We start from the raw sequence: 72,089 nt of genomic DNA on the forward strand, positions 1-72,089 counted from the left end.
CCTGTAATTTAGTGGATTACTCCTACTGCCTTTCTTGATTATTGGTCTGACCTGTCCAAGTTTGTAGTCTTTGGGTACGGATCATTCGTCGAGCAAGCGGTTGTATGTGATTGTTAAATATGGGGATATTGCATCAGCATACTCTGAAAAGAACCTAAATGATATACAGTCTGGACCGGGAGACTTGATTTTATTAAGTGCTTAAGTTGATTCACTACGCTGAGGATATCTAGTTCTAAATTGCCAATGTTGGCAGCTGTTCTTGATTCGAATTCTCGAATATTTACTTCGTCTTCTTTGGAATTCTGGAATATTTACTTCATCTACGTTGGCGAAGATATTTCAGAAGGCAGTGTTTAGTAACTCTGCTTTGGCAGCACTGTCGTCGACGGTATTTCCATATCTGTCTTACAGAGAAGGCATTGATTGTGTCTTGTCACTAGCGTACTTCACATACGACCAGAATCTCATTGGATTTTCTGGCGGATTTACAGACAAAGTTTCGTTGTGGAAACTGTTATAAACATTTCGCGTTAAAGCCCGTGTTAAATTTCGAGCTTATGTAAAGATCGCCAGTCTTGGATTTTTGGATTCGTTTAAATATGGCGTGATTGTTTCTTTGTTACATCAACAGTGTTCTGACCCGTTTCGTGTACCATGGGATCAGCAGCATCAATGCGGTGGAAGTTGCCGGTTCCTCACATAATTCCACCCACTACACACACACACATGGTGTGCTTTGTCCCGTACAACGATGATGATAAAAGTGAGAATATGTACTTACCAAATAATAAATGTATCAAGAAAATGTTTTCTCCAAGTTGTAGACAATATCTGCAATAATCCAAAAATTACTTCATTACTTGCTTCGAAACAGATAAATGAATTATTTGAGAGAACGACACAGCAATAACTGCATGAGGGCTAATATAGTGCTGTACACAGCATTATTATTACTATCGTCATCATTATTATTACTTTACTATTAGTGGCTGTGATAAGATACAAAGCATTAACAGCCTGAAGTCTTCCAATTTCTGCCATTTCAGAAGGAAGGAGTGCAGTAACCAAGTGATTGCGAACGTATAGTGCACACATTTTAACTTGGTTGATTTTAAATGAGGTTGTAGAGTGCAGGTCAAGCAAGTGCCGCAGTGGAAACAACTGAGGCAGGAGAAGTGTGTCTTGTAGCAAGTGCCTGCCGTCACTGTGAACAGGTAGCTTTCTCATCTGAGAAGGAGTTGTGGGAAGAACTTACGATGCACCACGAATTCCGTCGTCATTCATGCTAACAAATACACACACACACACACACACACACACACACACACACACACTTACAAGCTAAATAGCATCATTTTTCATCATTATAAAAATCAAGGTGTTCCAAGAAAAGTTTTTCATGATATATTTTCGTAAAGCGCTAGTTCTGGTAATAACGTGGGGGAGTGGAGGGAGTGCGTAACGGATGGAATGGGGGGGGGGGAGGACGGAGGAGGGCGGAGGTACCAGCTAATATCAAACTGCACTCGGGGTAATGGTCTAAGAAAGGTTGGGAACCACTAATCTATGTTAATGCCCACTAGCAGCTGCTGTCGTAAATTCCATTTTTACCGACTGAGGTAAGGAACCTTAAAATCCTAATGTGTTTTAGCACCTTTTTCTCCTTATTTCCGTTTCAGTGGATGGAATAGTGGGTGCCTGACACGAATTATCAGACTATACGGCAGACGTATTATAGGCCTGTCCCTTTATAGAACCACAGTCGCAGTACTTCCGAGAATCTGTGCATGAATCATGCCTGACGGGTACCTCAAAAAGAGACGTACATGCGTGACGTAAACTTCAAAATATAATAAATAAGTATAGCTGCAAGGGAACTGAGTTGCATTGGAATAAATACATAAAAGCTGAAAGTCGTTTGTACACTCCTGGAAATTGAAATAAGAACACCGTGAATTCATTGTCCCAGGAAGGGGAAACTTTTTTGACACATTCCTGGGGTCAGATACATCACATGATCACACTGACAGAACCACAGGCACATAGACACAGGCAACAGAGCATGCACAATGTCGGCACTAGTACAGTGTATATCCACCTTTCGCAGCAATGCAGGCTGCTATTCTCCCATGGAGACGATCGTAGAGATGCTGGATGTAGTCCTGTGGAACGGCTTGCCATGCCATTTCCACCTGGCGCCTCAGTTGGACCAGCGTTCGTGCTGGACGTGCAGACCGCGTGAGACGACGCTTCATCCAGTCCCAAACATGCTCAATGGGGGACAGATCCGGAGATCTTGCTGGCCAGGGTAGTTGACTTACACCTTCTAGAGCACGTTGGGTGGCACGGGATAGATGCGGACGTGCATTGTCCTGTTGGAACAGCAAGTTCCCTTGCCGGTCTAGGAATGGTAGAACGATGGGTTCGATGACGGTTTGGATGTACCGTGCACTATTCAGTGTCCCCTCGACGATCACCAGTGGTGTACGGCCAGTGTAGGAGATCGCTCCCCACACTATGATGCCGGGTGTGGGCCCTGTGTGCCTCGGTCGTATGCAGTCCTGATTGTGGCGCTCACCTGCACGGCGCCAAACACGCATACGACCATCATTGGCACCAAGGCAGAAGCGACTCTCATCGCTGAAGACGACACGTCTCCATTCGTCCCTCCATTCACGTCTGTCGCGACACCACTGGAGGCGGGCTGTACGATGTTGGGGCGTGAGCGGAAGACGGCCTAACGGTGTGCGGGACCGTAGCCCAGCTTCATGGAGACGGTTGCGAATGGTCCTCGCCGATACCCCAGGAGCAACAGTGTGCCTAATTTGCTGGGAAGTGGCGGTGCGGTCCCCTACGGCACTGCGTAGGATCCTACGGTCTTGGCGTGCATCCGTGCGTCGCTGCGGTCCGGTCCCAGGTCGACGGGCACGTGCACCTTCCGCCGACCACTGGCGACAACATCGATGTACTGTGGAGACCTCACGCCCCACGTGTTGAGCAATTCGGCGGTACTTCCACCCGGCCTCCCGCATGCCCACTATACGCCCTCGCTCAAAATCAGTCAACTGCACATACGGTTCACGTCCACGCTGTCGCGGCATGCTACCAGTGTTAAAGACTGCGATGGAGCTCCGTATGCCACGGCAAACTGGCTGACACTGACGGCGGCGGTGCACAAATGCTGCGCAGCTAGCGCCATTCGACGGCCAACACCGCGGTTCCTGGTGTGTCCGCTGTGCCGTGCGTGTGATCATTGCTTGTACAGCCCTCTCGCAGTGTCCGGAGCAAGTATGGTGGGTCTGACACACCGGTGTCAATGTGTTCTTTTTTCCATTTCCAGGAGTGTATATCCGTTACGTAGCCGACTCTGTGAAATGTAAATTTAACTTCTTGCTAGTAATGACAGCTGATAAAACTAAACTCGGCCCGAACAGGCTAGAAAAGGCCCAACGGTACCGACTGGCCGCCGCGTCATCCTCACCCCACAGGCGTCACTGGGTCTCCATCCAGGGGCACGTGGTCAGCACACCGCTCTCCCGGCCGCATGCCAGTTTACGAGACCCGAGCCGCTACTTCACAGCTAAATAGCTCCTCCAGTTTGCCTCACGAGAGGCGAATGCACTCCACTTGCAAACAGCGTTCGAGAGACCGTATAGTCATCCAGGAGGTAGCCCATCCCGACAGCTCTTAATTTCGATGATCTGACGGGAACCGCTGTTACCACTGCGGCAAGGTAGTTGGCCAATGACAGCTGATAGTTCTACAGAAATATTTCAAATACGCGAGTTTCGTTCGTTCCTCTCGCCAGGAACCCAGCTAAAGGTTGGCAACGAAAAAAATGCTTGATGCTTAAATAGGACTACAAAGGGCGATTCATATTCGATGTAAGCACAAGCCCGAAGTTCGTACAGGTTGTGTGCTAGTGACGGGTGGCGCGTCTTTCCTGAGCTGATAATGTACCTAGGTTCAGTGTGCCGACATCAAGGTTGACGCTGTTTAAAGCTGGTGCTAAAAACGACGTCCCTGTGCAGTAAAACCAGCCTCATACCTTCTGTACGTATTCTTAAACACTTCTGGAATTTCGGATGCCGAAACTCGAAAATCACAAGCCATACCGAGAACGAGAACCACTTTATAATAATATTACGCTCGCCTAATTCCTCCCGCTGGTGACAGAATCCAGGTTTAAGGCAGCACTCAGACAACACTGCTTCTCACCTTGCATAGTACGTCGAGAAACTTTAATAAAAGCAATCCAGGGAAGGACAAAGCGTAGCCTGCAAGCAAGTACAGACTGAAGTATTTCATAAAGATAATTTACTGTGGAGACGCGATGGCCTGTAACTATCTTGCTTGACATGAATTTCGTCATAATCTGTGCTTGGCACTATAACGCAAAGACCTTTCGTAGATAAACATAATGTTAGAACACGCTTGCTCTACGAGTTCTGTGCGACGTTACAGAACCCATTAGATATATAACCTTCTAACACCGTCCATTAAAACTGGCTCACGGAAACAGAGCATTACAAAGGCATTTTCTACCACGCTGGCCTTTAAACAAAGGTGTCCTAGACAAGAGGAAACTCACAAAGTCATGGCAATAATACACTTTCACAAAGCGCACGATACTGCAACCACCGCTACAACACTCGCCTCGAGCAACAGAAAAGTAGCAAGCAAAACACACGGTGGTTATTTAGTTTTAACAGATACGAAGCCTTTAATGAGCAAGTCAACATATAGGTTCGCCCACATGTTCGACTCTCAGCCTTAATTGTTACCTCTGGGTGTTCTTGTGACGTCTGTCCTCATTACACGTGGCTATTTGTTGTTGTTGGTGGTGGTGGTGGTGTGGTCTTCAGTTCGAAGACTCGTTTAATGCAGCTTCCCAAATTAACCTTTCATGTGTAAGTCTCCGTATCGCTTGATTTGGAGGGAGGGGACCAAACACCGAGGCCATGAGCCCCATCGGAGTACGAAAGGATGAGGAAGGAATTCGGCAGCACCCTTTCAAAGGAACCATACCGACATTTGCCTGAAGCGATTTAGGGAAATCACGGAAAACCTAAATCAGGATGCCCGGATCCTGGTTCGAACCGTCGTCCTGCCGAATGTGAGTCCAGTGGTCTAACCACTGTGCTACCTCGCTCACTGTATGTTCATCTCTGCATAATTATTGCAACCTACGACATCCCTTTGAGTTACATGCTATCTGCATTCAAGCTTTCCTTTGGCTCTACAATTATAAACCCATCCACATCCCGCTGTCACCCCGTCCCACCACCACACCAATCCCAATCACACACACACATACACACACACACACACACACACACACACACACACACACACACACACACACACAAACACACAAACACAAACAAACACTCACACACACACAATCACAAACAAACACACACATACACAAACACACACACACATACACACAAAAACACACGCACTGTGCTTCACGACCAATCTGACGATACCTTGATGGGTCAGGATTTATCACATCAACTAGTACCTTCTTATACTCACATTATAATATAAATTTCTATATTCGACAATTCATTTTGGTATGTCTCTATTCGAATAAATTTCTTTATTCCAAAATTCATTTCGGAATGTCTTTATTCGACCTATCCACCAATTTTAGCACCCAATTTCTAAACTTATATTCTTCTTGCATGAACGGTTTAGTGCCCACGGTTTACTTCTGTACAAGGCTGCACTCCAGACAAATACGTCCATGGAAGACATCCAAACATTTAAATTTAGTGTAATCACCTGACATTGTCACCTCTATATCATAGTAAATAACTTCCAGAACGGAAGATATATTGGGTTCAAATGGCTCTGAGCAGTATGGGACTTACCTTCTGACGTCATGAGTCCCCTAGAACGTAGAACTACTTAAAGCTAAGTAACCTAAGAACATCACAAACATCCATGCCCGAGGCAGGATTCGAACCTGCGACCGTAGCGGTCGCGCGGTTCCAGACTGTAGCGCCTAGAACCGCTCGGCCACTCCGGCCGGCAAGTTTTATTGCCCAGATCACCGATTATACATTTCCTGATTACTAATTTCGGCAAAGTTTTACAGACATTTCCAGATCATATGATATGAGACTCATAATGCCATCCCCATGATCTGAAGATATAGCTTTGCTGAAACTAGTAAACAGGATATGTATTAACTGCGATCTCGGCAGTAAAAGTTTTTTTAAATTTAAATTTATATTATATAAACTAAGTTCTCTTCTCAAAAAACTTTTCTTGCTGTTGCCAGTCTGCATTTTACTTCGGCCACCCCCAGTTCTTTTGCTGCCCAAATACCAACACTTTTATACTGCAACTAGTGTCTTATTTCCTAACCTAATTCTCTCAACATTGCCTGAATTATTTTCGCTGAATTCCATTAACACTGTTTTCCTCTATGTTCATTTTATCACCTCCTTCCAAAACACTGTCCATTCCGTTCAACGGCTCCCCCAAACCCTTTGCCTTCTTGACAGACTTACAGTTTCATCGGTAAACCTCAACGTTATTATTTCAAAACACGTGACGTCACGCCGCGGCGCGGGGGCGCGCGAACACGGAATTTAGCGGCAGTCAGTAGCGAGCCAGTGTGTGTGTTGGACCTTCCATCAAGCTACGGACCCCCTTGAAGATGTCTCCCGCAGTCGGGAATCACCACAGAATTCATCAACCGACCACGGCATAACAGCCCGGATAATTATAATTGACACGTTATTATTTCACCTCCACGAACTATAATTTCTTTCCTAAGTTTTCTTTGCTTTCCATTGCAGTTTGTCCATTGTACAGACTGGCTGACATCGGGATACGCTAAAAATCTGTCTGGATCCCTTCTTACATACAGCCTTTCCTACGACTCTCGTAACTGCCATCTGGTTTCTGAACAAACTGTAAATAATATTTCTCTTCCTGTATTTTTGTCCCTGCTAAAATCAGAAGTTCGAAAACTGTTTTCGAGCCAACATTGTCAAAAGCCCTCTCTAAACCAACAAATTATATAAACGTAGGTTTTCTTCTTTTCAACCTACGTCCTAAGATACCTCGCATCGTCAGTACAGCCTCGCTTGTGTGTACATTTCTCCGGAACACAAAACGACGTTCAGAATTGTTCCAAGAGTTAATGGAGATGAAAATTTAATTGAGACTGAGCGCTGGAATCAGACAGTAGCAAACAGAAGAGAAGGAAAACGGTAAGAGAATATAGAGTGCGGAAAAGGTATGACAGGGGATGTGCTCTGGAGCCGAGTGCAGTGGCCGAGCGGTTCTAGGCGCTTCAGACTGGAACCGGCCGAGCGGTTCTAGGCTCTTCAGTCCGGAACCGTGTGACCGCTACGGTCGTAGGTTCGAATCCTGCCTCGGGCATGGATGTGTGTAATGTTCATAGGTTAGTTGGGTTTAAATAGTTTTAAGTTCTAGGGGACTGATGACCTCAGATGTTAAGTCGCATAGCGCTCAGAGCCATTTGAACTATTTTGTCCTCTGGAGGAATTTTGCACGGAGCGTAGTTGAACCGTTGCAGTCATTTGATTTAAGAGTCATGAGGGAAGGGCACGTACGTGAAAGAGACCAAGAGACGCTGATAGAGATCAGATTGCTTATACAGTTTTAAATAAGAAATTGAGAAACTGAATTTTAAACACAAAATAACTTTAAGAGGACAAAGAAATAAAACAGATGAAAAATGGCTGATTTTGAGAGATCAAATAGTGAAAGGAGCAGACGATGACATAGGCAGAGAGACAAAATCCTTGGTTAATGAGATATCGAATTTAACTGATGAAACGAGAAAATTTAATAATACAGTGGGAAGCAAGCAAAAGATAATACAGATTGCTACTGCCAGAAAATGCAAAGTGGCTAGCAAGTATGGATATAGGAGAAATCCTAACTTGAAGGAACATGAATGGTTGTGGCAAAGCTATATTCTGCCGATGGAAAATGACAGTTACGTTTTGAGAAAAGGCAAGCAGCTGTATGAATATTAAGAGCTCACATGGCTAGCCAGTATTAAGCAAAGAAGGAAAAACTGAAAGAAGGTTAAAATACATAGAAGGCTACAAAAAAAATAAACTTGAAGAAAACGGATGTGGACGTAAATGAATATCAGGCGAAAGATATGACGAACAAGAAGAGTTTGAGAGGACACCGACATACCTAAGTCGAAACAAGGCTCAAAGACTAGATGACATTATCTCAGTATCACTACGAACTTTGGCCCAGCCGGCCATGACGAAAGCGTTCACCTGGAGGGGAAGCTGCTCACCGCAGGTGCAATACCTTCAAAGTTCCAGAGCAGCGTGGTGATTCGAATTCCAAAAATAGGTAGGCCCGACATCTATGAATGTTACCGATCTATCAGTTTAATATGTCGTTGTTGCTAAACACTGAAACGCATTATTTACAGAAGAATGAAAGAACTGGTCGAAGCCGGCCCCGGGGAAGATCATCTTGAGTTCCAGAGAAATACTGCATCTACAACTTATTTTGCAGGATTCGTCAAAGGAAAACATTACACGTTAATAGTTTTAAGATTTATGGGGGTCTGTTGACAATGGAACACACTCTATGAAAGCCTGAAGGTAGTTGTTATGAAATACAAGGACCAAAGAGTATTCAAAATGTGTACAGAAACAAGATTATGGTTGTAAGTGTCGAAGAACATGAAAGGGAAGCAGTTGCTGAGAACGGAGTGAGACAGATTTGTAGCCTGTTCCCGATGTTATTCAGTCGGTACATTGAGCAACCAGTGAAGGAAACCAAGGAGAGTTTCTATTTGATTTAATGTGACTGAATGTGTAAGGACTATGAGGTTTACTTAGTTACACTGTAGTTCTGTCAGACAAGATAAAGGATTTTGGAAGAGCTTCTGAACGGAAAAGGTTATAAGATGAACATCAACAAATGTAAAACGAAGGTAACATGATGTAGTCCAGTTAAAAGCGGTGATGCTGAAGAAATTAGCTTAGGAACTGAGACACTATAAGCAGCGGATGAGTTTTGGTATTTGAGCAGCTAAATAATAATTAACAACCTAAGTAGAGAAAATGATAACGCAGCCTGGTAATAGCAAGGAAAAATTAGTGAAAAAGAGAAATATGTTAACAACGAATACATGTTTATACACTCCTGGAAATTGAAATAAGAACACCGTGAATTCATTGTCCCAGGAAGGGGAAACTTTATTGACACATTCCTGTGGTCAGATACATCACATGATCACACTGACAGAACCACAGGCACATAGACACAGGCAACAGAGCATGCACAATGTCGGCACTAGTACAGTGTATATCCACCTTTCGCAGCAATGCAGGCTGCTATTCTCTCATGGAGACGATCGTAGAGATGCTGGATGTAGTCCTGTGGAACGGCTTGCCATGCCATTTCCACCTGGCGCCTCAGTTGGACCAGCGTTCGTGCTGGACGTGCAGACCGCGTGAGACGACGCTTCATCCAGTCCCAAACATGCTCAATGGGGGACAGATCCGGAGATCTTGCTGGCCAGGGTAGTTGACTTACACCTTCTAGAGCACGTTGGGTGGCACGGGATACATGCGGACGTGCATTGTCCTGTTGGAACAGCAAGTTCCCTTGCCGGTCTAGGAATGGTAGAACGATGGGTTCGATGACGGTTTCGATGTACCGTGCACTATTCAGCGTCTCCTCGACGATCACCATTGGTGTACGGCCAGTGTAGGAGATCGCTCCCCACACCATGATGCCGGGTGTTGGCCCTGTGTGCCTCGGTCGTACGCAGTCCTGATTGTGGCGCTCACCTGCACGGCGCCAAACACGCATACGACCATCATTGGCACCAAGGCAGAAGCGACTCTCATCGCTGAAGACGACACGTCTCCATTCGTCCCTCCATTCACGCCTGTCGCGACACCACTGGAGGCCGGCTGCACGATGTTGGGGCGTGAGCGGAAGACGGCCTAACGGTTTGCGGGACCGTAGCCCAGCTTCATGGAGACGGTTGCGAATGGTCCTCGCCGATACCCCAGGAGCAACAGTGTCCCTAATTTGCTGGGAAGTGGCGGTGCGGTCCCCTACGGCACTGCGTAGGATCCTACGGTCTTGGCGTGCATCCGTGCGTCGCTGCGGTCCGGTCCCAGGTCGACGGGCACGTGCACCTTCCGCCGACCACTGGCGACAACATCGATGTACTGTGGAGACCTCACGCCCCACGTGTTGAGCAATTCGGCGGTACGTCCACCCGGCCTCCCGCATGCCCACTATACGCCCTCGCTCAGAGTCCGTCAACTGCACATACGGTTCACGTCCACGCTGTCGCGGCATGCTACCAGTGTTAAAGACTGCGATGGAGCTCCGTATGCCACGGCAAACTGGCTGACACTGACGGCGGCGGTGCACAAATGCTGCGCAGCTAGCGCCATTCGACGGCCAACACCGCGGTTTCTGGTGTGTCCGCTGTGCCGTGCGTGTGATCATTGCATGTACAGCCCTCTCGCAGTGTCCGGAGCAAGTATGGTGGGTCTGACACACCGGTGTCAATGTGTTCTTTTCCCATTTCCAGGAGTGTATGTTAGAAGTCTTTTCTGAATCTATTCGTCTGGAGTCTAGCTTTGTACGGAAGTGAAACACGAACGATGAAGAGTTCAGAAAGAAGGATACAGAAGCTTTGGAAATTTGGTGCTACAAAAGAAAACAGAAGAGAAAATGGGCTGATTAAATATTCAGTGAGGAGGTACTAATCCAAATTGAAGAAAAAAGGAAGTTCAAACGTGACCTCTTAACAACAAATAATCTTGACCAATCAGTGAGCATCATGACAGATACACGGGTTAGAAACCACAAGATTATTATAGCTACAGTGAGTACCACAGTTACCGAATTCACCAAAAATAAACGCAAGATATAACCATTAAAATAAATAATTTCTTGACACCTATCTAAGAGACAATCTAGACTCCTTCCAATCTCACTACGTAAGCGTAGACCAGATGTGGCTTAAATTCAGAGAGGTAGTATCGATGGCAACGAGTGAAACGTACCAATCAAATTAATATCAGATGGTACAGATCCCCCATTATACGCGAAACAGGTCAGAACACTTTTGCAGAAACAACGAAAAAAGCATACTAAATTTAAAAGAATGCAAAATCCTCAAGATTTGCGATGTTTTACTGGATCTTGAAATTTAGCACGAAGTTCAACGCGAGATGTTTTTAATAGCCTCCAAAAATCAAATTCTCTCTTGAAGTCTGGCAGCCAACTCAAAGAGATTCTGGTCGTATGTGAAGTATACCAGCGGCATCACGCAATCAATATCTTCGCTGTGCGATAACAATGGTGATGTTATTGATGACATTGCCGCTAAAACAGAGTTGCTAAACACGTTTAACCGAAATTCGTTCACAAAAGAAGAGGAAGTAAATTTTTCAGAATTCTAATCGAGGACAACTACCAACATGAGTAACTTAGAAGTAGATATCGTCAGTGTAGTCAATCAATTTGAAACACTGAATAAAGTCAAGCAAGACTCCGGTGCAGATGGTATTCCAGTCAGGTTCGTTTCATAATGTGGTGTCACCGCCAGACACCACACTTGCTAGGTGGTAGCCTTTAAATCGGCCGCGGTCCATTAGTATACGTCGGACCCGCGTGTCGCCACTGTCAGTGATTGCCGACCGAGCGCCGCCACACGGCAGGTCTAGAGAGACTTCCTAGCACTCGCCCAGTAATTGTACAGCCGACTTTGCCAGCGATGGTTCACTGACAAATTACGCTCTCATTTGCCGAGACGATAGTTAGCTTAGCCTTCAGCTACGTCATTTGCTACTACCTAGCAAGGCGCCATTACCAGTTACTATTGATGCTGTAAAACATGTACCGCCAAGAGCGATGTTCACCAATCATGGATTAAAGATAAGTATTCCAGAAGCTACGTACGTTCTTTACTAGTCTCATTTCCGTGTCCTGTTCCAGACCTCACGCCATCCTGCGTGAGCTTAAACGCGTGCCTTTTGGCTCCCTCATAGTGGGTTGGCTGTCTTGCCAATCCACAACTATGCCGATACAATAGCTCAGTACTTAGCCATCGTATGCAGCCACTTACTCGTAGGAAAATTCATACCCAAAGACTGGAAAGTTGCACAAGCCACACCCGTACCCAAGAAAGGAAACTGGAGTAATCCGTTGAACTACAGATCCACACCACTAACGTCGATTCTGGCTAAGATCTTGTGCTCTAATACTGTGAATCACCTTGAAGAAAACGATTTATGGACAAATAGCCAGCACGGCTTCAGAAAATAACGTTCTTTCGACGCAGCGAGCTCTATTTTCACAAAGAGTGCCATCGACAGGGGAAGTCAAATTGATTCCATGTGTTTAGATTTCCAAAAGTCTTTTCTCTCCGTTCTTCACAAGTGGCTTCTAACCAAACTGCATGCCTTTGGAGTATTGTCTCAATTGTGTGATTGCGATTTATTGTCAGAATACCTAGAAAATATCCTTATTCTACGCTTGTCTGACCTCTTCTGGAGTACTACCGTGCAGTGTGTGATCCGCATCAAATATAATTGACGGAGGACATGAAGAATGTTCAAAGAAGAGCTGCTCGATTTGTATCATCTCGGAAGAGAGGAGAGAGTGACACGTATATGAGACACGAATTGAGGTGACAGCCATTACAAGAAAGGCGTTTTTCGTTGCGGGAGGATCTTCTCATGAAATATCAATCGCCTACTCTCTCCTCAGATTGTGAAAATATTTTGTTGACGTCATCTACATAGGGAGAAATGATCATCGTAATAAAATACGAGAAACCAGAGCTTCCACGGGAAGGTATTTCCCGTGCACTGTTCCAGAGTGGAATGACAGTTAGGTAGCTTGAAAGTGGTGCATTGTACACTCAGGCAGGTAGTTAATTGTGAGCTTTAGAGTAATCGTGTGGATGTAGATATAAACGTGGATGTAGACGTAGAAGGCGCAGTCTGTTTTGAAAGAGCAGTCGATTACCAGGACTCATCCTGAGGCATCAAGAAGTCGTCAGCTTGGTGGTGGAGGGAAGTGTAAGGAGGAAAAATTTTAGAGGTACACGAAGGCTCGATTACAGGTAGCAGGTGTAGAGGTCATGAAGGGACGATTGTATTCGCACAGGGTAGATTAGCATGGAGAGGTGCGTCAAATCATTTTTCAGAGTGAGGACCGCAACATCAAAATCTTCACAGATGGCAGAATTTAATCTTTGCTCATGCTGAAGTTCTATGATTAATGTACTATTTGTCAATATTTCAATCAAAATACTAACAGAATAAGAACAGAACGACGTAGGGTAGAAGACTGTGTACCTAAATAATGAAAAAAATCTCCAAATGGCTATGGCGCACAAATCGCGTACCTGTGTGACTAGAAAATGAACTGCTCACGCCTTTCGCCCTTTAGACAGCTAACCTTTCCATCACCTCTATGTTCCTTGTGCCTTTACGGTTCTTCAACATTGGACACAATAATCTATAGGGGTTTCGGTGAGGTTAACATAGCATGAAAAATAATGACACTCCGCAAGCCACCGTACGGTGCATGGCGGAGGGTACCCTGTACCGCTACTTGTCACTTCCTTTCCTGTTCCACTCGCAAGTACAGAGAGGGAAAAACGACTGTCTGTATGGCTCCGTATGAGTCCTAATTTCTCGTATCTTATTCTCGTGGTCCTTACGCGCAATGTATGTTTGTGGCAGTAGAATCGATCGGCAGACAGCTGCAAATGCAGGTGATCTAAATTTTCTCAATAGTGTTTTTCGAAAAGAACGTCCCCCTCCCTGCAGGGATTCAAATTTGAGCTACCGAAGCATCTCCGTAACATGTGTTGTTCGAACGTACCGATAACAAATCTAGCAGCTCACCTCTGAACTGTTTCATGTCTTCCTTCAATCCGAGCTGGTACGGATCCCAAATAATCGATCAGTACTCAACGACATGTCGTACCACAGTCCTACATGCGGTCTCCTTTACAGGTGAACCACTCTTTCCAAATTGTCCCAATAAACCGAAGTCGACTATTCGCTTTCCCTACCACAGGTCACACACGTTCGTTTCACATCATATCGATTTGCAACGCTATGCCCAGGTATTTAAATGACTTGGCTGTGTCAAGCAGGATACCAGCAATACCGTATTAGAACATTCCAGTGTTGATCTTCCTACTTACCCGCATTAACCTACATTTTTCCACGTTTAGGGCTAACTGCCAGTCATCACACCAACCGGAAATTTTGTCATAGTTGTCTTGTACGAGGGCAATTCAATAAGTAATGCAACACATTTTTTTTCTGAAACAGGGTTTTTTTTATTCAGCATTGATATACACCAGGTTATTCCCCAATCTTTTAGTTACACAACACTATTTTTCAACGTAATCTCCATTCAATGCTACAGCCTTACGCCACCTTGAAATGAGGGCCTGTATGCCTGCACGGTACCATTCCACTGGTCGATGTCGGAGCCAACGTCGTACTGCATCAATAACTTCTTCATCATCCGCGTAGTGCCTCCCACGGATTGCGTCCTTCATTGGGCCAAACATATGGAAATCCGACGGTGCGAGATCGGGGCTGTAGGGTGCATGAGGAAGAACAGTCCACTGACGTTTTGTGAGCTCCTCTCGGGTGCGAAGACTTGTGTGAGGTCTTGCGTTGTCATGAGGAAGAAGAAGTTCGTTCAGATTTTTGTGCCTACGAACACGCTGAAGTCGTTTCTTCAATTTCTGAAGAGTAGCACAATACACTTCAGAGTTGATCGTTGGACCATGGGGAAGGACATCGAGCAGAATAACCCCTTCAGCGTCCCAGAAGACTGTAACCATGACTTTACCGGCTGAGGGTATGGCTTTAAACTTTTTTTTGGTAGGGGAGTGGGTGTGGCGCCACTCCATTGATTGCCGTTTTGTTTCAGGTTCGAAGTGATGAACCCATGTTTCATCGCCTGTAACAATCTTTGACAAGAAATTGTCACCCTCAGCCACATGACGAGCAAGCAATTCCGCACAGATGGTTCTCCTTTGCTCTTTATGGTGTTCGGTTAGACAACGAGGGAGCCAGCGGGAACAAACCTTTGAATATCCCAACTGGTGAACAATTGTGACAGCACTACCAACAGAGATGTCAAGTTGAGCGCTGAGTTGTTTGATGGTGATCCGTCGATCATCTCGAACGAGTGTGTTCGCACGCTCCGCCATTGCAGGAGTCACAGCTGTGCATGGCCGGCCCGCACGCGGGAGATCAGACAGTCTTGCTTGACCTTGCGGCGATGATGACACACGCTTTGCCCAACGACTCACCGTGCTTTTGTCCACTGCCAGATCACCGTAGACATTCTGCAAGCGCCTATGAATATCTGAGAAGCCCTGGTTTTCCGCCAAAAGAAACTCGATCACTGCCCGTTGTTTGCAACGCACATCCGTTACAGACGCCATTTTAACAGCTCCGTACAGCGCTGCCACCTGTCGGAAGTCAATGAAACTATACGAGCGGGAATGTTTGAAAATATTCCACAAGAAATTTCCGGTTTTTTCAACCAAAATTGGCCGAGAAAAAAAATGTGTTGCATTACTTATTGAACTGCCCTCGTATCTTCCTACCATCACTGAACTTCGACACCTTGCCGTACACCACGGCATTATCAGCAAACAACCACAGATTGCTGCTTACTCTGTCAGCCAAATCATTTATGTAGATAGAGAACAACAAGCAGCCGTATCACAGTTCCCTGGGGCACTCCTGACAATATCCTTGTCTCTGATGAACACTCGCCATCAAGGACAACATACCGGTTCTATTATTCCAGGAATTTTCGAGCCACTCACATATCTGTGAATTTATTCCATACGCTCGTATCTTTGTTGGCAGCTTGCAACGGGGCACGGTAGCGAACGCTTTTCAGAAATCTAGAAATATGGAATCCGCCTGTCACCCTTCATCCATAGTTCTGGTAATTTGGGTTTCGCACGAGCGATGCTTTCCGAAACAATGCTGCATCGTGCACATAAGCTCCTCAGTCTCAAGAAAGTTTATTATATTCGAATTGAGAATATGTTCAAGTATTCTGCAGTAAATGGAAGTTAGGCTTATTGGTCTGCAATTCTGCGGGTCCATTCTTGTAACTCGCTTATATACTGGAGTCACGTCCGCTTTTCTCCAGATGCCTGGGACTCTGCGCTGGGCGAGAGAGTCACGGTACATGCAAGGTAGGTACCAGTAGAGTACTCTTTGTAAAATCGAAGTGGAATTGAATCCAGACCTGGTGATTTGTTTGCTTTAAAATCCTTCAGTTGTTACTCTAAGTCATTTTTGCCTCACTGGTCACTTTTCTTGACCTCCCCTTTCTTTTAACTAGTACTCCTGTTTTTCGATTGAACACCATTGCCCTTGACTTCCTGTAATGCCCCTTATTACACAATATGGTCCTCCCTCCGTTGCCTAGGAAACAGGCGCCGGTGTCCCATCTTACGCTCTGGTGACGTACAGGGTTATTACAAATGATTGAAGCGATTTCACAGCTCTACAATAACTTTATTATTTGAGATATTTTCAAAATGCTTTGCACACACATAGAAAAACTCAAAAAGCTTTTTTAGGCATTCACAAATGTTCGATATGTGCCCCTTTAGTGATTCGGCAGACATCAAGCCGATAATCAAGTTCCTCCCACACTCGGCGCAGCATGTCCCCATCAATGAGTTCGAAAGCATCGTTGATGCGAGCTCGCAGTTCTGGCGCGTTTCTTGGTAGAGGAGGTTTAAACACTGAATCTTTCACATAACCCCACAGAAAGAAATCGCATGGGGTTACGTCGGGAGAGCGTGGAGGCCATGACATGAATTGCTGATCCATCGGTTTTCCAATCTCCTGTTTAAGAAATGCCGAACATCATGATGGAAGTGCAGAGGAGTACCATCCTGTTGAAAGATGAAGTCGGCGCTGTCGGTCTCCAGTTGTGGCATGAGCCAATTTTCTGCGGGCTACGCGTGAAACTTGTCCGCACGCGTTCAACCGTTTCTTCGCTCACTGCAGGCCGACCCGTTGATTTCCCCTTACAGAGGCATCCAGAAGCTTTAAACTGCGCATACCATCGCCGAATGGAGTTAGCAGTTGGTGGATCTTTGTTGAACTTCGTCCTGAAGTGTCGTTGCACTGTTATGACTGACTGATGTGAGTGCATTTCTAGCACGACATTCGCTTTCTCGGCTCCTGTCGCCATTTTGTCTCACTGCGCTCTCGAGCGCTCTGGCGGCAGAAACATGAAGTGCGGCTTCAGCCGAACAAAGCTTTATGAGTTTTTCTACGTATCTGTAGTGTGTCGTGACCATATCTCAATGAATGGAGCTACAGTGAATTTATGAAATCGCTTCAATCATTTGTAATAGCCCTGTATTTCCACTGCGCGTCGGCCCTACCCCAAGGCCACGCCACTCACGCCATTCCTTGACACGACTGTGGATCATGTTCTCTGCTAAAGGAGAATACAAAATACCTTGCTGCCCGTTCCTCCATGTCTCGGGGACCGGTTTTCCCCGTAATATAAAAAAAAATGACAAATACGATCTCATAAAAATAACATATTGAATTAAGATTAACATTTTGGTTGTTCTTTGGAAACTGCATATTGAGCGGACACGAATATCCCACATGAGCACGCTTCGATATGAATCTTGTCCTCTAACTCTCCTAACCTGACAGTCTCAGTACCGATATGTGCGCACTATTAAAAAGGAAGCAAAACGTAGGGTTAAAGCTCAATCCATCCAAAACCCAAGCGGTACAGGTTGGTCATTCTAGGCTCATTAGCTGGAAATATCAGGAATCCCTTTAGTTTTTAACCCAGAACTGGACAAATTGTCAACTTCTCTCCTTCAGCAAAGAGTGAAAGAGTACTAAAAGATGAAAATTTAAACTGAACTGAGCACGTAACCGCAGTGCGCAAGAAGGCATCATCATCTCTCCATACCCTACAAATATATAAACGTCTCTCATATCTCTTCAGCTGAAAAAGGAACTTGTACAAACACTTCTACTTCCAATTATTGCAGCGACTTGTTTGAAGTAGCCCTCCACACTAGTTTATCCTGTGCAAACCTCGTAATCTCTGCATAAGTATTGTAACTTACATCCATTTCAACCTTCTTTCTGAAATGAAACCTTAATCTCCCGCGACAGCTTTTACCTTCCCCCACTCCAGAAAAAGACAATCACCCCCCCCCCCCAATTACCAAACTGACTGTTCTTTGGTGATACAGAATATTACCTCCCATACCATCCCTTCTGTTAACGTACGGGGTGTGTGATATATTTTTTTTTCTTCCAAATTCTATTCAGTACTTCTTTATTAGTGACCCAATCTGATTTTCAGTATCGCTCTGCAGCATCATGCTTTAAACTATTCTCTTCTTACCTATACCCTTAATTGTCCACGTTTCATTTCTTTCCCAGACTACATGTCCTATTAATATTTTCAGAAAAGACTTCGTTACACTTACATTTATATTAGATGTTAAAATACCTCTGTCTCTCAAAAACTTCTTGCTACAGTAATGGGTTTGCATTTTATATCTTCTGCACTTCTGAAATCGTTCGTTACTTTGCTCCCCCAATACTAAGACTACTCGATTACTTTTGGTCTCACATTTCGTAATCTAATTCCCTACTCTCATTTCAATTAGTCCTATTTCATTTTACCATTTTTATTTTACTTTTTAGCCATTAATCATATGACCACTTCTCACGACATAATCTACTGAGTTCAATTGATTTCTGAAGACATTTACCTTCTCTGACAAAAATACATACTTATCGTCAAACATTAACGTTTCTCCATTTTCAGAAGAACTTTTAAATCATTTTCCTTAATTTCCACTTCGTTTGATTTACTGTTTCCACAATGTGTAGATAGACGACAATCTCCCTTCGCTCCATTCTCATGTACTGACTGCCTTGTACGTCCTTCGACCTCATAATTGCAGTCTGGTGTCTGCACAAGTTTTAGATAACCTTCCACACTCTGAATATTATACCTACTGCCCTCAGAATTTGAAACAGCGTTTATGAGTCATCACTGCCAAAATCTTCTTCTGGAGCTACAGATGTCAGATTTGCCTTTTCATACCTACCTTCTAACGTATCTTTGTACCACTATTGACTTTGTTCCCTGTTCTGCGTCTTACAGTCCTTCCATTCTCCTGTAAATGAAATGTTGTTATTTGAGCACAGTAAGATGAAACTGTTAATTGGAAAAATTATTATCACGTTATTATATTAAACAATAATACATCTGCATGCTCACATAACTAAGAGGTAATTGGAAATGAAATGGGGCATCTCGACACCTCAGTAATAATTTAGATCTCTTAATTATTCATGGTAATTGTTCTCATCTGCATAGTAATGGATATTTTATTAGAATCAGTTAAACTGAAAATAACGGTATTGATCACGCTACTGCTTAAGCAATCTAATATAATGGAGGAAATATGATATTATTAACCAGATGTTCTAAGAGAAGTAAAAGTTAGTTCGTGCGAGCAACTGATAGGATAAAATTTATATATTCCGTGTCTGTTCCGGCTGGACAATATTCATCCTACTTGTTGCAATACGGGAAGGCACACACTCGACTTGGGAAGTAGAATAATTTTCTAGCGCGTATCAGGATGAGACCGTGGCAATCATTTACCTCTGTACGTCAAATGGTGAAGTTATTTCCCCGAATGAATTTGGAGACCTCCACATTTTCCGTCCAATTTTCCAGCAGGAAATTTGATTTCCACCTGTTACATTTCCATGAAGCAGACACATCAGGAATAAAATGGGGGGTCGCTTTCACAGGTTTGTTTGTCGGATGCACGGTACAGGACAATCGGCGCGTATAGTACATGCTAATCTATAAAGTTCACGTGGAGCGACACTAAATATCTACGCTTCTGTTCTGCTAAAGACCTTCAAAGATCCCAAACAAGTACGTTGTCCATGAACTATCTTTTTCTACATAGAATAATTACCATTCGATTATAATAAAAGTATTTACGTTGAAATGGCTACGTTGAACGTCTAAAATAGATTCGTCCCGTACATCGTCAAGTGTATACCACAGAACTTATGAGTTACCGGTACGTCGAATGTGCACTAATAGGGAAAAGAAAAGCAAAAGCCTCTTACGTTAATGTAGCGGCAAAACAAAACTCGAGTGTTTTAGATGCACCTTATGCCTTCAGCGACGTCACGATGTCAGTCCTTAGGAAAACGAAGCCACTTGTACCGTCTACATCTCCTTCCGTTCATCAGATATATAAAAATGTATACTTACTTTCATGAGTAACTGAAACTGAAAAGATCTACATACACACGCACTCACAAACACACACACACACACACACACACACACACACGCACACACACTCACACACACACACATACACACAAACCCAAACACAAACATACTAAATGACATAAAAAGTTAAACACCCATCTGCCACCTCTAATTTACAGGAAATCCACAAAAAATTTAGTCTCATAGGGAAACACTGCATTTGGATTACCCAAAGCAACGAGCAGGTTTCAGAAATGGATGGGGAACAATAGACTATGTTCGTGCCGATAATGAAGGCGTGGAATAAATCAATGAAGATGAATTGCTATTATTTACGGAATTAAGAGATACTGACAAAGCGTTAATTCGGTTTGAATTTGTTCAATCTCCCATAACAGCTGTCGAGAAACCGCGCACTGAGTAGAATCTGTGTTATCAGAGTACAACAGATTTTTGTCAACACCGTAGTTTGTATTGGAATTTTTTCTATCGGATTTCATCGAGATAGTGATAAATTCGGAAATGATCAGAAGTGGGAAAGGAAATTCCGTAAGACCAACACTATTCTTAGCGATACAGTGGAAGTTTGCGTATTCATAAAGTGAGAGAAAAAAGGTCGAATACATGTTATGGAATACATGGAAACTATCCACGTTATGTTAATGCCACTCTACTATTTACTTTTAGTGCAGATCGACATCAATAGCAAATAAAAGAGCGTAACAGAATAAATTTAAAACTGAGCACAGAAATCAAATACAATTACACTAAAACTTGTATATCAAAAAATTGGTAAAAAAAACAGCACATATCAAAATGAAAGAAATGAACTACCTGCTGAGTTCTGGTATAGACCATTAAAATCATCACCTAGATGAGCAGAAAAATAAACCACCAATGGAGTAGAAATGGCCTGGGGACCTTTTGGTAAACTAGCCAGAATTTTTAGAACAAAGCTTCCGATCTATCTGAATGTATGTTTGCAATCAAAAAAGGTATCTCCAGTTTTTCCTTTGGCATTGAAACTTGGGCTTTTAATGCGAAAGCCACGCAGGAGTTGAGGTTTTCTCGGCGAGAAATGGAGAGCTGAATGTTGCGATTACCTGGAAGAGATAGTAAACAAAGGGTGAGAGCCTCATACCTAAACCCAGGAAGTAGAGAAGATTTTCATCTGCGAGCGAACGATATAAGGATGTCTTTACATTGCACTTAGGTAAAATATTTAGGAATACTTTTCAACAGCAGAAGTACAACTCGAACTGTTATGTTTTATTATCGTTGTCCTTTTCCATTTTTTGTATGTAAACTGGTTTCCTATTCTGAAGCTATCGTTCATGTCCTAGTTGTACTTTTAACACGAAGAATGCAAATGGTGTGCTTAAGTAAATGTTATCTGATAAACATAGTCGCAAGATGAATCCGAAATTGTATAAATATATTTGTAATTACCTTTTACCAAAAATAATTGGAAAACGGAAAACTATGTACTAGAGGAGCCATGCTGTGGAATTTTGTATTGTGCAGCGCATTAAAAGTGCTACAGTCCGTGACGTCACCGTTCTCGTATGTCAGTTCCAACACATAAAACTAACACTGTAAGAAATTCTAAATAAAATTACAAAACGAGTCTTGAAACAATAAAACGAACAAAATGCTTCTGTGAAAATACCCTGTAAATTTACGTACGCACACTGTGTTCCTAAAATCTCGAACACTAGTGGCGTGCGCGCAAACACACACACACACACACAGATATATATATATATATATATATATATATATATATATATATATATATATATATATATATATAACACTGATTTGTAAGGAAAGGATTGTCAAACAGAGAAATGAAATCTGGACTGACCTTTACCTAAACCGAAATTGATAATAATTTTGAAATGCAACGTTTAACTCTAAATGATCGTATAGTGTCCTAACCGTAATGTTAAACTGCCTGTGACAAATTTTGTTTGGTTGGGGAAGGAGACCAGACAGCGTGGTCATCGGCCTCATCGGATTAGGGAAGGATGGGGAATGATGTCGGCCGTGCCCTTTCAGAGGAACCATACCGGCATTTGCCTCGAGTGATTTAGGGAAATCACGGAAAACCTAATACACGATGGCCGGACGCGGGATTGAACCGTCGTCCTCCCGAATGTGAGTCCAGTGTCTAACCACTGCGCCACCTCGTTCGGTGACAAATTTTCACGACTTACCTTGTGGAAATGGTAACTCGGTACTGCTTGAATGTGGTGTAAATTAAAATGCAATGCAGCAGCAAACCAGCTGAAGAAAATCCTTGCCAAGTGCAAAGCAAGGAAAAGCAGATATGCTATGCACATCATACTTAATGTTTTCAGCAGCTGCGTTCTGCTAGGTGCAGTACAGCCACTGCATAATTACAAAATTAAACTTTCGAGAGGAGACAGTGGAAGAAAGAAAACTTACTGTATGATTGAAAAGAGAATACGAATCAGAAAAGTGTATTGTTAATCTCTGATTCCTTAACAAATACAACCATCTTCACCAAATTCACTTCTTGTTTAAAACTACTACTTTGCCATGTAATGCGTTACTGAAATGGTAAACGAATGGTGAATTTTTAACTCTGAATGCAAGGCATATGAGCAGATAACTTTGTTCAATCAGGTCTCGAGTTTTAAACTAACTATTCGGAACCAAAAAATGGAATCATGCTAAAAAATTTGCCTTTCTCAAACTCATGATAAATTACACACGCTCAAGCAACACTGTGACAACATTACCCGAATACTTTCAGTTTTCAAATCAATCTTTAGAACACAATAATTTCAAAGAGTAACGTCCTCTGCATTTGCATCTCTGTGTTCTGCTACTTATTTCTAGACTGCTCAACGGCATGAGTAACACCCAATACTGGCAGAAGTAAAGCTGTGAGACCGGGCGTGAGTCGTGCTTCGGTAGCTCAGTTGGTAGAGCACTTGCCCGCGAAAGGCAAAGGTCCCGAGTTCGAGTCTCGGTCCAGCGCACAGTTTTAATCTGCCAGGGAGTTTCATATCAGCGCACACTCCGCTGCAGAGTGAAAATCTCATCTGGACCCAATATCTCATTTAATTCACCCTGATTGCTCCACTGGGAACGGCAATACTACTGTCAAACCAATATCACATTGCTTGCACTCAAAATCTCTGTGGCATAACATATCGAATATTTAAGACTCCTGTTTTAAAAATATTCTGGATACAGTTATGAAGTACGGCACATCGAATAAAAAGAGAGCTGTTGTTGTGGTTGGCAGGAGAGCCAACACCGTGTTACTAGAGGAGGCCGAAATGCACGCGTTTTAGCTCACGCAGGCTCGCGTGAGGTCTGGAACAGGTCAAGGAAATTAGAATTTAGAAAAACGGACGTAGCTGGTGGAATACTTAACTTTAATCCATTAATGCTGAACGTCGCTCTTGACGGTACATGATTCACAATATCAATAGTAACTGAATATGGCGCCTTGCTAGGTCCTAGCAAATGACGTAGCCGAAGGCTATGTTAAACTATCGTCTCGGCAAATGAGAGCGTATTTTGTCAGTGAACCATCGCTAGCAAAGTCGGCTGTACAACTGGGGCGAGTGCTACGAAGTGTCTCTAGACCTGTCGTGTGGCGGCGCTCGGTCTGCAATCACAGACAGTGGCGACACGCGGGTCCGACGTATACTAACGGACCGCGGCCGATTTAAAGGCTACCACCTAGCAAGTGTGATGTCTGGCGGTGACACCACATTCCTCCCCCGCAAATCGGCGGACGGTTGTGGTATAAGGCTTCCTCCCGCCATGGGGAGGACCCCATGTTGGCGTATGCGACGAGGTGGGGAGCCTAACAACAGGCGAGGCTGTGCCACCCGCACCCTGCCATTCGGTCCGAGGGGAGCTAGGAAACGCCTGAAGACCTAGTCCAGGGTGCACGCCAACATGCGGTGTATGCGCCCGTATATTGTATATTGACAGGAAGGGCCGAAGGGCCGACCTCCATCGGGTCGGGGCACCCGACGGGCGAAGACGCCATGTGGTCCGGAGCGGGCTGGAAGTCCATGGCGGAGGACAACGGGTCACGGGAAGCGATCGGCGGCGCGTGACCCAGGGAGGCGCCCGGCGGTTGCAGCGACGCGTCCACTGCGGGCGTCGCCGGCGGGAGAACAGGCGGTGGCGGCGGCGGCGGCGCGTCGCCATGGGGCAAAATGGAAGGCATCGTCGGTAACACCTGGGGCTGAGGCGAGCCAGTAGATGGGTCCCCAGGGCGCTGACCGGACGGCACCGTCGCTGAAAGCAGACGGCGAGAGGCAGATCCCGTGCGACGACAGAGGCGCAGCTCGTTGTGATGCCGGCGCACCTCACCAGAGGCCCCCAAAACCAGATACGTAGCGCGTCCGAGGCAGCGAAGAATGCGCCCTTCTAGCCAACGCCGTGAACCTCGGTAGTGGCGGTAGTAGACAACGTCGCCTGGGGCAAAAGCAGGTGTCTGCCGCTGCACAGGAACCTGATGCGGCGGATGTAGCAAAGACATCAAGCTTCGATGAGGGCGACCGTGGAGCAACTCAGCCGGCGAGCGACCATCTCGGGGCTGAGAGCGATGTTGTTGTTGTTGTGATCTTCAGTCCTGAGACTGGTTTGATGCAGCTCTCCATGCTACCCTATCCTGTGCAAGCTTCTTCATCTCCCAGTACCTACTGCAACCTACATCCTTCTGAATCTGCTTAGTGTATTCATCTCTTGGTCTCCCCCTACGATTTTTACCCTCCACACTGGCCTCCAATACTAAATTGGTGATCCCTTGATGCCTCAGAACATGTCCTACCAACCGATCCCTTCTTCTGGTCAAGTTGTGCCACAAACTTCTCTTCTCCCCAATCCTATTCAATACTTCCTCATTAGTTATGTGATCTACCCATCTAATCTTCAGCATCCTTCTGTAGCACCACATTTCGAAAGATTCTATTCTCTTCTTGTCTAAACTATTTATCGTCCATGTTTCACTTCAAATGGTTCAAATGGCTCAAACTGTAGCGCCTAGAACCGCTCTGTCACTCCGGCCGGCGTTGCACTTCCATACATGGCTACACTCCATACAAGTACTTTCAGAAACGACTTCCTGACACTTAAATCTATACTCGATGTTAACAAATTTCTCTTCTTCAGAAACGCTTTCCTTGCCATTGCCAGTCTACATTTTATATCCTCTCTACTTCGACCATCATCAGTTATTTTGCTCCCCAAATAGCAAAACTCCTTTACTACTTTAAGTGTCTCATTTCCTAATCTAATACCCTCAACATCACCCGACTTAATTCGACTACATTCCATTATCCTTGTTTTGCTTTTGTTGATGTTCATCTTATATCCTCCCTTCAAGACACCATCCATTCCGTTCAACTGTTCTTCCAAGTCCTTTGCTGTCTCTGACAGAATTACAATGTCATCAGCGAACCTCAAAGTTTTTATTTCTTCTCCATGGATTTTAATACCTACTCCGATACGAGCACAAAAAGAGCAATAACACGTCCTCCCGAGAATGCGACTCTTTTAAGTTCAACATCTGTGACTTGAAAGTCCTGACCAATCGTTCAGTGGCACCGTTTGACTATGGCGAAAACGGCGCGGACGTCAGATGTTGAATACCATTGGCCTTGCAGAATGACTGAAATTCTGGGGACATGAATTGTGGGCCATTGTCGGAAACAATAGGCTGTGGAAGACCTTCAATGCAAAAGATACCAGATAACGCTTGGATGGTGGCAGATGACGTCGTCGAAGACATCCGGACAACAAAAGGAAAATTACTGAATGAATCTACCACAACCAACCATCGAGCATACTACCGGACCGCGGCCGAATTAAAGGTTACCACCTAGCAAGTGTGGTGTCTGGCGGTGACACCACAGCTCTCGTCACCTTCACGGAATACCAAAAATAAGCTGAAAACCTTACACAATATATTTAATATTATCTTCATTCAAACAATATAGGAATAACAAAACTTGGAATCTTTTGTATGATTAGTTTCTGTCTATGTAGAAGTTCCTGTGTATTTACCACGTCTGCTACAGTGTCATTTATACTAATGAATCGAGTAGTGCCGTATACATCTACATGATTACTCTGCAATTCACATTTAAGTGCTTGGCAGAGGGTTCATCGAACCACAATCATACTATCTCTCTACCATCCCACTCCCGAACAGCGCGTGGGAAAAACGAACACCTAAACCTTTCTGTTCGAGCTCTGATTTCTCTTATTTTATTTTGATGATCATTCCTACCTATGTAGCTTGGGCTCAACAAAATAATTTCGCATTCGGAAGAGAAAGTTGGTGACTGAAATATCGTAAATAGATCTCGCAGCGACGAAAATCGTCTTTGCTTTAATGACTTCCATCCCAACACGCGTATCATATCTGCCACACTCTCTCCCCTATTACGTGATAATACAAAACGAGCTGCCCTTTTTTGCACCCTTTCGATGGCCTCCGTCAATCCCACCTGGTAAGGATCCCACACCGCGCAGCAATATTCTAACAGAGGACGAACGAGTGTAGTGTAAGCCGTCTCTTTAGTGGACTTGTTGCATCTTCTAAGTGTCCTGCCAATGAAACGCAACCTCTGGCTCGCCTTCCCCACAATATTATCTATGTGGTCTTTCCAACTGAAGTTGTTCGTAATTTTAACACCCAGGTACTTAGTTGAATTGACAGCCTTGAGAATTCTACTATTTATCGAGTAATCGAATTCCAACGGATTTCTTTTAGAATTCATATGGATCATCTCACACTTTTCGTTATTTGGCGTCAACTGCCACCTGCCACAACATACAGCAATCTTTTCTAAATCGCTTTGCAACTGATACTGGTCTTCAGATGACCTTACTAGACGGTAAATTACAGCATCACCTGCGAACCACCTAAGAGAACTGCTCAGATTGTCACCCAGGTCATTTATATACATCAGGAACAGCAGAGGTCCCAGGACGCTTCCCTGGAGAACACCTGATATCACTTCAGTTTTACTCGAAGATTTGCCGTCTATTACTACGAAATGCGACCTTCCTGACAGGAAATCACGAATCCAGTCGCACAACTGAGACGATACCCCATAGGGCCGCAGCTTGATTAGAAGTCGCTTGTGAGGAACGTATATATAAAGCTTCAAAGATATAACATATTAACAGTAATTTAAAAGTAAGACAAATTAGTTATCACACATAAATAAAAGTAGTGTACAGACGGTAAAGATTCCTTCTAAGATATACGTCGCTTTCGGATAAGAATGTGCAAATGCCTGCAATTCTTACCTAGCGGTTTTTTTGTTAAAGGAATTCCTGGTTCTTCAAGAAATAAACATATTACATCGGTTAAATTTGTTGCCATAAGCGCAGGAATTTGTTTCATGCCTTTTGTTTTCATCGAACTGGGCTAGCAAGAGCGATGAGCCAAACGTGTGTCGTAATATTCGTACTTGTTACGAAAATTTGAATCCACGATCAGGAACTGAGGACTGGCAGCTAAGCAGTCGTCTGAGAACAGAAATGTATAAAATTAATATTTTGTAGGGTTACACGATCCAAAAGTATCGTGCAGCCACCAGTTGTTTTCCCCTACCTGAATATGATTTGTGTAGTGTTGGCAGAAGAGCCAACACTGGGTTGCAAGAGGAGGCCGAAATGCACGCGTGAACTCACGCAGGTGGCGCTAGGTCTGAAACAGGATACGTAATGAATGCTATAAAGAAAAGTACGTAGCTGCTGGAATACTTAACTTTAATCCATCATTTGTATACAGCGTCCTTGATGATACAAGTGAGACCCTCTCTAGAAATGGTTAATGGCGCCTTGCTAGGTCGTAGCCATGGACTTAGCTGAAGGCTATTCTAACTATCGCTCGGCAAATGAGAGAAAGGCTTCGTCAGTGTAGTCGCTAGCAAAGTCGTCCGTACAACTGTGGCGAGTCCTAGTACGTCTCTCTAGACCTGCTATGTGGTGGCGCTCGGTCTGCGATCACTGACAGTGGCGACACGCGGGTCCGACATGTACTAATGGACCGCGGCCGATTTAAAGCTACCACCTAGCAAGTGTGGTGTCTGGCGGTGACATCACAATTTGTATGTTAACTCCGGAAGGGCGCCACATGGTATAGACTGCGCACCCTTCGTAGTTTCGGATAACACAGGGTATGCACGCACCGGCAAGTTGCCCCATAATGAAAGTAAGTATCGATCGAGCACGTCTCACAAAAGCTCTGGAGGAATAACTGAGGTACGTCTTTAAATATCCCTTCTGAACCTTTTAGCGTTACGCTCAGTTCTTAGTCAATACTTGACACTCAAATATTTCCAAATGTTTGAGTAATTGAAGGCCTATAAACGGTAGTAAGATCTACTAATGGTGTTTTGATTCTAGCAAGGCCATCTTGGGTATCAGTGTCATGAATTTATAAAGTGAGGCATCTCTCCCCTACAGATCGGGATACATGGCGCAATAAAATACGATACATATGCCACACACAGTTTTTCGTTAAGGATACTTGCTGCACGAATCAGGTACAGTTTTAAATACGTGAAAACATTCCTGTTTTGTTTGTATTTTTGTTCAAATGACTTAGCCCACATTTTAAAATTGTTCGCACGGTTGCATGAAGATCAATGCGCATTATTATTCAGTATTATCGAATATATATATTATCCAATTTCTTAAAATTAATTCGCCGACTACTGAAGAAATAAGTACACCAAATATGTAAATAAAATTATACTTTTGATTTTTAGAGTAAAACACCAAATCAACATTTGTAAATATTACTTCTGTTTTTGATTTAATATTTCACTAGGAATTTTTTAGTTTTTTGACTAAAGATAAGTGGATTATAAAATTATGTTAGTTTTAATGCTTTCATCCATCAATAAGTAAACTAATATCTAACGAAGTTACAACGTAGACATATAAAGAAGAAGAAACTATTGTTAACACGTAATCGTTTTCTTATCAATTCACAGCATACTTATAACCAAAAATGTTTTATAAGTACATACATCAAAGTTTGGACTTAAAAAATTGGGTAGATCTGTGGTGTTGAAGGATACTGCGTATCGCCAATGGCTTAAGGGATAGACGCCGTAATGTAAAGATGTTTTCATGGTCAAATGTTAAGTTTGAATGTTACACCGACAAAATTAAAGAAAAATCTATGTCGTAGACAACTGGTGTGTGTAGTTGTACAAAAAAAGTAGTAAAAGCTAACCACTGACTTCACACAAGTGATTTTGGAAATGTGCTCCGTCTCTCCCCTATTTACTCTCCACGTTATTGACAAAAGAGCTGCGATTACTGTATAGACGAGTGCACCTGCCGAAATTGGTGGAAGAAATAAAGCACGACTTTAAGGCGAGTACGTCAGAAGGTGCACCGTTTGCTCGTTACCCGCAGTTACTTGCGCCAGTTCCACGCCTTCAGCTCTTGCCCGCCTCCCTTTCAGCACCTGGAGCTGCAGAGTCGTGTAATCTCTGTAATGACGTCACTTAGCTCCCAGCCTCGCCTCCGGTATTTCTCCGCCCTTCGTCCTGTGCTTTTCCGCTCACTACTCCTAGCCTGGGAGCTAGGTAATTAGGCGGTGTCTTACGCCGCGGGAGGACACCTCTTTTCGAAAAAATTGGTATTTCCCTCTCGTACAGATTTAGAAAAATACAGGGTTATTACAAATGATTCAAGCGATATCAAAGATCTACAATAACTTTATTATTTGAGATATTTTCACAATGCTTTGCACACACATACAAAAACTCAAAAAGTTTTTTTAGGCATTCACAAATGTTCGATATGTGCCCCTTTAGTGATTCGGCAGACATCAAGCCGATAATCAAGTTCCTCCCACACTCGGCGCAGCATGTCCCCATCAATGAGTTCGAAAGCATCGTTGATGCGAGCTCGCAGTTCTGGCACGTTTTTTGGTAGAGGAGGTTTAAACAATGAATCTTTCACATAACCCCACAGAAAGAAATCGCATGGGGTTAAGTCGGGAGAGCGTGGAGGCCATGACATGAATTGCTGATCATGATGTCCACCACGACCGATCCATCGGTTTTCCAATCTCCTGTTTAAGATATGCCGAACATCATGATGGAAGTGCAGAGGAGCACCATCCTGTTGAAAGATGAAGTCGGCGCTGTCGGTCTCCAGCTGTGGCATGAGCCAGTTTTCCGCGGGCTACGCGTGAAACTTGTCTCCACGCGTTCAACCGTTTCTTCGCTCACTGCAGGCCTACCCGTTGATTTCCCCTTACAGAGTCATCAAGAAGCTTTAAACTGCGCATACCATCGCCGAATGGAGTTAGCAGTTGGTGGATCTTTGTTGAACTTCGTCCTGAAGTGTCGTTGCACTGTTATGACTGACTGATGTGAGTGCATTTCAAGCACGACATACGCTTTCTCGGCTCCTGTCGCCATTTTGCCTCACTGCGCTCTCGAGCTCTCTGACGGCAGAAACCTGAAGTGCGGCTTCAGCCGAACAAAACTTTATGAGTTTTTCTACGTATCTGTAGTGTGTCGTGACCATATGTCAATGAATGGAGCTACACTGAATTTATGAAATCGCTTCAATCATTTGTAATAGCCCTGTACTTGCTCTTCCACTACTCCAGGCTGGTAAATAGGATTAAAATCATTTACATTATGTGATCAAAAGTATCTGGACACACCAAAATACATACAGTAGGTGCAATGTGCTGCCACCTGCAGCCAGGTACTCCATATCAGGACGTCAGTAATCACTAGGCATCGTGAAAGAGCAGAATGGGGCGCTCCGCCAAACGACACCGCGCTTGGTGTAAGGAGCGTAAACATTGGACGACTGAGCAGTGAAAAAACGTTGTGTGGAGTGAAGAATCGTGGTACGCAATGTGGCGATCCGAAGGCAAGCCGTAGGTATGGCGAATGCCCAGTGAACGTAATCTGTCAGCGTGTGTTGTGCCAACAGTAAAATTTGGAGTTAGTGTTATGACGTGGTCGTGTTTTTCCATGGAGGGGGCTTGCACCCCTTGTTTTGCGTAGCACTATTACAGTACAGGCCTACATTGATATGTTAAGTATCTTCTTCCCACTGTTGAAGAGCAACTTGGGAATGGCTATTGTATCTTTCAATACGATCGATCACCTGTTTGTAATACACCGCTTGTGGCGGAGTGGTTACACGACAATAACATCCCTGTAATGAACTGACCAACAAGAGTCCTAACCTGAATTATATAGACACCCTTGGGATGTTTTGGAACGTCGACTTCCTGCCAGTCGCACCGACGGACATCCATACGTCTCCTCAGCGCAGCACTCCGTGAAGAATGGGCTGCCATTCCCCAAGAGACCTTGCAGCACCTGATTATCGTATGCCTGCGACAGTGGAAGCTGTCATCAAGGCGAAGAGTGGGCCAACACCACACTGAATTCCAGCGTTACCGATGGAGGGCGCTACGAACTTGTAAGTCATTTTCAGCCAGGTGTCCAGATACTTTTGATCACATAGTATATATTCATTTCTGACGCACTTCTATCTCAACAGGATACAGTATACTGTATAAGTCCAGCAACTCATCGACTTCACTCTAAATACTCATAATCAAACACACTTTCAAATACACGAAGTACCTAGACTCCGCTAGGTATAGCTAAATTGACCACCAGAGGTCACTAGAGATTGCTCCGCCAGTATAAAAAGAGGCGGAGAGTACTGTGTTGTCTGCAGAGAGGCAATGACAGTAGAAAGGGTCTGTCAGGAGAGTTCAGTGACTTCGAACGGCGACTAGTCACTGGATGTCATCTGAGTAACAAATCTATGAGGAACATTTCAACCCCTCTAATGCTGCTGACGTCCACTGGTAATCATGTAATTGGGAAGCGAAAATACGAAGTATCAAACACAGTAAAACCAAGTTCAGGCATAGGGTTGCGCTGGGGTTGGGTTGATTTGGTGGAAGAGACTAAAAAGCGAGGTCATCGGTCTCGTTGGATTAGTGAAGGACAGGGAAGGACGTCGGCCGTGCCATTTCAAAGGAACCATCCCAGCATTTGCCTGAAGCGATTTAGGGATATCAAGGAAAAGCTAAATCAGGATGGCCGGACGCGGGATTGAACCGTCGTCCTTTAGAATGCGAGTCCAGTGTGCTAACCACTGCGCCACCTCGCTCGGTCACGCAGACCTCATACACTGACGGACAAGTAATATTAAGTATTGCGGAGGGTTGTCACAGAAAATCGTATCAGTTCAACGGAAGGAGTCACTCGTGGGTTCTAAAGTAGTACCAGCTCTCCAGGTAACACAGCGACTTTGAGTATAGAGTCAAACAGAATGTAGTACAATGACTGAACAGCTCTCCACAAGCCACCTACTGCCGACGCTTTAGGTGGTATAAAGAGAAACGCCACTGGGCAGTGGATCGCTGGAAACTAGTGATTCAGAGTGATGAATTACGCTGTACCCCATGGCAATCCGAAGGAGGGGTTCGGTTTTGGAGGAATACTGGAGATCGTTACCTGCCATCAGACGTATTGTGAGCAGTAAAGTATGGAGCAGGCGGTGGTACGGATTGAGAGTGGATGTATTGCAGAGCACTTATTGCGCTTAAGAAAATACTAAATATGGAAGGATACGAACACATTATACAGCATTTTGTACAGCGTACAGTAGACAGACAACTGGCACACTATGACTGTACCAGTTCGACAAAGCACTGTCATTATGTAGCATCTGGGAGACAATAGTTTATGGGCAAATAATATTCCTTAAATGGACTGACCCGTCCAGCGGTGCGAACACGATGGAAGACCTGTGGGATGAGTTATAATATCGAATTTGTTGCACAATCCAGCATCCAACAGTAATTACCATCTCAGGTTTCGGGTCGTGATGAAGAATGCAGTGCGATTACACCACAGACATTTCCCAGCAGAATTTAAGCAGTCATAAAAGCGAAGAGTAGACGCAGCCCATAATATGTCCACTGATATGTGTCTGGATACAGACAGTGTACATTTGGGTTTAATAGTTTTTGCCTGAGATGTATCATCCCTGTATTAAATTAAAAATACTTCTCAACCTTCTGTTCTGACCAAAGTCTTCGGCGCTTCCCGTGTTTGTAACAGAGATGACGGAACCATAAACTCCTCTCCCATACATTCCAAATTGGTACTTACTGTGCTCCACTACCATTTCTACCAGTATTTACCTGTAAGTAGCCTAAAACTAGCATGGCTCATTACAGGAGAAGCTCTCTCTATGAAGTGAGAAAACGTTCTCCCTTTCAGCCATACATGACACTAGCAAACACACAATTTCTTAGTTTGTCAAAGACAATGGACAGCAATTTGGTAGAAATAAATTTAAAAAGTTTTCATTCTTTCGGCTGCGACCAACGTTTTGTGGAGGCTCCGCTGGGTTGTAACATGTATATATAGCCATTTACCATTTATTCGCAAGTGGATCTCTCCCTGTCTCCCTTCCAATTAGCCTGACAGTTGTTTGAAAACAACAATCTTTTGCAGTTGGAATTGAAAAGAACAAGAAAATAAACTATCACAGAAATGCGTGATTTTACATATTCTCAATTTGAGTGGGATTATTGACATATTCAGTAACTTAGTTGATTATGCTTCCTAAATAACTAAAGGAAAGAATTCATAGCTTATAACTGGACTATATTTTTCACAGTAAGTTATCACATTATACTCATAACTGACACACACACTCTCACACACACACACACACACACACACACACACACACACACACACACACACGCGCGTGCGTGTGTGTGTCAGTTATGAGTATAATGTGATAACTTACACACACACACACACACACACACACACACACACACACATATATATATATATATATATATATATATATATATATATATGTGTGTGTGTGTGTGTGTGTGTGTGTGTGTGTGTGTCAGTTATGAGTATAATGTGATAACTTACAGTGAAAAATATAGTCCAGTTATAAGCTATGAATTCTTTTTCTTTAGTTATTTAGGAAGCATATATATGTATATGTGCGTGTGCGTGTGTGTGTGTGTGTGTGTGTGTGTGTGTGTGTGTGTGTGTGTGTGTGTAATTATTATAATATCATTATACTACAGTTATTATTACAAATTATTTACAGCAAGTTATCATAATCTAGATATCAACAGTTTTACTCACACAACTGTCGGGTACATTGGCCAGAGTTCAGTTTTTGGAAAGTGAATAGGTCCTGACGAAGAACGTGTGGCGTTCCGCCTCTCCGGGAGGGGGGGAGGGGAGGGGGGCGGAGCGGAGTGTGGTAATGTTACAGACGGTGCTAGTAATTCAGTTCACTTTCCTGTCTTCCCGAACATTGGCGCGCGACGTGTCCTAAACCGATCCATGTAAACGGGCCAACTGAAAGCACCTAAAGCAAATCCACTGAGAATGCGCAATGATTAGTAGTTATTGTAATAGAAACATTCTCATCTAACTGTATGGGGTTTCGAATTAAAAATCGTGATTACTCATAACTGATGAACGTTTCGATGCTGATGGATGTTCTAGCACTTTCATGGAATAACGATTTGTCGCTTTCTCAAACCTTTACCAATTGCATAATTATACTTTATAGTTCCATATTTGCTGCAAACTTTGTTTGCTTTCATTTTACAGTAGGCCTATTTTGGCTGAACTGACAACATCAGGTTATCCGTAAGTAAATCGTACATAATTTTCGTACATTATTTCTAATTCTATAAATTACTATTAAATGGAATACAATACTATACATTTTCACATAAGTCTGACGGTTTGGACATCCATACGATAACGGTGATTCTGTCACATCTGTTTGCTTGTTAGTCATGTTAAAACTTATACACAAGCAGATGATGAAACCATAGTGTACAGCATTGCTGGGACAATAGCAAATATAGTCTCAAATACGTCAGAAGGAAAATTTTTCAGTAATAGAAACAAGGTGGTTACAAAAATTGAGTATTATTATAAACAGTTTGATGATACACTAACGATAATAGGTGGAGGCAATACAGACATCCAACAAATACGCAGGGCGCTGAATGAACCGCACAATAAAATGAAATTTACAATAGAACGAAAAAAAAAGAAACAAGACGATATAAACTTCATCACCGTAACCACAAAATACGCTAAAAAACACAAACAAATTTGAAAGTTATCGTAAGTCCACTGGCAAAGGTAACACTATTAAGACAAATTCATGTCACTCAAAAGTGCATAAACACCTGTACTTTCATTCCATGCCTAACAGAATAATAAACAAGACACCATCTAAAAAGAGATTAAACTCCTACATTAAGGGGCACAACAAAATGATTACAATCTGTAAATAGTAATTGAATCATACAATAAACATACCAAACCACCACAATTTAAGATACAAAAATAACACTGATAAGGAAAATATCAACAAAAGCAAAATTTACATATATACCAGCTACATATCTACGAAAGGTATCTAAGATAATTAACCCAAACTACAAATCATACATGTAAGGTGAATATTACATTTCATATAAATGTAAGATTCTCATACAAAACAAGACCCGTTCTTAGATCACAAACTCAATCGTGAAAAACGAACTCAGCAATATTATAGAGCCTAGGAGTATACAAAATTCAGTGCAAGGACAACGATAAATTCTACATAGAGCAGACTGGTTGAGACGTCACTACTGGATAACGTAACACGTTAAATACAGCGACAAAAATAATTTTTTTTTTCGACCATCTGAGGACAGGTCGGCATACAGTAGATAACACAGAGCAAGCAGTCAAGATTTTGCACATAACACCGAGAGGATAGCTAGTGAACATTTGAAACAGATATAAGTAAATCTATGTACATACACACAAATACCGGCAAAAAATACTAAATGAGCAAATACACCTGAAACACGCGCAATTCAGAGAGAACCTCACTGAAATTATCCACTGGGCCAAGGACATGTGCATAAAAACAAATAATATTGGACGACTAGAGATGGCATTCATATCAAGAAGTAGATTGGAACAGACAGTACTGTAACCACACAGCATCGCTAGGAAACATGTTAACAAGCAGATAGGAAGATGCACGTACGAAAATTAAAAAAAAAAAAAACGTGTAGCACGTAAATAACGAGAAAGAAATGTTACATTCCATTTATAATTGAATACAAAGAAATAAATAGAACTAAACACAGCCTATACCCAAATCCGACTACGAAAACAGATTATAATGACAACATCCAGCGATGTCATATGGACATACAAAGATCAGTAACTACATAATAGCAACGATAAACGGTACTGCTTGTAACCACACAATATCGCTGATTATCTGTCAGACAAGCTGTCACGAAAAAATCGGTGCAACAATACAGTCTGACAACTAGATAACATAATTAATCCATTAAGTTGACATACAACCATTATCATTACAATAACAGCAACCGAACGTAAGTAAAAAGCAACTAGACTGTGACGAAACCATAGATACGACGTGGATGCCAAAACCATCACACGTATTTAAAAATGTATAATAATAAGATCCATTTAATAGTTACCTATAAAAGTAGAAACAATGTGCAAAACTTATGTACCATTTATTTACGGATAATCTCATGATGGCAGTTCAGCCGAAATAGGCACGTTGTAAAATAAAAGGAATCAAACTTAGCAGTGTACTTTGTATTTGTACAATGCCGTTAAAAGACCGATATTGTTCATCGTGTCCAGAAGAATATAAAACCTTACCAACAGATTTAGTTAAAACTACTGTATGCTAAACTTCATATAGTAACCACCACAAAAAGCAATCACTTCGTTAAAAAGCAGACTATAAGTCGGAAGACCACGAATACAGTCACGAAATCTTCATATATCCTGAGAATACTATTTACACATTATCTGAGAAACCTAGCGTTGCCCGGATATTTCGACTGATGAGCCAAAATAGTATGACTGCTCAGAGATTGTTGGTCCGTCTTTGTAACATAGTACGTGACTGATCCTGGGTATTAGGATCCGACAGTGTATTGGTAGGTTTGAGGAGGTATGTGGCATTAGATGTCTACGCACAGGTCATGTAACTCCCGTAATATCTCGCCGCTGATTTGAGTACGCGGTGATGGCGCTCGAAAGTGTGCCAGATGGGATCCATAGGATTCATATCAGGCGAATTTGGTTGCCCAGACATCAAGGCGGTTTCACTTTAATGCTCCTCAAATCACTGTAGCACTTTTCTGGCTCCGAGACACAGACAGCTACACTGCTGAAAGATGACATTGCCGTTGGAGAAGACATTCAGCATGAAGGGATACAGGATGTTCACAGCTGTCAGCGTGTCTTCGATTACCACCACAGGTCCCATGCAAGCGCAGGAGAATGTCTCCCATAGCACAATAATGCTCCCACCGAAATGCCTCAGTAGCGCACTTCGCGTTTCGAGCCGCCGTTCACATCGATGACGGCGTTCGTGGACGCGACCACAGAGCTAGTGTAGTAAAAATGTAAGTCACCCGAAGAAGCCTGTAACGTCCACGCTCGGGCGTACGTTAACTCTTTAAAGCCTGTACTATGGTAAGTTGACGGGCTTCACCTTATAAGAAAGGATTTTAGTAAATATATTGACCACTTGTACCTAAATGGAGGCAAAATCAGACTTACACCCACTCAGTAACAACAAGGATACGTCAAGCAAGTCTAAAGTGCAACTACACGTTATGACGGGCAAGAAACATACACAGCAGATGCTACCGATTGTTAATAGTACGGTCGCCAGCCTAATTAGGCATTAACTGAGTTTTATCCCTGTACAAGTGGATGTACGTGCAAGCATAACAACACGTAGTAATACTGCATTATATGGTAAATTTTAGAACCAGAAAAATCTACTGAACTAATATTTTCACTTTCTGTACTAATTTGGACAAGCTATAAATACACAACATTACACTATAATGTTTACTACAAACTGCATTTTGTCTATTGATCCGACTGAAATCGGGCATAAGTTACCCTAGAAATAGCACTTTTGAAACACACATACAATGTCAATTTTAAGAAGGGTAAAACACTGAAAAATTTAGGTTTTATATTGACTTTAACTTTGCTGGTCAAATCAGTTCAGTACACTTCAGAATTCAAATGAATAGAAAAGAAAAAGAGAGAAGGGGGAGGGACCCTGAAACTGTTATGATCACTGCATTGGAATCTTAATTATTGAAAGAATTAAGCAGTCAAGATTTCCAAAATATGATTTATCACTCTTTTTGTCTTATTTCCTGCTCATTTAACTACCATTATTTTTGTCTCAATTTAAATAAACTTCATTCCTAAACCAATTTCAACATTATCTTCCAACTTTGTCATACCTATATTATTCGTCCAGTATTCATTAACACAAAGTTCATTAAACATCATTCTAACATTGATAGGTCTGCAGGTAATTGTTGTTAACATAGACTTTAAATCTTCATCTTGGGCCACTCGGGTTGCGCAACATGTGGAGAGGACCCTGTCTAGGTGAGTTGTGAGGATAATTAATTGATAGGACAGTTCTGGCAAAATTTAAGTTGTTATTGAACAGTATGTAGCAAAAATAACACTGGTCCACACGAATACAGTACTAAAAGTTTCAACCTGTTCGTATCGATGAGGCGGTCGGCAAGCGGCGCGATGGCGAGGCACAAAGCACACGTGCAATTACAGCAATGGCTCATGAAATATCGCCACTTTACTTCTTCATGGCGTCGCAATGCTTTTCCATTTAGTGCCTATGAAATATTGTCATGCTGTATAGACGTCGGAAACAGCGCATCCGAGGCTCAACGAAACCACTTTTCCCAGGAGAGCCTCCTCGATCCAGCACGTGTTTCTCAGATCGATGCCCAACTCCGACTAACTCTGCTGAGCCCGTTATTGCCGTACCGCGCCCATGTGCGTTTTCCCGCGCTCGCCTGCCTCCACCTTTTACCGCTCCCCTACAGACAGGGTATTCACCAAAGGTTTTACATTTCACATAATCTAATACATTGCCTACGTATGGACCAGGCGTACAAATACAACTTTCACATCTAAACAATAGTTTCTACATTAGGTACACTTCCCTTCGATTACAACATTGCTTCAAATTTGACATAAATATTAAAATTTACATCGAAAATTGTTTATAGCTTCTTCAACATAATGGCATGAAACAAAAGAAGAAATGAAACCAGAATATCGATTATACTAATTTACCGAAATTCAGAAGACAAGAATTTATTACATATACAGTAGGATAGCGTTAGTGTTGTTACAAGCCGACACGTTTCCATTGATCGACGGTGGAATCTCGATGGTCTCGTGCCCACTGCAATCGTAATTGACGATGTCGTTGGGTCAGTGTGTGAATGCGGAGGGGTGGTCTGCCGCGCAGCAGCATCATCCTCAACAATCTTCGATAACGGTGTGTCCGAAACATTTGTGCGACAGAGATGCCACAGATCACCATCTATGCTACTTTACAGAGCAGACAAGCCTCCGAACCCCACTTTCTGTGGAGAGTCGTGGACATCTACCATTTAGCACCTAGTGGTAGTTTCATGACGGTAGCACGTGAATATTCGACCACATTCGCCGTTTTCAGGATACTCGTTCACACACTCTGCGTAATAATGATCTGCCATTTGTCAAAGTCGCTTGTCTCACTGTATTTCCTCATTTTCGGCCCATACCTTCGATAGTGTCATCCCCCGCCTGCGTCTGCTCCGCTTACATACGTTTGTTACCACGGGACGTCCGATGGGCAGTGGTCGTAACGTTTTGGCTTATCAGCGTATTTATACCTCTGCCCGACATCTTGTATGCGCGGAATTTATTTTTGACTTTGGAAGCTTCTTTGCACACAATTCTGTAGTAGTATGATTGGGAACGCGAAAGAAGATTTTGTTTGCCTCACAAACACGGAGGTGGGCCATGTAGAGCCGGCAGTGGGAAAAGCAATTGACATTAAGGTCGAAGACCCCAGGAGGCAGCGTCCGGCCTTGTACGTTCTTTATGGTCATGGTATAAGTTAAACTCGCAAGGAATTTTACACCTTTAAAGCGGAATGGCGTATTTTTAGGAATAAGCGGTATTTGGGGTATAAAAACCGAGTCGCTTCCATCACTTCCCGTCAAAAATTCCTTTACTGGGATGTTACGTTGGAGACAAGTACCTTCAAGCCTTGTTTCATTACAGAATTTCGTTGGGGTTAAATTTCCCAACCGAACAATTAGAACGCCGTTTTTGAAACTTTGTGTGATGAAGGGACAGGTTAGGAAAAACGGTTTAAAATTCTTCTGGATTATTGGTATAGTCTTGTTGGTATAGTCCACTTTTCCCCCAGCTAGGCTCAAGCTACCTATGAAAATGCCACGAAAATTTGTATATTACTTTTGTATATTACTGTGTTCAAACAGACAAAAATTAAGAGAGGACGGTTTTACAGTTTTAGCACAGGTAAAACGCCACAATATTTTCTAACCTCTACCAACTCTCGTTACAGGCAAAACACCCATCACAATAGTCTTCGCCTGGACCTTACGTCGTTTACAAATACAATTCAGTGGTCAAATCAACTAATGACATTAGTTTTATCTTTTGTCATTACTCAGGGATGGAGTCCTGACACGCTTTTTCAGTGGGGACTGTAGTCCTGCCATCGCTGGTCGCTCATCGCGTTAGCAGGTACCGTTATCTAACTCTGTAGACAGAGATACGGCGAGGCTCTCACGCGCAGATTTTTTAGTCTTCTGCTCCTGCGTCACACTTCCAAGTGCTCCTAGCCTCTTTTTTTTTTGTACGTAACAACAGAAAATATTCTCATCATAATGTCCAGAATATGGCAGCAGCAGAAAGTAGTTTCATTCGCTTCCTCGTCAGCAGTGCAGCGAGAACACCTCTGCATTTCATCACCACCACCACCACCACTACGACTACGACCTGTGGAAAAGAAAACTACATTGTGATGTGAGGGAATTTTACGTACACTTTCAAATACTTACGGCTGAGGCGAAACATGGGGGTGGGATGTGGAAACCGCTTAAAAACCACATCCAGGCTGCCACGAACACCAACCCTTGTCGTTAATCCTCCGGCCTCCGTGTGCATGTACCCATCCCTGAAGTGGTCGCGCCAACTCACGCGGTTAACCGGGAGGGCGGTCTTAAGGGGTGTTCCAAATACACAGTTCGACACTCTTCCGCTCCAAGATTCTACTGACTTTTCTGAATTGTGCTCGTTTTTTTCTTCTCGCTGGTGTCTGGGTATAACGTGACCAAAATCACACTTTAACTGCTTACTGCTGTATCCAAGACTATGCAGTTTTATCTCCTGGTGCTTCATCTCAGTTGGAAAGCTGTCTTCGTTGCAAATGGATCGCGGTGTGGTTCAAATGGCTCTGAGCACTATGGGACTTAACATCTATGGTCACCAGTCCCCTAGAACTTAGAACTGCTTAAACCTAACTAACCTATGGACGGCACACAACACCCAGTCATCACGAGGCACAGAAAATCCCTGACCCCGCCGGGAATCGAACCGGGGAACCCGGGCGTGGGAAGCGAGAACGCTACCGCACGACCACGAGCTGCGGACGATCGCGGTGTGTGAACGAGCGTACGTGAAACGTATTCACACTGCTAGTTGTGGTAATGTGCAGACAAAAATCAGTGTGTCTCTGCTTGACATGTGGTATCCGTAAAGAAACGAGAGGGAGTTGTCCTGTTCCGCCTCCATAGTAAACTGTGTGATGACGTGGAACGAGTTATTGTGATGGAGAAATTCACGTAGGCCGGCCGCGGTGGTCTCGCGGATCTAGGCGCGCAGTCCGGAACGGAGCGACTGCTACGGTCGCAGGTTCGAATCCTGCCTCGGGTATGGATGTGTGTGATGTCCTTAGGTTAGTTAGGTTTAAGTAGTTCTAAGTTCTAGGGGACTGATGACCACAGCTGTTAAGTCCCATAGTGCTCAGAGCCATTTGAACCATTTGAACCATTTGAAATTCACGTAAGCTGTCACGTCAATGTCGCCGAACAACCCATATATCGTCCAGGTAACGACAGAAACCAGCTGGTTTTGGTTGGAAGTACTCGAGGGCCCTCTCGAAAACTCCCATGAACGAATTGGTTCAAATGGCTCTATCGGACTTAACATCTGAGGTCTTCAGACCACTGGAATTAGAACTACTTAAACCTAACTAACCTAAGGACATCACACAGATACATGCCCAAGGCAGGATTCGAACCTGCAACCGTAGTAGCAGCGCTGTTCCGGGCTGAAGGGCCTAGAACCACTCGGTCACAGCGGCCGGCTCATGAACAAATTCACTACAACCAGAGACACAGGACACGCCGAAGTCAAGCTGTCCTTTTCTTCGCCACAATATCCATCGAACAATAAGTGAGCTGAGGTGAACACAAACCTGAGGAATCGCGTCAGGTTGGTTTCGAATTCCTTGCTTATCAATTCCAGGTATCCTGGTCAAGAGAGACACTGTGTCTAAAGTCATCAACAGGTCACTATTACTGAGGAGAAGTTACAGCCACCTGAAAATTCCGGAAACGTCATGGAGATCTTACGACGTGACCCGAGCGAAAACCCAAAAATTTTTCAAAATATGGTGGATGCCATACATTCATCTGGTACTGTGAGGGAGACCCCGTGAAAATTCGATTCCTACTAAGGCACTGTGTTCAAAGAAGGCCGCTAAGTTATGGAGTCGAACAGGAAAAAATATGAAATTACAATGATATTCAGACCATTAGCTGCTTACAGGCGTTGATAAATATCAACGGGGACAGCTGATAATGTGTGCCCTGAGCGGGACTCGAACCCAGGCTCTCCTGCTTACATGGCAGACCCTCTATCCGACGTTGTTTTGTTGTTGATCTCATTTTGTTCTTTATAGTTTGTTCCATTTATTCGGGGTGGAGGTACTATGAAATCCGTCTAAGTTACTCGTTGTTCCAGTCACTCAGTTCTTTTATTGCAAACGGCAGCTAACCCTCTGACCGAACACGCTGAGCTACCGTGCCGGCATTGAGCCATCGAGGAGAGAGAGTATAGTGCGACTGCAGGGACTTATCTCTGGATTCCACTGTAATTTCATTCTTCTAGAGCTGCAAGATCACCAATGGTATCTGTTCTTTCGGACATATAGATAAGGCTTACAGGCCAATGATCTTCTTCAGTGCGGATGCACTCATATTGGTCAAACTCTTACTGGAATCGGTAGATTGACTGCCATAATAATGAGTATAGTGGGCGGGGGCACTGCAAATGTCGTGTGTGGACAGTAAGTGAAGTCCCTCCTGTGGTGTCACCGCCAGACACCACACTTGCTAGGTGGTAGCTTTAAATCGGCCGCGGTCCATTAGTACATGTCGGACCCGCGTGTCGCCACTGTCAGTAATTACAGACCGAGCGCCACCACACGGCAGGTCTAGAGAGACGTACTGGGACTCGTCCCAGTTGTACGGACGACTTTGCTAGCGACTACACTGACGAAGCCTTTCTCTCATTTGCCGAGAGATAGTTAGAATAGCCTTCAGCTAAGTCCATGGCTACGACCTAGCAAGGCGCCATTAACCATATCTAGAGAGAGTCTCACTTGTATCATCCAGAATGCTGTATACAAATGATGGATTAAAGTATTCCAGCACGTACGTACTTTTCTTTATAGCATTCATTACGTATCCTGTTTCAGACCTAACGCCAGCCGGCATGTGTAAACGCGTGCCTTTCGGTTACCAGTCACTGTGGACTGGCTGTCTTGTCAGTCCACAACACCTGCAGTCGCACTCTTCTCTGTGTCCTCGATGGCCCAGTGCAAGCCTGGCCGCCGCGCCGCCGCGTGCAGAGCTCGCCGTGAGGGGCGTGTCGTCGGCCGGGATGCGCTGCAGCTTGTGAGTACAAAATAACCATCCTGCTATGGAAGCTCAGATTCGCAAGTCTACGCTGAAGTTTTCGTTACCCTTCGGATACGAAAGGCCGAATGTTTATGAAATCGACATTTGTTGTGGAAAAGATAGGTTTACTAGATGATGTTCACGATTCGGCATATGATTTCCTTGGTAAAGAAGTGTATATTGAAATATGTACTCGGATTATGACAAAAACACACGGTGTAGCGAACGTCCTTCATTCCAACGGTGAGTCTAGTTCAATTGCGATCAGTTACGCTGTTTTAGGTTTGCGTCATGCGCGCATATTCAGCCTCCCATTTGAACTGAAGTTTGATCTCATTAAACAAGCGATAACGACTTATGGAACGGTTTTGCAGGTTACTGGTGAGAACTGGACGGCCAACAAACGGCGAAATGTTAGAATAGACCTTCACAAGCATATCCCGTCGTATATTATGGTTCAAGGCTTCAAAACCTTAGTTGCTTATGATGACCAACCAAGGACCTGCGTAGTATGCGGATCAACGGATCATCTTAAGGAAACCCGTCCCCGTGTCAAATTTTTACGGAGGGAAAACCAGGCACTCACATCCGCGGGCGAAGTGCGACATCAACAAAAACTGTCATATTATGAAACGTCCCCTTTGAAAAATTATATAAGACTGCTTAAACTAACACACAATATTTTTAGCGCAACGCAATCTGACTTTCAAAAATCTCTACTAAGGAATGGCCCTGACTAACATTAACCTATACCTTTCACAAATCACTTACCTCACAAAAATCTTCGTTACTCGAACTACTGCAATACAGCGAGCGCCACTACTGCCAGCTAAATAAAAGATTCAAACTACGGAAGGCACTAACCACTGATAGGCATAGTTAGCAAATGAAAGATTTTAATAGAGAACAAACAATGTATTTATCTTAACAGTCATAATGTATACAGCAGTTCATGACATCCATTTTTACAAATATCAAACTTCCGCCGTTTCTCTCCCCACATACACCACTGCTGGCGGCTCACCTCCAACTGCGCAACGCTACGCGCTGTTCACATCCAGCTGCCGCTGCCCAACACTACAATGGCAGACAACAATGCAAAGTAGCCACAGACTGCACACAGCACAGCCAGTGATTTTCATACAGAGCGCTACGTAACGTTGCCAATATAAAAACCTGAACAGCCTACTTACAATATGTAGAGACTGTGTCAGCCCCATCACAGGAAACTGGGAGTGGGCAGGGCCGTTACATATCACGTCAGTGAGAAAATGAAGGAAATCAGTATTCAACTACACGTAGCGTATTGACAAATGAACAGAGTTCAACGGTTACCCTGCCAAATGTTCGAATCGGGCCTCTGCAGGAGAGACTAATACCCAGACCTTAGAAGGTAGCAAGACACCTGGAAAAGAAATTACTATGCCTGTTATTGATCACTAAGTACCACTAGGTGTTATTTCCGATGATGTTCCAGTGTCATTAGCAGTTAGTGGAATGCTAGTAGACGCGGAAACAACCCCAAAGAATCCAACATTCAGCGACCGATCTCATCACCCAGTATCATGTAAGGAAAATTCAAAAACCTTGTCTAAACTTACTAAACGGACCCCTAGAATACAAAGTCAGGAAGAGACACAGGAATTAGAAAGGAAAAGAACACGCACAAGAGATATCCTTAAGAAATCTCAGGCGAGGGAAATGGCGGTGGCTGATGCAATTAGGGTAATGACTCCCATTCGGAGTGAGGTCATTCAGATGGAATTAGACAGTCACTTGAATACAACCGTGTTAGCATCTTCCGAGTCTCACCCAGTTCCAAAAAATGGCTCTGAGCACTATGGGACTCAACATCTTAGGTCATAAGTCCCCTAGAACTTAGAACTACAGGGTGATTCTAAAAGAATACCACAACTTTAAAAATGTGTATTTACTGAAAGAAACATAATATAACCTTCTGTTATACATCATTACAAAGAGTATTTAAAAAGGTTTTTTTTTACTCAAAAACAAGTTCAGAGATGTTCAATATGGCCCCCTCCAGACACTCGAGCAATATCAACCCGATAATCCAACTCGTTCCACACTCTCTGTAGCATATCAGGCGTAACAGTTTGGATAGTTGCTGTTATTTCTCGTTTCAAATCATCAATAGTGGCTGGGAGAGGTGGCCTAAACACCATATCCTTAACATACCCCCATAAGAAAAAATCGCAGGGGGTAAGATCAGAGCTTCTTGGAGGCCAGTGATGAAGTGCTCTGTCACGGGCTGCCTGGCGGCCGATCCATCGCCTCGGGTAGTTGACGTTCAGGTAGTTACGGACAGATAAGTGCCAATGTGGTGGTGACGATTGACTTTCCCGTTAGTGTGGAAAGTTGCTTCATCACTAAACACAATCTTTGAAACGAAAGATTCATCTGTTTCCATTTGAGCAAGGATAAAATCACAGAAATCGATTCTTTTAATCTTATCAGCTGCAGACAGTGCTTGAACCAATTTCAGACGATAAGGTTTCATAACTAACCTTTTTCGTAGGACTCTCCATACAGTTGATTGTGGAATTTGCACCTCTCTGCTAGCTCTGCGAGTCGATTTTCCTGGGCTGCGAACAAATGCTTGCTGGATGCTTGCTACATTTTCATCACTCGTTCTCGGCCGTCTAGAACTTTTCCCTTTGCACAAATACCCATTCTCTGTAAACTGTTTATACCAACGTTTAATACACCACCTATCAGGAGGTTGAACACCATACTTCGTTCGAAATGCATGCTGAACAACTGTCGTCGATTCACTTCTGCCGTACACAATAACACAAAAAGCTTTCTGATGAGCGGTCGCCATCTTAGCATCAACTGACGCTGACGCCTAGTCAACAGCACCTCAAGCGAACAAATGTACAACTAAATGAAACTTTATAGCTCCCTTAATTCGCCGACAGATAGTGCTTAGCTCTGCCTTTTGTCGTTGCAGAGTTTTAAATTTCTAAAGTTGTGGTATTCTTTTTGAATCACCCTGTACTTAAACATAACTAACCTAAGGACATCACACACACCCATGCCCGAGGCAGGATTCGAACCTGCGACCGTAGGAGTCCCGCATCACCCAGTTCCGAGCACGCTTTGGTCGGAAGATACTGAGCAGTTGCAAAAAGTTATATGCAGACTTACAAGCTGGCTACAGCTAATGTCTCTCGGATAAGCTGGCGGTAAAGTTACAAAGTTTAAAAGATTATACTTATGACGCTGTAATAGATGTTTCCATGTTACAAGAGGTTGACACAACTGAAGTAGCGGACGTACCTGGTTATGAAGCCATCATCAACATCTGAAATGAATGAGAAAGAGCGGTTTTATTCAAAGAGGGTAACGCGTGTCGAGCTCAAGCTGTTATAGAGCCTCTTCGCGGTATCAACGTGTATGCACCATCTGGGACTAATGAAAGACAGGACAGAAGTAACTTTCATCGGAATGGGACAAATTACCTGTTAAAGAACGTTGGAGCTGCTGCCATGCTTTCCAGAGATTTTAATTGTGTGTTGCGCCATGAAGATCAGAGTTTTGAGAGGTTACTATAAGCGGACGATCTGGAGGTGTGTCCGCCAGAAAAAGGAAATATGTAAAGATGGATATCATAAATTGATAGATATATATATGACGACTTTTGAACAGTATTAAGGTAAATACATTGTTTGTTCTCTATCAAAATCTTTCATTTGCTAACTTTGCCTATCAGAAGTTAGTGCCTTCAGTAGTTAGAATCTTTTCTTTAGCTGGCAGTATTGGCGCTCGCTGTATTGCAGTAGAACTAGTAACAAAGATTTTCGTGAGGTAAGTGATTCATGAAAGGTATAGGTTATTGTCAGTCAGGGCCATCCTTCTGAAGGGATTTTTTAAAGTCAGATTACGTTTCACTCAAAAATATTGTGTGTCAGTTTAGTGATGATCAGAATAAGTAAAGAGAGAACTGTCTGACTACGTTCAGTTTCACTCAGCTGTCTTTGTATCAAATAACGCAGGAGTTTACTAACGCAGCCATTCATAATTTTTCTAAGGGAAAGTCACAAACGTTCAATAAGACGATGCCCAGTGCACCTTGTAGCCTTAAAACCAGTCCTTCTCATTGACTATTATTTCCTAATACTACATCATGGATATTAATCATCAGTATGAAATAAAATACACTACTAACCATTAAAGTTGCTACACCAAGAAGAAATGCAGATGATAAACGGGTATTCGTTGGACAAATATGTTACACTAGGACTGAGATGTGATTACATTTTCAGGCAATTTGGCTGCATAGATCCTGAGAAATCAGTACCCACGACAACCACCTCTGGCCGTAATAACGGCCTTGATACACCTGGGCATTGAGTCAAACTGAGCTTTGTTGGCGTGTACAGGTACAGCTGCCCATGCAGCTTCAACACCATACCACAGTTCATCAAGTGTAGTGCGTGGCGTATTGTTCGGACACCACTGACCAGACATTTTCAATTGGTGAGAGATCTGGAAAATGTGCTGGCCAGGGCAGCAGTCGAACATTTTCTATATCCAGAAAGGCCCGTACAGCACCTGCAACGTGCGGTCGTGCAATATCTTGCTGAAACGTACAGTTTCGCAGGGATCGAATGAAGGGTAGAGTCACGGATCGTAACACATCTGAAATGTAATGTCCACTGTTCAAAGTGCCGTCAATGCGAACAAGAGGTGCCCGAAATGTGTAACCAGTGGCACCCCGTACCATCACACCGGGTGATACACCAGTATGGTGATGACGAATACACGCTTCCGATGTCGCCAAACACGGATGCGACCATCATGATGCCGTAAACAGAACCTGGATTCATCCGAATAAATGACGTTTTACCATTCGTGCACCCAGGTTCGTCGTTGAGTACACCATCGCAGGCGCTCCTGTCTGTGATGCAGCGTCAAGAGCAACCACAGCCATGGTCTCCGAGCTGATAGTCCATGCTGCTGCAGACGTCGTCGAACTGTTCGTGCAGATGGTTGTTGTCTATCAAACGTCCCCGTCTGTTGACTCAGGGATCGAGACGTGGCTCCACGATCCGTTACAGCCATGCGGATAAGACGCCTGTCATCTCGACTGCTAGTGATACGAGGCCGTTGGGATCCAGCATGGCGTTTCGTATTACCCTCCTGAACCCACCGAGTCCATATTCTGCCAACAGTCATGGGATCTCGACCAATGCGAGCAACAATGTCGCGATACGATGAACCGGAAATCGCGATAGGCTACAATCCGACCCTTATCAAAGTCGGTAACGTGATGCTACGCATTTCTCCTGCTTACACGAGACATCACAACAACGTTTCACCAGGCAACGCCGGTCAACTGCTGTTTGTGTATGAGAAATCGGTTGGAAACTTTCCTCATGTCAGCACGTTGTAGGTGTCACCACCGGCGCCAACCTTGCGTGAATGCTCTGAAAAGCTAATCGTTTGCGTATGACAGTATCTTCTTCCTGTCGGTTAAATTTCGCGTCTGTAGTACGTCATCTTCGTGGTGTAGCAATTTTAATGTCCAGTAATGTATTAAATTATACCAGTCGTTGAGTGACCTCAACCGATGCTCGTTGCGACTGTTTGACTGTCCCTATGAACGACTGCGTTGTGGTTTTGTTCGCGGTCGCTTGTAGAACAGGCAAGACGGTGTCAGTTCGAGGCGGAGCTAGCTGAACATTCACCCCCGCTCCTGTTGTTTACGCGCCCGCGGCATTAAGCATCCCGCAGTAGGCGGCGGCGAGCAGATAAGGACCCAGTGTTTCAGAGCGTCCCCTCCCCCTCCTCCTCCTCCCCCCCCCCCCCCATTCACTCAAGCCCAAGTGCCGCCACGCCAGCCTACTAGTTGGATGCCGACTCGCTCTATCTTCTTGCCCAACTCTGGACGATGGCTCATCGCCTCGCTGCAGCGTGTCGAGATTTATGGGGACGAATTTCCGCCGTGAGTGCCGTTACGCAGTTTGCTGAAATGTTGCTCGATCTCTGCAGCGCAGAGAGATTTCCGGAGCACAAGAAGGAAATTCCATTAACTCGAACTAATGGCTCTTGTTCTGGTCCGAGAGGTTTAATACAGGTGAACTAGTCTGGGACTCCATACCTGACAGGCGGCAATCCTCTTACTGATTTAATTAGATCTTCCGCTTGTCGTACCTTGGAGAAAATATTTCACTTAACCAGTCAACCAAGGATTTCATGGTAATTCGTAAAATTTATGGCCTATCTTATTTTGGGATTATAAAGGTTCCAAAAATGAAAGTGGCCCGGAAAATATTTCATGGACCTTAAGACAGGCAACACATTTAATTCAACAGCTCCACATGTAGATGATGCAAGTTGGTGGGCCTCTCTTAAGGTGAATGAAATATTTTACGGGCCTCTTTTATTTTGCCCACTCTGTATATAAAGTACTTTATTGCTTGTGGCTGTATCTGTGTGTGTGCATGTGTATGTGTGTAAACTAGAATACGATTCACCAAAGTCAATCGTTATTCAAGAAAGGAGGCAAAATTTTGTAGCAGATGGAGGCGGAGCCGCCTCCACTAGCCAATGGGAATGAGTGGGTAAGACGAAAAGGTTGCTTATTATTTCAGCACAGAATCCAACGAAGCGGGATGGCCTGTGATACGTTAAAATTGTTTCAGGAAGACCTCTTTGCCGCACCAAAGATACTTGAAAAGCGACATACTAAAGGTTGGTACTACTAATTGAAAAAAATAAGTAAAGAGACTTCCCTGGCCTCTGCAAAACATTCAGACCGCTCATCCATGCTTTCAAGCTTAACAGTCAAAGCGAGAGAAGAAACCGTTATAGTTACAGGAGAGAGGGAGAAACCGCTAAATTTAAGGAAGAATGGATCAAGTTTCTTCTCCCATACTCCCTCAAGTATCAGTGTGATTTAGATGTAACAAATTAAGAGCAAGATTAAAGCGATATAAATAAAGAAAAGAGAGTGAAACAAGAGCACATCTTTCACTCAATATCGAATTGATCTAATAGTTGACCACAAATGGAAAGGAAAAATAATAGAATGCAACTTTTATGATGAGACATTTGTGTCAGTTCGTTTTAAAATGCCTCGAGGACATAGAACGATAGTAGGAACTCATAGTCTAGAAGATGGCAGAAAAGAAGAGATGGAGATTTAAAAGATAATTTTTATAGATTAATAAAACAAATATGCTATACCATTATGGAAGCTGGAACGCCCAAGTTTGGAATATCCATTCAAGGACATTGTAGAAAAGGAGCCAAAATTAACAATAATGGCGGGAAGATGCTTTAATTATGCAGTTATAGTTCCGTGAAGGTATGATACACTCCATAGGACCTATAGAGATTCTAGGTCAACAGTAAGCTACGTGGCAGCTAATGGAAAGGAATATTTATAGAGAATGAGTTGTAGGATAATGTTCGTTCCAGGACACTTGATATGCTAATTAATGAAACTGACAGACTAAACCATGTCCCTTGCCTCTCAGAATAGTGTGTTCCCGTTGGCTAATGCTGGGGAGAAACGGAGACCTGGCAGAATTGCGGTATCAAAAATGTTGGAAACTACTATATTTGCACTACCCTATCAAATTAATTATTTAACAATTTACGGGAGCCAAACAGATCGCTTAAAACACTCATCAAAACATTCTTCATAAAAAAAACATATTTTCAACACCTGAGAATCACAAACATATTGCAAATAAAGCAATTAAATTTCCGTCACAAATAGATTGTAGGGCTAAATATATCCGAGACCCTGTACGCACCAACATTTGATAGCACAAGCGCTCTCCTCTACCATAACGTTTCCACCTTACGCTAAACGTATCTGGTGAAAGAAATCTTCTGATGGCACACACTCACGACCGCGAAGCTATCGTCGATTTCAGGCATGCCAGAAATCACCCCAATGAGAACATCACATCTTCGTGCATGCGCCGGTAGGGGGAGGCCTGCACATGTGTCAGTCATGCTGGCACTTTTTTGCACATCTCTAACCATACCAGCCACTCAGAGGCTGGAGGGACTGTCGCTGTGACATCAACCAGGGAACTGATCAGATTACATGGCTGGAATAATCGTCCAGCCCAACACTCGTCATGCAGAATGATCTCACGCATGTCCACTTCTCAAACAGCGTATTGCTTAGTTCAGCCATCCAGAGAGTGCCGCGCCCTTGACTTGTCCCTGCAACTGCAGGCAAGAGCTGACAGGTCAGGTCGCAGCATTCTTTGTAACCAACCAGTCGTCACAGGCTAAGTCTCAGCTTCTGGTCTGCTGCTGACTGCAAACACTGTTAGAAAAACAGGTGAGGAATGGGCATGCAGTTCTAACTCCGTTTCCACCCCTGACAGACTCTCCCCAAGTTTAAAAAAATCCACTTTACCCAATCTGAGACAGGAATATTTTTGTCCACATTCATCGAATTTCTCACATGAAATCTAGATTCTTTCCATTTTAAACAAAAGAAGAAATCAAAGCAGCCACACATTTTCACGTAGCCAAATTGTCATCACTTGTGAAATTCCTGTACAACAGTATAGCATATGGTACATTCCCTCCAAGTATCCTCTCATCAGATAAAAGAATGTCTGTTCTTTATGAGCTTAACATCTGCTACAGGCTGCATCACAAGACTAGAACATTAAACTAATTTTTGCCTCATGCTGGAGGGCTAAGTGCATGCACTACCTCTGTCACAGGATGCCTTCTCATTTTCGAACTCTCTTAAAGTAATCAAATGCTTTATTACATACGAAGTCACGTAAGGTACCAGCACACAGGAGTAGTAAATATCAAGTTTATACTATAAATTACTCCATGCATTCGGTAATATACCTCATTTTACTACGATGTTCATCTCTGCCTGTGGACGTGCGAGATTGAAATTACGTTAAAACATCAGGCCACACCAGAAAAAATGCTGATTACCACTCCAATACGTGAATCATATCCATAGTACCCTAGCCCTCGATTCCGACCACATGGCGGCACGTCGTTGACATCAAATTGATTGACTAATTAATTAAATTCATATGTCATTTGGTAAGGCAGAGACTTAGGAAATAGGTTTTAAACTGTAAGACAATTCCAGGGTCAGATGTCGACTCTGACCACAATCAGTCGGTTATGAACAGTAGATTAAAACTGAAGAAACAGCAAAAAGGTGGGAATTTAAGGAGATGGGACCTGGATAAACTGACTAAACCGGAGGCTGTACAGAGTTTCAGGGAGAGCATAAGGGAACAATTGACAGCAATTGGGGAAAGAAATACAGTAGAAGAACAGTGGGTAGCTTTGAAGGATGAAGTCGTGAAAGCAGCAGAGGATCAAGTAGGTAAAAATACGAGGGCTAGTATAAATCCTTGGGTAACAGAAGAAATATTGAATTTAATTGATAAAGGAGAAAATATAAAAATGTAGTAAATGAAGCACGCAAAAAGGAATAAAACGTCTCAAAAATGAGATCGACAGGAAGTGCAAAATGGCTAAGCAGGGAAGGCTAGAGGACAAATGTAAGGATGTAGAGGCTTATCTCACTAGGAGTAAGGTAGATACTGCCTACAGGAAAATTAAACAGATCTTTGGAGAAAAGAGAACCACTTGTATGAATATCAAGAGCTCAGATGGAAACCCCGTTCTAAGCAAAGAACGGAAAGCAGAAAGGTGGAAGGACTATATAGAGGGTCTATACAAGGGCGATATACTTGAGGACGATATTATGCAAATGGAAGAGGATGTAGATGAGGATGAAATGAGAGATATGATACTCCGTGAAGAGTTTGACAGAGCACTGAGAGACCTGAGTCGAAACAAGGCCCCGGCAGTAGACAGCATTCCATTAGAACTACTGACAGCCTTGGGAGAGCCAGCCACGACAAAACTCTACCATGTGGTGAGGAAGATGTATGAAACTGACGAAATACCCTCGGACTTCAAGAAGAATATAATAATTCCAATCCCAAAGAAAGCAGGTGTTGATAGAGGATTTTACAGACGAATGGAAAACTGGTAGAAGCCGACCTCGGGGAAGACCAGTTAGGATTCCGTAGAAATGCTGGAACACGTGTGGCAATACTGATCCTACGACTTATTTTAGAAAATAGATTAAGGAAAGGCAAACCTACGTTTCTAGCATTTGTAGACTTAGCGATAGTGTTTGACAATGTTGACTGGAATACTCTCAAATTCTGAAGGTGGCAGGGGTAAAATGCAGGGAGGGAAAGGCTATTTACAATTTGTACAGAAACCAGATGTCAGTTATAAGAGTCGAGGGACATGAAAGGAAAGCAGTGGTTGGGAAGGGAGTGAGACTGTGTTGTAGCCTATCCCCGATTTTATTCAATCTATATATTGAACAAGCAGTAAAGGAAACAAAAAAAATTCTGAGTCGGTGTTAAAATCGATGGAGAAGAAATAAAAACTTTGAGGTTCGCCGATGACATTGTAATTACGTCAGAGACAGAAATGGACTTGGAAGAGCAGTTGAACGGAATGGACAATGTATTCAAAGTAGGATATAAGATGAACACCAACAAAATCAAAACGAGGATAATGGAATGTAGTCGAACTAAGTCGGGTGATGCTGAGGGAATTAGATTAGGAAATGAGACACTTAAAGTAGTAAAGGAGTTTTGCTAATTGGGGAGAAAAATAACTGATGATGATCGAAGTAGAGAGGATATAAAATGTAGACTGGCAATGCCAAAGAAAACGTTTCTGGAGAAGAGAAATTTGGTAACATTGATATAGATTTAAGTGTCAGGAAGTCGTTTCTGAAAGTACTTGTATGGAGTGTAGCCATGTATGGAAGTGAAACGCCGGCCAGAGTGACAGAGCGGTTCTAGGCGCTACAGTTTGAACCATTTGAACCATTTGAGGTGAAACATGGACGATTAATAGTTTAGACAAGAAGAGAATACAATCTTTCGAAATGTGGTGCTACAGAAGAATGCTGAAGATTAGATGGGTAGATCACATAACTAATGAGGAGGTACTGAATTGGGGAGAAGAGGAGTTTGTGGCACAACTTGACAAGAAGAAGGGACCGGTTGGTAGGACATGTTCTGAGGCATCATAGTATCACAAATTAAGCATTGTAGGGCAGCGTGGAGGGTCAAAATCGTAGAGGGAGACCAAGAGATGAATACACTAAGCAGATTCAGAAGGATTTAGGTTGCAGTAAGTACTGGGAGATGAAAAAGCTTGCACAGGATAGAGTAGCATGGAGAGCTACATCAAATCAGTCTCAGGACTGAAGACCACAACAACAGCAACATATGCAACTTCTGCTCACGGCATAAAATCGGTAAAATTGTGAAAACTAACGGAAAATACGTATAAATTGAGGAAAAATATGAAAGATGTAGGAAAATTGAGGGAGAAATAGGGGGTACTTACACATCCGCTTGATGCGGGAATATCCTTGTATATGGAAACAGAGTGTGTAAAAGGCAGAGGACTATGAGAAAAAGTCGAAATGGAACGACAGGGAACCATTGAAACTATAATTTTTAGAGGATGACGATAAGGTGGCTGAAATTCATTGTTTAACACGGATGATGACCAGTTGTCGAAGAACAAATTTATATATGTCAGATTACAAGCTCAGATGCGACCCCAAAGTTATCGGGAACCACCTTATAGATTTTAATGAAGTAATTGGACATGTGACTGCGATAAACTTTACGCCCTCCTTAGCTAAAGAGCATTGTATTATCAGCTTATGGCTGCAATATAAAACTATTGAATGGATAGCATGTTTGATTTTTTAAGTGTTGTAAACTCTAATAAACAAGATTTACAAAGTATCTCTTTGTACTCTCTACCACTCATAACCATCTGGAGTCACATAACAAATACCTTACAGAACAACTGCTGCATGGTTTTTAACAACATTCTGCTGTATGTATAGTGAGGTAATAAGAATACATATAAACTGATTACTATCTTGGATGCTTTCCTAGAAAAGAGAATTATTTGCAGCTGTACTGACATGGATTTGTGTTAAAGTATCTTAAAACGAAGATGCAGTAATCGGTTGAGAGGTGTTATGATGAGGTAGGATTTAACAGTAGACTAATGCGTCTTTCTAGAGAGAGAAGGAGATGTTATGGTAGATCATTTTATCGCACATTTAACCATTTTTTTCGGTTTCTCTCTTGGACTGTATCTGCTGTGTGGTATAACGTGCATTTAACTCATATAGAAATGCGGATTCTGTGTGCGACTTAAATCTTTAAGTACTTTCACTCGTTAACAGCAAACCACTCCAAATCATAGTCAACAGAGGACTTGTAACGTTTGTGTGGCGAATCATGTCCACAAAATCGATGGAAAACCTATTTCGGCACCCTTCTCTAGACGAACCGAAACGTTTGTGAAGTTCTCCATTTCCCTGCAACATTTTGGACATAAATCGAGTTTTTAGTTTCTTAACAGCAGTGATTCTAAGTCAGTGACAGGCGTTGGTGAGGCGCTGCAATCCCTCTGCATAGATTTTGTTGACAGACGTTGTGTATGGAATATATTGTGTCCTACTGACGGAGTTAGTACAGCATGGCGTGTAATTTCACATGCCAAACGCAGCTGCTATGCATATGTCTATTTCCTCATGAGATGTCGTTGTTTCAGCATTTTTCCTTTGCTGACGATCATTTTACATGACTGATGCGAGCGCAGCACATTTTCTGAGCTGTAATTGGATGTGAACAGTGAGTACCATACATCTCTGGAAAGCGGTATATTGCATGTATCACAAAGAATATAGTTTTTCTTTCCTTTGGTGTAAAAAGTAGTATTTCTATCATCTTAAGTATCTCGCCATAGTGAATGGGACAGAAAATTTGCAGGGTAAATTTATGTAAGATGATGGAAATGTATCTACTGCGTTGGAGTATTAATAGATATGCATGCCATGTGATTAATATACTGGAAACATACTGCTTTAACATTATAGCATATTTAATTGTAGAACCGTGTAGCCTTAGAAGTGGGTATTTATGTTCCGTGATCATTCTCTCTCTCCATTACCTCCTTGGTATGGACTCCCAACACTAGAACGATAGTCCAGAATGGATAACACAAGTGATTTACGTATAATGTTTCTAATATTTTCCATCTGGAGCTCCTTCATGCATAAACCATACGTTTCGTCTTCCTAAGCATCGGTTATATTACTATAACATACTCAAATATATCAGACTCGTATCTACTACCAGGTGTAGAAGTGTGAAATTGGTTGCAATAATTACATGTCTGATACACAATACTTTATTCAAAATAATCTCCACTACTTTTTATACATTTCTCCCACCTCCCCGGCAGGCTGTAAATGCCACGCCAAAAAAACCAGGTCTTCTTTTAAAACGAATCAGTTACCGAGCCATTTTCGACATTTTCATACAAATTGAAGCGTTGTTCAGCGAGAGCGTGTCCCAGTGATGCAAATAGATGACAGTCTGACGGAATCAAGTCTGAAGAATAAGCTGCATGCCCAAGTGTTTCACAGGTTAACGTCCCGATGGTTTCCCTAACACGTTTAACTGTGTGTGATGGGGCGTTAGCATGGAGCGATATGAATTTGTGTTGCCTTTTTCATAGTCCGGTCCTTTCTCACGTAATGCTCGATTTAAATCGATTATTTGCTGTTGGCAGTGATCAGTGCTAACGGTTTCACCAGGTTTTAGCAACTCATAATAGATGACACCCTTCTGATCCCATCAAACACAGAGCATTGTCTTCTTTGCAAAGCGATTTGGTCTTGCATTGGATATCGATGGTTTGCCTGGATTCATCTATAATTTACGAGGCTTGGGATCCATTCTTCATCACCTGTCACTCTTCGATGGAGAAACGACTTTCTTTTATATCTGTCGAGCAGCATTCACAAGTGGTCTTTCACTTTCACTTTCGATGCAATTCTGCACCAGTTTTCTTCAAATGATAGCAGAAAACCAATTCTGTCGGCAAATTGGAGTTGGTAGACACAAACTCGACATGTTTACCGGTTTGAAACAGATACCTATGGATGGAACTTGGGTTACTGTGTGCCGACATTCGTCGTCAACCGTTGCAGAAAGCAGATGGCGCTGCAGACGTGGTCTCATGGGCCATACACTGGCGGCTAGCACCATCTATAGAGATATTCCTGTTTTATACTTCTACACCTGGTACACACCAGTAAGGAGTGCAAACCTCATCAGCATGCATGCACATAGAGAGATCGCGCGTACTTGTATGGGTGACGTGAGTAAGATTGGTATGAAACAATCTTTGCAGAGCGGCAGTTACAGTACTTGAATGTGAATACTGGCCTACATCACCAGCGTCAGTTGGGAACCCGTCTTATGATCTTTCCAAAAGCAAAATGTCGAAGTGTATTGATTTCACGGAACTCAGCTCGTTCCGTTCCTTCACTAAACGTCGAATTCATCTTCTATTGTGCCCTCCTACTCCTAGTAAGTTCCAAATAAAATCGGAGACAATGTTGTAGGGAAAGCTGGTTGAAAACAGAGGAACAGTTGCAAGATCCATAGAAGACCATCTAGAGTATTGCCCAGGATTCATGAATGTGAGAACCCCTTCTGACTCCCATCCAGATAGGGAGACATGGGTAATCGCAAAAAAAAAAATCCTACCGAATTTATAAAGTGGTCCGGGTAAACTACGTAGTTTTCGCACATGATATCTGCTGATGGCTATTTCCGACACTAAGTATTTGTGTTACGTGATGTCAGCAGTGCAACAGGATTCACAATGTGTCCACATGTATATACAATTCGCAAAATTATGGATGAGGTGCTTTAGCAATGACACATAAATAGAGAATCAATGTGGCATGTCATTGACTGACACCATCATGAGATCGACGCGAAGAGGCGTTGTGTTGCCGTGACAAGTCGTAGAAAGTTGTGGTTTTGAACTCAAATAATTGGGTAAAATACATTTAAATTACGAAAAACCTGATAATATTACCAAAATTGATGGAAAATACGTAAAACTGAGGCAAATACGCCAAAAATATGGATGAATGAGGGTACTTACGTATATGAAAATCCCTCTATTCCCCAACAGGTACTAATACAGGTCGGTGTGTATACCACGGAAATTAAGAGTTTACGGACACATGTCCACATAACATCTTTTCTTTATTTGTGTGTGAGGAATGTTTCCTGAAAGTTTGGCCGTACCTTTTTGGAACACCCTGTATAAAGTTATTACGTCCTGGGATATGGGGGCAGGAGGGAGGGGTGTAGATGTGGGCTCTACCCAAGTGCAGGAGTCCTGTCTCCTGCAAATTGATTAAATAAAGAATATGCAAACTGAATTGAACAATATATTATTGTTATTAAAATTGATTTGAATTTCGTGTTGTGAGATCCTTCATCTCCAGCATACACATAATCTTTTTCCTCAAAATTTACAGATGGAGATGGGGAGGGTAAGTGGGGGGCGGGGATTGGAAGGGGCAAGGGGGGAAGGGGATGGGAGGGGAGGACGGAGGGGTCCCTAGGAGTAGGAAAAGTGGCTCTCAAATGAGCTAGGGAGGTGTGAGGGAGGGATGTACTACTTTTCCCACAGCAGTGGGGAAGGAGAAGGGAGAGAGGGATGAGTGGGGGGTTTCCCAGAACGATGGATTATAGCCTGGCAATCATAAGTCAACCCTCATTGGGTTATAAATCAATTAACATAAGAATATGTTAAGTGGATTTGGAGGAAGGTTGTTTAGTTGATCTATTTAATTAATTAGCATCTCAAATTGATATAAAAAGTGTCCTAGAATGAACATTATGCTACAACTTCAATGATGTAGCAATATACAGAGAATGTAATATTTACAGCGACCACTATCTGCAGGTGGCCAGAATGTGTCACAACTAAGAGACGGATTAGTACTCTAAAATAAAGGGAAGGAAATTGTAGAGCTGCAAGAAAAATTGGTAGCAACTCCCTACCAGCAGAGATTTACCAGATATTTAGTAGAAAATAAAAACTATGGATACTAATGAAGAATGGCAGGGGTATGAAAACACTAGCGAATGGACTATTGGTCCAGCAAACCACGGTGAAATGAAGGAAATGTTTGAGAATATGGAATGACAAAATAGAAAACGCCCTCACAGATATGAAAATAGCTCACCAAACTTACTACAGTTAGAAACAGCAACATATGCTACATTATATACCTACAAGAATCGTTCTGAACTCTGTAACATGAGCACATAGAGACAGTTGGGATAAATATGTGAGTGGTGTGGAACACGATGTATATGGGAGACAATACTTTATTAAAGAACTTAAACTAACTGGAAAGAAGCAACACATAAATGGATGTGACAAGATATCATGAATGAAATGTGCTATATAGCTAGAGAAGGCCGATATGCACGCGTCAACTCACGCAGGCTGGATTTAGGTCTGAAACAGGATACGTAATGAATGCTATAAAGAAAAGTACGTAGCTGCTGGAATACTTAACTTTAATCCATCATTTGTATACAGCGTCCTTGATGATACAAGTGAGACTCTCTCCAGAAATGGTTAAGGGCGCCTTGCTAGGTCGTAGCCATGGACTTAGCTGAAGGCTATTCTAACTACACTCCTGGAAATTGAAATAAGAACACCGTGAATTCATTGTCCCAGGAAGGGGAAACTTTATTGACACATTCCTGGGGTCAGATACATCACATGATCACACTGACAGAACCACAGGCACATAGACACAGGCAACAGAGCATGCACAATGTCGGCACTAGTACAGTGTATATCCACCTTTCGCAGCAATGCAGGCTGCTATTCTCCCATGGAGACGATCGTAGAGATGCTGGATGTAGTCCTGTGGAACGGCTTGCCATGCCATTTCCACCTGGCGCCTCAGTTGGACCAGCTTTCGTGCTGGACGTGCAGAACGCGTGAGACTACGCTTCATCCAGTCCCAAACATGCTCAATGGGGGACAGATCCGGAGATCTTGCTGGCCAGGGTAGTTGACTTACACCTTCTAGAGCACGTTGGGTGGCACGGGATACATGCGGACGTGCATTGTCCTGTTGGAACAGCAAGTTCCCTTGCCGGTCTAGGAATGGTAGAACGATGGGTTCGATGACGGTTTGGATGTACCGTGCACTATTCAGTGTCCCCTCGACGATCACCAGTGGTGTACGGCCAGTGTAGGAGATCGCTCCCCACACCATGATGCCGGGTGTTGGCCCTGTGTGCCTCGGTCGTATGCAGTCCTGATTGTGGCGCTCACCTGCACGGCGCCAAACACGCATACGACCATCATTGGCACCAAGGCAGAAGTGACTCGCATCGCTGAAGACGACACGTCTCCATTCGTCCCTCCATTCACAGCTGTCGCGACACCACTGGAGGCGGGCTGCACGATGTTGGGGCGTGAGCGGAAGACGGCCTAACGATGTGCGGGACCGTAGCCCAGCTTCATGGAGACGGTTGCGAATGGTCCTCGCCGATACCCCAGGAGCAACAGTGTCCCTAATTTGCTGGGAAGTGGCGGTGCGATCCCCTACGGCACTGTGTAGGATCCTACGGTCTTGGCGTGCATCCGTGCGTCGCTGCGGTCCGGTCCCAGGTCGACGGGCACGTGCACCTTCCGCCGACCACTGGCGACAACATCGATGTACTGTGGAGACCTCACGCCCCACGTGTTGAGCAATTCGGCGGTACGTCCACCCGGCCTCCCGCATGCCCACTATACGCCCTCGCTCAAAGTCCGTCAACTGCACATACGGTTCACGTCCACGCTGTCGCGGCATGCTACCAGTGTTAAAGACTGCGATGGAGCTCCGTATGCCACGGCAAACTGGCTGACACTGACGGTGGCGGTGCACAAATGCTGCGCAGCTAGCGCCATTCGACGGCCAACACCGCGGTTCCTGGTGTGTCTGCTGTGCCGTGCGTGTGATTATTGCTTGTACAGCCCTCTCGCAGTGTCCGGAGCAAGTATGGTGGGTCTGACACACCGGTGTCAATGTGTTCTTTTTTCCATTTCCAGGAGTGTATCTCTCGGCAAATGAGAGAAAGGCTTCGTCAGTGTAGTCGCTAGCAAAGTCGTCCGTACAACTGGGGCGAGTGCTAGTCAGTCTCTCTAGACCTGCCGTGTGGTGGCGCTCGGTCTGCAATTACTGACACTGGCGACACGCGGGTCCGACATGTACTAATGGACCGCGGGGCGATTTAAAGCTACCATCTAGCAAGTGTGGTGTCTGGCGGTGACACCACAAAATGAGTGTTATAAAAGTATATGATTAGACTCTAAGACAGACATTTATACTCATCCTAAGGATAGGACTGAATAAATAGTAAACATATTGACTTACTAACATTAGGAGGTTTCTAGGCAGAAATAAGAAAATCAAAGAATGTAAAACCACCAGTATTAGAGAATCTATCCCAAAGGGCAAAAATACAGAATTCAAGAAGTTTCAAAGACTGATGCTCAAACTCCACCTTCTTCATCTACTGACCACCTGCCGTCTTACAATGAGGATACCAAATACACGAGTTATGACACTGTTTCTTAAGTACTGTAGAAAGGAGAAAGAAATAAACTAAGAAACTGCAGAGCTACAAGTATATCAAATGCGATGTATAAACTATACACTGGTATACTAAATGACAGATTGAAGGCAATAGAATCACCCTTGCAAGAACAACATGGTGGTTTTCGAAAAGGAAGAGTTTGTATTGACAAGGTATTTACTATGAAACAGCTAATAGAGGAAAGAAAGGAATGCAGTTTGAAGTCCTATATGGTGTTTGTAGATCTAGCGAGGATCATCTTTAAGGTAGACATGAGTTGATTGTGGAATACAATGGCTAAGTGGGCTATCCTCAACAAATAATAATTTGTATAAAAAGTTTTTAATGATACCTGCTTCAGACTGATTCTATCTAATTGCAGTGGCGGAAATGTAGTGATTAACGAAAGAGTAAGACATGTGTGTGTAATACCACTTGCGCCTATTAACCTTTATATGAACGATATCCTACACAGATGGAAGTATCTGGCACAACCTGGAATTAAGTTAGGAAGTGTGGTGTCACCGCCGGATACCACACTTGCTAGGTGGTAGCCTTTAAATCGGCCGCGGTCCGCTAGTATACGACGGACCCGCGTGTCGCCACTGTCAGTGATTGCAGACCGAGCGCCGCCACACGGCAGGTCTAGAGAGACGTCCTAGCACTCGCCCCAGTTGTACAGCCGACTTAGCTAGCGAAGCTACACTGACAAATACGCTCTCATTTGCAGAGACGTTAGTTAGCATAGCCTTCAGCTACGTCATTTGCTACGACCTAGCAAGGCGCCATTACCAGTTTATATTGAGATTGTAATTATGTATCATCAAGAGCGATGTTCTCCAATTATGGATTAAAGTTAAGTATTCCAGAAGCTATGTACTATTTTTGGCTACTATAATTCCTTGTCATTTTCCAGACGTCACGCCAGCCTGTGTGAGCTTAAACGCGTGCGTTTCGGCTTCTTCCAAACTCCGTGAATTGGCTCCTGCCAATTCACAACAGGAAGTACTACTTTAACTGTGCTAGCGTATGATGTTTCAAAATCAGTAACCATAGCACTCCAGGGCAGCCACCAAATGCAAGTGCAAAGATTATTTTTGATGAGAGAATTTCAAAATAGGTTCAAGCCAAACAAATGAAATTTCCTGGTGCACTATAGAGACACACATGACTGCATATAATAACAAACCAGGATATACAGAATCAGTTACAAATATATCCTACACAGAGTAAACTGAACGCAGAAGCAAGTGGGAAGATCATTTACAAATAATGTACAATACAAGGATTCCGAAAATGGCAATGTCATTGAGACCTACTCATCAGGCAGACCGAGGTAAAAATAGACTGGGCCAGAACAGGCTGATTGGCCTAATCTCTTAATGGCTATTGATGATAAATATGGAATCATTGGTCCCTGTCAGCAGTTCGTTATCGCAAACTTCTCCGAACTGCTACTTCACTGTTTTACCTGTTTATTAAGGAGTTTATAATTCAGAATATATGACGTCATGAACACAGAGGTGCCTGAAAACGGAAGTGCAGAGCGAAATTCCCTAGAGATATAGGTAAACTATGCGCACAAGTAAGTGTGAAATATGTTAAATATATGTGACATGTGTACATGGGTAAAGCTGGAGGTTCCTCCTAAACTACTGGATCGATTTCAACCAAACTTGGTACAAATACTTCTTACTGAGAACAAATACTGTGGGGTTAGGAAGCTGCATACTCCTACTGGGATTTAAATAATAACATTAAGAGAGAAAGAGAGAAGAAAGGGGTGGGGAGTAGGAGTTGAATGGACAAATAGGGGAAGCAGGGGATGGACACAGATAGGGGGGAAAGATGGACACTGTGAGGGGAAATGGACACAAAATGGAGAGGAGGAGATGTACAGAGAGAAGGGGAAGGAGGCAGTGGACAGAGAAAGGAAAGAGGAGATGACTAAAGGAGAAAGGTGGACAGAAAGGGTCGAAGAGGAGACGGGCAGAGAGATAAGAAGGAAGAAATGGACAGAGAAAGGGAAGAAGAGAGGAGGGAGAGATAGAGATAGGGGTTGGAAGAGTTGGACAGAGTGAGGGGGAGTAGGAAATGGACGAAGAGAGTGGGGAAGAGAACATGGGATGAGGTGAGGAAGAGATAGAGGGGGGTGAGAAGATAGAGAAGGAAGGAGCAGATGGACAGAGAAGGGGACGAAAAAAATGGACAGGGAGGGAAGGAGGAGGAAACAGAGGGATTAGGAGGGGATGGACAGAGAGAGGGGGAAAAATACATAGACTAATAGACGATTGGAATAGATGAATAAACAGGCAATGTTGGGTAATCAGCGAGTACATTCCCCCTAAGCAAATGGACCGAATTCACCCAAACTTGGTACACATTTCACTTACTGTCTGGAGAGAATCGCTGGGGATAATGACCACCTACCTGTGAGGGGAGCGAGGATAGAGGACAAAAAGTACTGAAACTCATGACTTGGAACAAACTTTATACATGATTTCAAATCTGTATGACATTTTTCTCGCTGGCAACCACACAAAATGATGAGAGGCAAAAGATCCATCGCTTACTACATTGTCGCTGCTCATTTAGTGAAACTGCTACATCAGGCATAACGCTTAAATTAATTCGTTATTTACTGTTAACTGTACTCATATTTGCAGACGGCTTTCAAATATGCTCCTCAATGTACCTGCAAAATTATGTCGTTATTAGAGATGGGTCGTACGCGAACTAAAGGGTCCAAAGGAATGGGAACCAAGATGAATGGAAGGAGCGAGGAACGAATACTAAGGAACAGTCTTTTGTAGTTCACTTCGGTCGCGGCTTTCTACTTATAGTTTCCAGGAATGGGAAACGGTCGGTCTTGTTCCCGCATCACCACGACGACGAGTATTATTCCAGTGCCCTATTCTGTACCTTTCCGCCATTTTGCCGATCGGTTCGGTACATGAGGGCTCCGAACGGTCTTGTTTTCGAAGCAGAGCCCAAACATTATTCACTACGCATTTCGAAAGTGATGCGGAACGGTCCTAGCGAACCAAAACACTGTTGTCAGTTCTCCTCACACCAACCAATGAAAAGTAATCTGCTCAGATCCGCGCATGCGCACTGCAGCGCCACAGCGACACAAACTCGATAAAACTAGCAGCCTACACAGGCACGCTATTCTTCACAGTACCGAAAAATGGGTTACAGTACTTCATACTGTTCAATTTTTGCTGACCACAGGTTTCCATGAATGCATGATAAAATATTGATTGTGTTCTGAAAATTGTCGTAAGTGTCACATTATGTCATTTTATTCTCATTCACATCGACGTCTTGTTTTGGATTTTACGTTTCGGAATATGAGTTAGTAATGGAGTGTAGCACCACACTGTAAAAATACATCTATAGAAACACCCAAAAAACTCGCAATTTTTTCTGTTTTCTGTCGTTACTTGTTGTTGTTGTTGTGGCCTTCAGTCCTGAGACAGGTTTGATGCAGCTCTCCATGCTACCCTATCCTGTGCAAGCTTCTTCATCTCCCAGTACTTACTGCAACCTACATCCTTCTGAATCAGCTTAGTGTATTCAACTCTTGGTCTCCCTGTACGATTTTTACCCTCCACGCTGCCCTCCAATACTAAATTGGTGATCCCTTGATGCCTCAGAACATGTCCTACCAATCGATCCCTTCTATTAGTCAAGTTGTGCCACAAATTTCTGTTCTCCCTAATCCTATTCAATACCTCCTCATTAGTTATGTGATCTACCCATCTAATCTTCAGCATTCTTCTGTAGCACCACATTTCAAAAGCTTCTATTCTCTTCTTGTCCAAACTATTTATCATCCATGTTTCACTTCCATACATGGCTACACTCCATACAAATACTTTCAGAAACGACTTCCTGACATTTAAATCTATACTTGACGTTAACAAATTTCTCTTTTTCAGAAACGCTTTCCTTGCCATTGCCAGTCTACATTTTATATCCTCTCTCCTTCCACCACCATCAATTATTTTGCTCTCCAAATAGCAAAACTCCTTTACTACTTTAAGTGTCTCATTTCCCAATCTAATTTCCTCAGCATCACCCGACTTCATTCGACTACATTCCATTATCCTCGTTTTGTTGATGGTCATATTATATCCTCCTTTCAAGACATTATCCATTCCGTTCAACTGCACTTCCAACTCCTTTGATGTCTCTTACAGAATTACAATGTCATCGCCAAACCTCAAAGTTTTTATTTCTTCTCCATGGATTTTAATAACTACTCCGAATTTTTCTTTTGTTTCCTTCACTGCTTGCACAATACACAGATGGAATAACATTGGGGAGAGGCTACAACCCTGTCTCACTCCCTTCCCAATCACTACTTCCCTTTCATGTCCCTTGACTCTTATAATTGCCATCAGGTTTCTGTACAAGTTGTAAATAGCCTTTCGCTCCCTGTATTTTACCCCTGCCACCTTCAGAATTTGAAAGAGAGTATTCCAGTCAACATTGTCAAAAGCTTTTTCTAAGTCTACAAATGCCACAAACGTAGGTTTGCCTTTCCTTAATCTAGCTTCTAAGATAAGTCATAGGGACAATATTGCCTCACGTGTTCCTATATTTCTACGGAATCCAAACTGATCATCCCCAAGGTCAGCTTCTACTAGTTTTTCCATTCGTCTGTAAAGAATTCGTGTTAGTATTTTGCAGCCGTGACTTATTAAACTGATAGTTCGGTAATTTTCACATCTGTCAACACCTGCTTTCTTTGGGATTGTAATTATTATATTCTTCTTGAAGTCTGAGGATATTTCGCCTGTCTCATATATCTTGCTCACCAGATGGTAGAGTTATGTGAGGACTGGCTCTCCCGAGGCTGTCAGTATTTCTAATGGAATGTTGTCTACTCCCGGGGTCTCGTTTCGACTGAGGTCTCTCAGTGCTTTGTCAAACTTTTCACGCAGTATCATATCACCCAATTCATCTTCATCTACATCCTCTTCCATTTCCATAATATTGTCCTCAAGTACATCGCCCTTGTGTAGACCCTCTATATGCTCCTTCCACCTTTCTGCTTTCCCTTCTTTGGTTAGAACTGGGTTTCCATCTGAGCTCTTGATATTCATACAAGTGGTTCTCTTTTCTCCAAAGGTCTCTTTAATTTTCCTGCAGGCAGTATCTATCTTATCCCTGGCGAGACAAGCCTTTACATCCTTACATTTGTCCTCTAGCCATCTCTGCTTAGCCATTTTGCACTTCCTGTCGATCTCATTTTTTAGACGTTTGTATTCCTTTTTGCCTGCTTCATTTACTGAATTTTTATATTTTCTCCTTTCATCAATTAAATTCAATATTTCTTCAGTTACCCAACGATTTCTACTAGCCCTAGTCTTTTACATTCTTGATCCTCTACTGCCTTCACTACTTCATCCCTCAGAGCTACCCATTCTTCTTCTACTGTATTTCTTTCCCCCATTCCTGTCAATTGTTTCCTTATGCTCTCCCTGAAACTCTCTACAACCTTTGGTTCTTTCAGTTTATCCAGGTCCCATCTCCTTAAATTCCCACCTTTTTGCAGGTTCTCCAGTTTTAATCTACAGTTCATAACCAATAGACTGCGGTCAGAGTCCATATCTGCCCCTGGAAATGTCTTACAATTTAAAACCGGTTCCAAAATCTCTGTCTTACCATTATATAATCTATCTGAAACCTGTCAGTATCTCCAGGCTTCTTCCATGTATACAACCTTCTTTTATGATTCTTGAACCAAGTGTTAGCTATCATTTAGCTGTGTTCTGTGCAAAATTCTGCCAGACGGCTTCCTCTTTCATTTCTTCCCCCCAATCCATAGTCACCTACTACGTTTCCTTCTCTTCCTTTTCCTACTACCGAATTCCAGTCACCCATGACTATTAAATTTTCGTCTCCCTTCACTATCTGAATAATTTCTTTTATTTCATCATACATTTCATCAATTTCTTCGTCATCTGCAGAGCTAGTTGGCATATAAACTTGTACTACTGTGGTAGGCGTGGGTTTTGTGTCTATCTTGGCCACAATAATGCGTTCACTATGCTGTTTGTAGTAGCTTACCCGCACTCCTATTTTTTTATTCATTATTAAACCTACTACTGCATTCCTCCGTTTTGATTTTGTATTTATAACCCTGTATTCGCCTGACCAAAAGTCTTGTTCCTCCTGCCACCGAACTTCACTAATTCCCACCTGCCCGAGTAAGGGATCTGACATTCCACGCTCCGATACGTAGATACGTCCTCCTGAGTAGTCCCCGCCTGGAGATCCGAATGGGGGACTATTTTACCTCCGGAATATTTTACTCAAGAGGACGCCATCATCATTTAACCACACAGTAAAGCTGCATGCCCTCGGTAAAAATTACGGCCGTAGTTTCCCCTTGCTTTCAGCCGTTCGCAGTACCAGCACAGCAAGTCCATTTTGGTTAGTGTAACAAGGCCAGATCAGTCAATCACCCAGACTGTTGCAAGTACTGAAAAGGCTGCTGCCCTTCTTCAGGAAGCCGGCCGCGGTGGTCTAGCGGTTCTGGCGCTGCAGTCCGGAACCGCGGGACTGCTACGGTCGCAGGTTCGAATCCTGCCTCGGGCATGGGTGTGTGTGATGTCCTTAGGTTAGTTAGGTTTAAGTAGTTCTAAGTTCTAGGGGACTTATGACCTCAGATGTTGAGTCCCATAGTGCTCAGAGCCATTTTTCTTCAGGAACCACACGTTTGTCTGGCCTCTCAACAGCTACCCACCATTGTGGTTGCACCTACGGTACGACTATCTGTATCTCTGAGGCACGCAAGCCTCCCCACCAACGGCAAGGTCCATGGTTCATGCGGGGGGGGGGGGGGGGGGAGGTCGTTACTTAGTTGATTAAAAATTTTAAGTTGTTACTTAGTTGATTTAAAATTCATGGAGGTACGTTCCGTCTATGTAACTAAGTGAAGGCAGTTTGTTTATTGCCATAAGCGTTTCGCTTCCTTTATTCGTGATGATGCTTCACAAATAAAGGAAGCGAAACGCGTATGGGTATAAACTGTATTCAATTAGTTGCATAGACGGAACACATCTCCAGGACCACAAAAAATTGTTTAAGAGGGTCTCAAAGAATAAAAAGATGCATAGAATGTGGCTGTAGCTCGCTCCTAGAGATCCAAATGATGAAGTACCCGTAACTTCCTTCCCTGCATGATTTATCAACAATTTAGTTCATAAATACAACATTTAAAAAATCGCCTTTTCGAGAGCGTGTGGCGAGTGCAGCTATGGACGTTCGTTGTAGTTTATCACATGCAATTGATGAATCAAAATGTTTCATGTATAGTGGTATAGTCTGAAAAAATTGTGGCGGGAACCTTTCTTCTCTGTCTACTGTTGTTAACGATTCGATCGCAGATAAATACTTGTGACAAGCTAAAGTATAAAGACGTTTGCTGGTAGTCTCATCAGCAGTAATTTACGTTGTGCTCTTAGATTCCTGTCTGACCACTTTCTCGGAAATCGCTACCTATTTCAAAAGAAAAAAAAATTATGAATTATTTGTCACAAGAAGAAGAATAAATGTCACTGTCAGTTATTTCACGCACAGTAATTTCATCTTTCATTTCGTGAACATATGGAAGTCACAAAATCGAAGATACTTAGTTTCTCAGAAAGTGCGCTATTACGTGTAAATTACAACGAATTATTTCAGAAAAAATGCTTATCATTGACGATTAACGAAGTCTCAGAATGCTTTGAAAACCCGAAGAGGAAAAAAATTCTATTGCATCCAGCAGTATACGAACTTACGTTCTTTGCCAGAGCAGTTCGTTGCCTTACAAACTTCGCTTCTATGCTTGCGTACTACTGCCGCTTTATTTTATGTAATTCCCATCGAGAGAGATACAGGATGACTTCGTTGCCGAATCATGTGCACGTAAGCCGTAAATGCAGGAAATTTTGGAAGGTTTCCTCCATCTTCCCTCACAAAATTCCCTTGCATTGTTACTTAAAAGTTTTAAACGCGTTTCGATAGTTAATAAGTAAACCATTCGCGGAAAAGAGTATGCGAAGTGACAAGTAATTTCAGCTAACACTTATATAATATACGTAAGCAGAGTCAATGTCTTGATTTTTAATGATCTTTAAACTCTTAATTGCATTAAATGACAGGTATTTTGAAAGAAACTTTGTTTTTATTTTGTAATCATTCACAGTGACAACCTAACCTAGGCATACTTCTAACAGAGGAAAAAAGTTTATTATGAATTCACTTCCCAACAGAACGCGTTCTGTGGTGATTCTTTAGTGACACAATCACTAAATCCAAAGCTAAAACCGCTCAATATGTTTAAAATAAGACATTATATGAGGTGCATTCAAGTTCTAAGGCCTCCGATTTTTTTTCTCCGGACTGGCAAGAGATAGAAACACGCGCATTGTTTGAAAATGAGGCCGCGTTCATTGTCAATATGCCCTAGAGATGGCAGCACCGTACAGCAGATGAAATTTTACCGCCAGCGGCGAGAATGAGAACTGTTTTAAATACTTAAAATGGCGACGTTTTCTTTACTCGAAGAGCGTGCAATCATTCGTTTTCTGAATTTGCGTGGTGTGAAACCAATTGAAAAACATCAACAGTTGAAGGAGACATGTGGTGATGGAGTTATGGATGTGTCGAAAGTGCGTTCGTGGGTGCGACAGTTTAATGAAAGCAAAGCATCGTGTGACAACAAATCGATATATAAATGTATGACTTCTCTGCTATTTACTCCGTTCACAACATGTTTCACATAGAATATCCCATATACCATGAAATGTATCTACAAAAAAATGGTTCAAATGGCTCTGAGCACTATGGGACTTAACATCTATGGTCATCAGTCCCCTACAACTTATAACTACTTAAACCTAAGTAACCTAAGGACAGCACACAACACCCAGTCATCACGAGGCAGAGAAAATCCCTGACCCCACCGGGAATCGAACCCGGGCGCGGGAAGCGAGAACGCTACCGCACGACGACGAGCTGCGGACAAAAATGTATCTACAAAATTATATCATTTTATGACACATTGTTCAGAAGATCTCACATTATACAGCTGAGCTACATGTAATCGAGCCTGCAGGACGACGTTCGCTACAGATATACGGTTGAAATACATGTACAAATAAGTGACATGTGCATACTCTGGA

Source organism: Schistocerca cancellata, unplaced genomic scaffold (genome assembly GCF_023864275.1).
Source record: "Schistocerca cancellata isolate TAMUIC-IGC-003103 unplaced genomic scaffold, iqSchCanc2.1 HiC_scaffold_718, whole genome shotgun sequence".
In the NCBI taxonomy this organism is placed as follows: domain Eukaryota; kingdom Metazoa; phylum Arthropoda; class Insecta; order Orthoptera; family Acrididae; genus Schistocerca; species Schistocerca cancellata.